The 62,194-nt window shown below is 38.0% G+C and overlaps 10 protein-coding genes and 2 pseudogenes across 10 annotated transcripts in view; 9 read left to right on the forward strand and 3 right to left on the reverse strand.

Annotated features, from left to right (window-relative positions):
• Positions 1-413: 413 nt before the first annotated feature.
• Positions 414-3,757, forward strand: LOC120009866 (ent-kaurene oxidase, chloroplastic). Its single transcript, XM_038860595.1, has 8 exons — positions 414-745; positions 835-995; positions 1,812-1,973; positions 2,052-2,192; positions 2,299-2,553; positions 2,642-2,803; positions 2,881-3,075; positions 3,158-3,757. Exons 1-8 carry the CDS (start codon positions 604-606, stop codon positions 3,467-3,469), a joined length of 1,530 nt encoding a protein of 509 aa, XP_038716523.1. The 5' UTR covers positions 414-603; the 3' UTR covers positions 3,470-3,757.
• A 2,689-nt stretch (positions 3,758-6,446) lies between these two features.
• On the forward strand, positions 6,447-7,677 carry LOC120008599 (dof zinc finger protein DOF1.6). The gene has a single exon (XM_038858975.1). It carries the CDS (start codon positions 6,668-6,670, stop codon positions 7,376-7,378), a length of 711 nt encoding a protein of 236 aa, XP_038714903.1. The 5' UTR covers positions 6,447-6,667; the 3' UTR covers positions 7,379-7,677.
• Positions 7,678-8,822: 1,145 nt separating this feature from the next.
• On the reverse strand, positions 8,823-13,211 carry LOC120009850 (lysine histidine transporter-like 8). Its single transcript, XM_038860567.1, has 5 exons — positions 12,277-13,211; positions 10,617-10,750; positions 9,881-10,308; positions 9,624-9,755; positions 8,823-9,506 (listed from the first exon to the last, which is right to left on the reverse strand). Exons 1-5 carry the CDS (start codon positions 12,660-12,662, stop codon positions 9,021-9,023), a joined length of 1,566 nt encoding a protein of 521 aa, XP_038716495.1. The 5' UTR covers positions 12,663-13,211; the 3' UTR covers positions 8,823-9,020.
• A 6,595-nt stretch (positions 13,212-19,806) lies between these two features.
• On the forward strand, positions 19,807-23,572 carry LOC120008972. The gene is made up of 2 exons (XM_038859383.1): positions 19,807-20,371; positions 20,473-23,572. The coding sequence occupies exon 2, from the start codon at positions 20,615-20,617 to the stop codon at positions 23,453-23,455; it is 2,841 nt and encodes a 946-aa protein (XP_038715311.1). The 5' UTR covers positions 19,807-20,371; positions 20,473-20,614; the 3' UTR covers positions 23,456-23,572.
• A 1,864-nt stretch (positions 23,573-25,436) lies between these two features.
• LOC120008551 (B3 domain-containing protein REM16-like) lies at positions 25,437-28,096 on the forward strand. Its single transcript, XM_038858925.1, has 4 exons — positions 25,437-25,647; positions 26,260-26,881; positions 27,170-27,348; positions 27,566-28,096. The coding sequence occupies exons 1-4, from the start codon at positions 25,528-25,530 to the stop codon at positions 27,857-27,859; spliced, it is 1,215 nt and encodes a 404-aa protein (XP_038714853.1). The 5' UTR covers positions 25,437-25,527; the 3' UTR covers positions 27,860-28,096.
• Positions 28,097-28,441: 345 nt separating this feature from the next.
• Positions 28,442-29,185, forward strand: LOC120008903. Its single transcript, XM_038859277.1, has 2 exons — positions 28,442-28,621; positions 28,715-29,185. The coding sequence occupies exons 1-2, from the start codon at positions 28,457-28,459 to the stop codon at positions 29,114-29,116; spliced, it is 567 nt and encodes a 188-aa protein (XP_038715205.1). The 5' UTR covers positions 28,442-28,456; the 3' UTR covers positions 29,117-29,185.
• Positions 29,186-29,273: 88 nt separating this feature from the next.
• On the reverse strand, positions 29,274-33,278 carry LOC120008902 (transmembrane protein 147). Its single transcript, XM_038859276.1, has 7 exons — positions 33,140-33,278; positions 32,318-32,387; positions 32,095-32,154; positions 31,437-31,551; positions 30,681-30,796; positions 30,357-30,481; positions 29,274-29,691 (listed from the first exon to the last, which is right to left on the reverse strand). The coding sequence occupies exons 1-7, from the start codon at positions 33,214-33,216 to the stop codon at positions 29,568-29,570; spliced, it is 687 nt and encodes a 228-aa protein (XP_038715204.1). The 5' UTR covers positions 33,217-33,278; the 3' UTR covers positions 29,274-29,567.
• A 1,132-nt stretch (positions 33,279-34,410) lies between these two features.
• On the reverse strand, positions 34,411-37,051 carry LOC120008820 (probable transcription factor KAN4). Its single transcript, XM_038859184.1, has 6 exons — positions 36,604-37,051; positions 36,413-36,489; positions 36,121-36,157; positions 35,611-35,773; positions 34,780-34,864; positions 34,411-34,679 (listed from the first exon to the last, which is right to left on the reverse strand). The coding sequence occupies exons 1-6, from the start codon at positions 37,049-37,051 to the stop codon at positions 34,500-34,502; spliced, it is 990 nt and encodes a 329-aa protein (XP_038715112.1). The 3' UTR covers positions 34,411-34,499.
• Positions 37,052-44,085: 7,034 nt separating this feature from the next.
• LOC120009761 lies at positions 44,086-46,334 on the forward strand (annotated as a pseudogene).
• A 1,424-nt stretch (positions 46,335-47,758) lies between these two features.
• Positions 47,759-49,775, forward strand: LOC120008821 (annotated as a pseudogene).
• Positions 49,776-54,985: 5,210 nt separating this feature from the next.
• On the forward strand, positions 54,986-57,036 carry LOC120009152 (cytochrome P450 CYP82D47-like). The gene is made up of 2 exons (XM_038859615.1): positions 54,986-55,968; positions 56,281-57,036. Exons 1-2 carry the CDS (start codon positions 55,021-55,023, stop codon positions 56,902-56,904), a joined length of 1,572 nt encoding a protein of 523 aa, XP_038715543.1. The 5' UTR covers positions 54,986-55,020; the 3' UTR covers positions 56,905-57,036.
• A 3,893-nt stretch (positions 57,037-60,929) lies between these two features.
• The window catches only part of LOC120008548 (cytochrome P450 CYP82D47-like), a 2,691-nt gene continuing 1,426 nt past the window's right edge, over positions 60,930-62,194 (forward strand). The window contains exon 1 of the mRNA XM_038858923.1: positions 60,930-62,160. Within this exon, the coding sequence (XP_038714851.1) occupies positions 61,174-62,160 (987 nt within the window). The 5' untranslated portion in view covers positions 60,930-61,173. The remainder of the gene's footprint in view (positions 62,161-62,194) is intronic.

A 62,194-nucleotide genomic window follows, 5' to 3' on the forward strand; every position in this document is an offset into this window, starting at 1 on the left:
GTATTTTAGGATAATGTTTGAGATACTTAAAAACCCCATTTAATATGAAATATTGGAGGTAAAGTAGATTATATATGTGTTTTTTTTTATCAATAGCTATTTTAATATCATTTGTGAGACTTTTAGGGGTCAAATTTAGAATATCTAGTATTGTCATTTTTTGAAATATCATTGAGAAATTTGTTTCCCATTGGAATCGAATCTTGAACACATATATTCTTAACTCAATTGATTGTCAATCAAATAACTGTTCATTGGTTTTTTTTTTAAATATTGAGAAATATGTTTTATATTAGAATCGAATTTTAGACATACATATATCTAACCCAATGGATTATCAACTACGCCACCTCACTCTCTCTTTAGTCTTCTTAAGAAAATCGAAACCTCTGTGAATGTGATACTTTAAAAAATTTATCCCACCAAACATAGACTTTATTCCCATACTTTTATGCATTTAGTGAGAGGATGTCCAACACACTCAGACATGATTTGTGCCCCCCTGAAGTTCTCTATATATATTAGCCTCTACTGTGAGAATCGAAATCAAATACGTCTCAAAAACCCAGAACTCCTTTCCCTTTCTCTGTGCAGAGAACATCCATGGCGGCTCCAACTCCTTCTTTTACCATGGCGCCCTGTGTCAATCCGGTTGCTGTGGGTGGTCTCTCCATTTTGTTGTCTGTTCTATTTGTCAAAAAGCTCATATCCAATCGAAAGAGGGCAAATTGCAGACTCCCTCCCGGTAAAGTTGTTTTCTTTTTCAACTGAATCTTGATCTTGACCACCTATTTTGGTTTCTGATTTGATGTTTTTGGTGGGTTTTTGATGCAGCTGTTCCGGGGTTGCCAGTGATAGGGAATTTGTTGCAACTGACGGAGAAGAAGCCACACAAGACGTTCACGAAATGGGCAGAGGTTTATGGACCAATCTATTCCATCAAAACCGGAGCTTCCACCGTCATCGTTCTCAATTCTGCTGAAGTTGCAAAAGAGGTTATTCATTTTAGTTTTTAATCCTCACCACGATGGTCGTATTCAAACTCACTTTTCTACCGTTAATCAGTATATTGAAAATTCGCTATCACGTGGGATTTGGTGGGTGTGACTGAGAATTAGATTCAATTGACGTTATTAAGCTTGTCTTACATCTTAGAGACGGATGTTGACTAAAAATCTATATAATATCAGCAGTTAATTTAGTCGATTTCAGTGGGCAGAACTGTTTTTTTTATTCTCCCCTTTTGTCCTTTTTGGCGTTTGTTTGCAAAGATTTCTTTATTATTTTAGAACTAGAAAAACAATTAGGGGAAATACCATTTGGACTATTTTACGTCGGACTCGAATAGGTTTATTTGCATTCAGTGCATTGGTTTTATTTGCTTTCAGTTGAGTTTTGATAATCACCTATCATTATATTTGTTTATGTTGAGAATCATATCATTTTGTCTTTCTTCAAAGTTGTTTGAAAAGAAAGCAATTTATCTCCTTTTGGAGGTTTTTGAAAAGGTTCTTTCTGTTGTGCTCATGTAATAATCCTGTAAGCAAATGCAATTTAAAATATATCATGTAATACTAGCATTATAGGAAAATGAACTAAATATTGTCAACCAATCACTTATAAAAATGAGAAGTCGACTGATTAGTGATGGTCATGATTATGATGGGATTTGGGATTGAAACTAATTCTAGCGTATCTGCTACCCAGATGTTTCACCACCTTATAATCCATAGTATTCATCAAAATACATATTCTGCTATCAACCAAACATTGCAAAATGGCTGCAGCTGTGACTTTTGATACATTTTCAGGCCATGGTGACCAGATTTTCATCCATTTCTACAAGAAAGCTGTCAAGTGCACTAACAATGCTTACCCATGATAAAACCATGGTTGCTACAAGTGACTACAATGATTTTCACAAGATGGTAAAACGATATATTCTTGGAAATGTTCTGGGATCAAGTGCGCAGGTGAGCTGTCTTACTTGTCCATATATATTTTTGTAATATACAGCTTTCCTAATAATGTTACCTTTACCTAATTTTCAGAGGCAACATCGTGGCCATAGAGACACAATGATGGAGAATATTTCTAGCAAATTGCACGCTCATGTGAAGAATTTTCCTCTACAAGATGTGAATTTCAGGGAAATATTTGAGACAGAACTTTTTGGAATTGCACTTAAAGAAGTGAGTTTCTTCTGAGAAATCTTGTTTGTTCATTCTCTTAGGTGTTCTAGTCAAGAGAGAAAATTAATCATGTATATCTGTTGAGAGACCACTTTGATTGTTGCAGGCATTGGGCAATGATGTGAATTCAATCTATGTGGATGAGCTCGGAAAAACTTTGTCAAGAGAGGAGATATTTAACATCTTAGTGACAGACTTTATGGAAGGAGCGATTGAGGTGGACTGGAGAGATTTTTTCCCATACTTGAAATGGATTCCTAATTCGAGCTTTGAAAGGAAAATACAGCAGACCTGTCTACACAGGGAAGTGGTGATGAATGCCCTTATCAGTGATCAGAAGAAACGAATTGCTCTAGGAGAGGTAGTCCTTTGTTTACTTGAAGTTTAGTTTTTTATTTGAAAAGGAGAAATTTCTTACGGTACTGTGATGCATCTGCAATTCATTGTAGGAAAAAAACTGTTTTCTTGACTACTTGTTATCCGAAGCAAAGACCCTTAGGGATGACCAACTCATGATGTTGCTTTGGGAGACAATTATTGAGACCTCAGATACCACTCTGGTTACCACAGAATGGGCAATCTACGAGCTTGCTAAAGATCCCGAAAGACAGGTGTTTGTGTCACTCATCAAATGATTCAATTATGCTAATTTTCAGGCTACTTGATCTTGATTCTCTTGGAATAACAGGATAAGCTCTATCGTCAAATCCAAGATATCTGTGGGTCTCAGAAGATATCCGAGGAACATCTGTCGAAGCTTACATATCTGAATGCTGTTTTCCATGAGACAATAAGGAAATATAGCCCGGCTCCTGTGGTCCCTCTACGATATGCACATGAAGATACAGAGTTAGGAGGGTACTACATTCCTGCAGGAAGTGAGGTTGGTAACTTTTTCCATGAGATTTATATTGTCGTTCTATTGTTCTAGCAATTTTGACCCGGTTTTTTTTTTCCCTGCACAGATTGCTATTAACATCTATGGATGTAACATGAACAAGAAGCAATGGGAGGACCCTGAAGAGTGGAATCCCGAGAGATTTCTGAATGGTGAGTATGATCCAAGCGATTTGTACAAGACAATGGCCTTTGGAGCAGGAAAGAGGTCATGCGCGGGCTCTCTTCAGGCAATGTTGATAAGCTGCACTTCAATAGGCAGACTAGTGCAGGAGTATGAGTGGAGACTGAAAGATGGCGAGGAAGCAAATATTGATACTCTTGGGCTAACTACTCGCAAGCTGCAGCCGTTGCACACAATGATAAAGCCAAGAAATTGAAAAGGGAAAATCCTGACATGCTAGCTTTGCTTTTATTTTGACAACTTGGTACCCATAAACTTGCATATCATATCTTATAATATGCATGGCCAGAAAACTAGAAATAATCTATGGTTTATTTTGCTGAGAGTTTGAGATGAGATTGTTTTTGTGCTTCTTGTGGTATTATTCATGCATGCAGCATGTAGGATTGTATTTCCAACCTTGGTGAACTTATTTCACCAAAATAAAATGGGGAAAGAAAGTATTGAACAATAGGTAGTTTTATTGCATTTGGAATGCATCCTATATGTGTCATGTGTTGTGATTGTGTTAGGTCATGTGGGTAAGCTCTCTCTGCACTTTTTAGTTGTTAGGGTTTCCACCATCATAAAATATGAAGGCCCACGTATGTATTGCATATGAATGTTGAACTTTGAATTGGTGAATTTAGGGCCAGCGGTGATACAGGCTGATTTTGGCTCAAAGGACTTGTAGGTCATTTCTTTACTTGGATTGGAAGTGATGCTTGGCAGACACTGTCATTTGGATAGTCCATGAAACTTAAACTCGAACCGACTGGTTAGCTACCCACAAATTCATCTGATTGATTAGGTACCGTAAATTCATTCGACAAATTAGTTGGACCGAGTCTCAATAAACTATTTGAAAATAGTCGTGTCAGTTTAAAATATACTCTCGATGTTATGTTAGGTGGGATTCTAGTAGGGTGAATTATTTTCACAACTGAAAAATATTAATGAGTGTTCTTAATACACTAGATAAGGATGAAAAAAGTGCATTGAAACTTGAAAAAGATATATTTTAAGTTTTCAAAAATAGACTAGAGAGTGTTCATCACATATGACATATTGTGATATGTGGTAGTCCATCCTTAACGTGCACTTGGGGCACCGTTAACACTACCTTCACAATTTTGATAGCAAAACGTCCCAAACAATGTATTGCATTGAACTTTGAAGCCTGTCTTCTTCAACTTGGGTTCCATCAGATCATTAATTAATACTCTTTCAACATTTTTTCCACCTTTCACACCTGCAGGTAAACTTCTTCACCATATCCTAAAATATCTAAAATGATGAAGCATTTGGGAGACTACTCTTCCTGCCCAAAATCTGAAATGTGAACTCTGAAGCATGAAATTGGCCAAGTTGGCTGAGGACACACAGTAGTGGAGACACAGTGCTGCGGCTGCTTATTACGTTGCGTGCTTAGCTAATTACGGCAAGGCATGCCATAGACTGCCAACTGTCATCTTACCGGTCAAACTTTCAAACACATTTCTCCTCTTCTCCACTGTCCAGTTCCTGCAGCGCCACAGCTCAGGTCCAGACACATGAACAGGACAAGTCGATGCCCCTCTTATTACCAATATAACACTCTTGCTATAATTAAATACCCATATAACACTGTCCATCAATTATTTACCAATATAGCACTTAATGTCAATGTGAATGGTGTGACTAGTGTTATGATTTTTCAATCACGCCAGACGTTGACGACATTAAATTTGATTTAATCCCGTCACTTAAAATGATGTAACTAAGCAAAATCGATAATGACCCCATTGGAAATGACGTCATTACAAATCTTATTCGATCACACCATTTCAAACGGAGTGATCAACAAAAAAAAAAAAAAAACCTCACCTCATCTTTTCGTTGGTTTTGTTCTTGCAAATGCTTCATACGAAGCGCACCCACAGATCAAAACAAAAATCTTCAATCTTGACTCTGTAATGAAATCATCAGAAATGCAAGAGCGAAATAGATCAAAAGCTTCTTTCTTCTTTTTGCTAGTTTTTTTGTATTATTAATCGAAACAGATCAAAAGCCCAAAAGGAAGTGTAGTCATTTTTGCAACCAGAAACCATGCTACTTCATTTTTTAAAATTGAAGTAGCATGGTTTCTTGTTGATGGCTTGGATTCGACACCAGATCAAGCAAAAAGATGGGTTTTTGACATACCCACTTCCTCTTTCTCGATCTCCATATTGATATTTTTCATGGACAAAAGCTTGAGGTCGAGAGATATCCAAAATCAGGTTTTATGTTAATCACATTGTTTGGAATGGCCTAATTGAACAAAAAACAATTACGTCATTCAAAAAAGATATACTAGTCACGCCAGTTCAATTGATGGTGAAGTGCTATTTTGATAATAAATTTTATATAGGTATTTAATTACAGCAAAAGTGCTATTGTGGTCCAAAACTCGTCTTCGGAGTGATTGGGAAATGAATGAAGGGGAGAGGGGGAAGCAGAGATCACGGTGACCGAGAAATCCGGCAACAGAGGTAAAGTCCAGTCAGTTAGTGGGTACGAAAGAATCTATCCGCGGAGAGTGGCTAGGGAGTATAGGACCCTACCAAGCTAAAGCAGGGGAACCCAATTATTGCTTCCCACGCTGCCCGACACTAATGATGCAGTCGCTTCTATTCTATCCAAACTTTATCGAAGAGTGTCCCTCTCCATCTCCCTCTACCTTGTGACGTACGGTTAAGGTTAGACTTTTGCCAAACCTCCCAAAGACCCAAACTTTAACATTCTAATCTGTCGGTCTTAATCAAATCCAGCATCACATTGTTCTCATAATTCTTCTTTAATCGAATCTAATGTGACCAAACCCAATTTTGCACTTGGAACTCGTCAAGCATTCATGCGCAAGCCATCGCCACACACTTGCGGCTTTATTTGTTTCCTTCCCTTCCCTGTCTCCGTCTTCACGCGGTTCAAAAATACCACAATTATTCAACAATAAAGCATAATCGTCGTACTCAGGACGTAATATTTCATGGGACTTGCAAATAATTGACGACTAAGATTTGTTTATTTATTTCCATCAACATTCCCATTTGCATTATAGTATTATACCGATAACAAGCTCTTGGTAATGGTATACAGTAGTGGTCTATGCTGGCCCAATCAAAATCAAAAGCTTAGCGCTAGTGCAATTTGTAATTGATAGTGGACAGAGATTCGCCACCTCAACAGACGCATCAAACACACCTGGAAAAGCGTCGCAGCAGATCATTAGAAGCCACGCGTTGATAAGCTTTGATCAGTGTACCAAACGCCACCGCCTCCTCGCAAGCCTTGACTACATATATATATAACAGACAAACCCCTCTCTCGCTACTTTCAAACCCAAAAGGCCTTTCACCTGTCGATAGATATCTGGCTACAGTTTCAGACAGAAATGCCGATGGAATCCGGAGAGAAGAGGCAACCCACCGGAGCAAACAACTCCACCATGGCGGCGTCTCTACTGCAGCCACCGAAGATGACGGAGCCACTGCCGTGCCCGCGGTGTGCTTCAACTAGTACCAAGTTCTGTTACTACAACAACTACAACCTCTCGCAGCCGCGCCACTTTTGCAAGTCTTGCCGTCGCTACTGGACTCAGGGTGGGACCCTCCGTAATGTACCAGTTGGTGGTGGGGCCCGCAAGAATTCCAAGCGCAGCCGCTCCTCACCTAAGTCCGTCCCCTTCTCTACTTCTTCTACGGTGAGTGTTGATTCCGAACAAGCTGAGTCTGTATGCATGTCGATGCCTGCTCCCTCGATTGGGTCAGAAATTAAGCCCGACACGGTCTCTCACTACACGAATCTGAATGTGAATGAAAATGCCAACTTCACATCGTTGCTTAACGCGCAGGGAGCCGGGTTGTTTGGCGGATACGGGTCAGGTTATTTGACCGGGCATGAGGAGATGGGGTATGGGCTGAACAGAGGTGGGGTTTGGCCAATTCATGGAATGGGTTATGTCGGCGGCGGCGCAGGTCCTGCTGCAGGGGCTACTGGGTGCAACACGTGGCCTCTGAGCGATGTTGGTGGAGGATTGACAGATGGGGACTTCCTTGGTTGGCCGGGTCTTACCATTTCCATGCAGGGTAAAGGTTCCAAGTGAAGGGTTTGGAAGAAGAAGAGGATAGACGTTTCTTTGACGTTTTGGCTCTGATTTTGTGTCGTTTTGTTTTGGGTTTTTGGTGGTTCTCTGTTTTGGGGTCGGTGTTCTTGGAAGGTAATTGGGTATAAGACTATAGAGAGATTTAGATGCTAAATATACAACAGAAATGATTGGGTAGTCGTAGTTTCTGTCTCTTAGGTTTTTGGTTGTTAATGGCTGCTCTGTAAATGTTTTGTGCTCTGTTTAGACGAAAATCTTTTGCAAGAAAATGAACTGTTACTAATTAGTTTTTGCCATTGTGTTCTTCGTGCTCTGTATGTGTACTGAATTTACATGATCAAATATCAAATTGATTGATTTCTAGATCTCTCTAAATATCTTGGTCGGAGTGCATGGTCTTCCATCGACCAGACTGAGCTGAGACTTGTTCAGAGATTTTCGTAACCGTTATTGTGCACTAAAAATAGTTGAAACCGTACAGGTCAAAGAACCTGTGAATAGGTGCACCGGTTCTCCGCCGATTCCAAAAATGGTTGCGGCCAGGCTGGCCAGACAAATGGAGGGTTCTGCCGGGTCTGTTTTAAAATAACCACAGCGGTATTTTTTTGGTTTTAAACAAAAAAATTACGTGAAAAGGAGAGAATGTTTCGGGTCTATGTTAACGGTCCAAATTTTTAATGTCTTTATTACTCTTGAATTTGAAAAATATCATTAGATTCTTAAATTCGATCAACACAGAAGGGTCAATATCCAAGGGGACTACACTTGTCCCCACAAATTTTCGATAAGGACTAATTGTACTGCCTAATGTTCTAATTGACTAAGTCGTTTTTAAGTCTTCTTGTTAATTTTATTTTAATTATGTGTAATATTTTTTATATTGATTTTAAAAGACATTAGTAAATTACAGCGGGATGCCGCTCATTCCAAATGGAGGGTCCCTTTCATAAAGGGAAAGGCATGAGTCCAGTGGCTATCAGGGGATTGGAGTCGAAATCAATCAAACGAACTAACCACATATTTCAAATGAAGGTCCAGAAATGCAAATATTATGGTGTAAAGTAAATGACAAGACATCCCCATTATAAAGTGTGGAAACTGGAATGTTCGGTTCCATCATCATTCGGAGTGAGCTTATTATTAAAAGATTAATAACGTAATCTAATCCTAATGACATTTTAACCAACACTGATAATTATGCCAGAATAATGATTCACTGTCATCAATAGAATTCTCTTATTTGGCCGACCAATGTATTCATTGCCGGAATGCCTTCATCATCTGCTGCATCAAATGCTTCAATTACATTCTTCAATGTGCTGAGGAATCAATGACTTGCACATCCAGTAATTGGCAGGTCGATTAAGTTCATCATTTTTTCTGGGAATACCTGTTATCCCCACCAACCTAAGACACCATCATCTCTATTTAAGAAGCAATAAAGTTGAACTAACAATATCATCAGGATTATATTTGAGGAAACAAGGTTGGATGGGATTGAGTTGCAAAACATTACAAATCATTATAACAAGACTAACAATATCATAAGGATTATAAGCACAATACGCTTTACCATCAGTGCTTCAACTACAAAAACATTATCTTAAATAACCCAAAGGGCACTTTGATCCAACTCCAGATCTTAGTTGGGCTTGAAGAATTTCAGTGTAAGTCCACTGTTGACCATGCTCCAGATGCCTCCTATTGAAAAGGCCAAACTAAATGCAACTCCCAACCAACCCAGGATCCAATTGAAATACCAATTGAAGCTGAACTTGGTGGGTCTTTTTATGAGAACCCACATGAAGCAAGGGTAAGCAAATGTGACAGGAAGGGTTAGTCCTCCCAACAGACCAGCAAGACTGGATAGGAACGGCAATGCCACACCTATGAAGAAGGAGATGAATCCGTAGAACACTCGGAAACCAGATCGTACCCAGATCGAGCATGGCCTGTTTGTACGGCTGGTGTAACTAGCTTCAAAGCTGTCGAATACGGGCATGGAGTATATTTGGAAGCTGCTTAAGCAATTGAACACAACTAGGAGAAATGTCATCGCAAGAAGTCCTCGGGGAATGTCGTGAATATGAAATGCATATAATGCACTAAGCATCCCGCCTGAAGGCATCTACAACAAAGGAAAACAAAGCAAACAAATGTAACGGTTGATAAGTCTACACCATACAGCAATATATGCATGCTAAACATTTGAGGTATTATATGGCGAAAAGAATATTAAACTTACAAGGTTTCCATAAGCCCAAAAACCTCCAATGGCAATGGGGAACACGCACATGGCAATGAAGAAATAAGCAACTTTGGCTCCTCTCCACATAGGAACATGAGCTGGGTGCTTGATGGTTGATGGCATTGTTGCCTGAAAGAAATTGGAATAAGCTGATTTAGATCAAAAAAATGAAAAACTTCAATGGAAGATAAATTGCGAGTACTTTGAAATAGAGTACAACATCTCTAGCTTCAGTACTCAAAAGAGATTGTTACCTGAATCTCCATCGCTAAATTGTGGCCTCTGAATGCAAAGGCAACAATTCCAAGTGCATTCAAGGCTGAAAAGACCGAGGCAGAGAACGAGGGCAATGAAATGGGTTCATAAGAGATCGAGGATGGCCTTTGTTGGCTAACGGAGAGTACCCATACCATTGTGGAGTAGGTGATTGCTGTCACAGCCCCCACTAGTGAGAGACCTGCAATGGAATTGAGGTTTGGGAGCTGAGACAGAACGATGCATAGAGAAGTGAACACCAGATACCATTCCACTGTTGTTAGAGGATTTGATGAACAAAGGGGCCCACAAACTATCTGGAAGAATAGTTTCATAGTCTCCCCTCCTATAAGGATTAGAGCAGTTGCAGTTCCCGCAGACAAATAAACAGTAGGGAAGAGAGCAAGCCAAAGGCCTAATTTTTCCCCTGAAAGAAACAAACAAAAGAAAAAATTCAATAATTTCTGACGAAATGAATAGATATTTCCGTAGCAACAAAAGACCACCTGAAAGAAGCAGCCCCTATTTTCCGACTCCATTATTCCAGCAGAGATGGAAAACTCTTAAGAGTTGAAGAATATATGAGTAACAAAAAACAACGATCTAGTTTTATCAAGAGCCCAATCTAATTTTCTAGGAATTGAGTAACCTCAAGGTTGTATCCCTGCAATTATACCAATGTGCCACATGTTCATCTATCAAATGAAAGAAATAATTGTTAGCAAGAATTCTCACCAAATGCAGCTTGTGCAAGCTCCACATATCGGTTGTACCTCTTCCCAGGAACAGCTTCATGTAGCTGGACTAAAATCCACAATGTGTAAAGTTGCCAGCAATAAGCTATCGTTAAGGACAATATTCCCCAACTCCTGCAAGAAAGCACAGGATAGATGCAAATTAGGTGTATTGAGTTTTTTCAATCCCCTATGAACCAAGATGGATCTTTTTCACTTTATGTTAGCAAAAATTGTAAAAGCAATTATTAGTATTTGGTGCCTCTCCTATCTACCTTTTCCCTGTCTTACAAGATCTACAAGGACATGGTTGCTTAATGTGTAGTTGAACATGCTAGCTAGTTCATAAGAAACTGACAATAGAAATATCCACAGAGCAAAAATGGAAGTATCAGTGAACCTCTGAAAATAGCATGTACAACACTGCTCATGGAATTCGAAACAGAACAGATTTTAGTCCAGCACCTGTTAAGATGGGATCATTATGATGTTCAATTATGATAAAAGGCCTTATTTAGTAGCTCTCGCCTCTCGCTATCGATGCTGGGTCTATTAAGGGTTCAAGTGTTTACAACCTAACTCCATACTGAGGATACGTTGCTGTCGTGGTTCGAGCCTATTACAACTACAAAGCAATTACTTTATTGAGGGTACACTCATAAACTTAGCTAGGTCCTTTTAGACTTCTTATGTTTGATATATCCTTAACCCCAATGTTCTATCTGGCTTTTCTTGATTGTCATTACATTTATTTGGCTAAAACAAAAGACTCACTGTTGTATTAGTTTAAGCTGGTATATCCGTAGATGCATAGTTCTGTAGAAGGATTTGGCTTTACCAACAACCAGTGCTACAATTGCTATAATAACAAGTAAAAAAATAGTTTCAATGGCAAAAGCTAAAGAATAATTCTAGTGAACAATTGATACTCAGTTAAAGACAACCAAATCTCTTTTTTTTCTTACTCTAAGACTGTCCAATCTGCTTTGGGTTTTGAATGGTAATACATCTAAATCATGAACTGGGGAAAAAGCTTCTGAAGTAGTAATCAATCATAAAGAGATCCTTTGTTTTAAATCTCAGTAAAGCAAAAGAAAATTACGAGTGGCCCCAGTAGAAGAGTTGTCATGTATCTAGAATAATTGTCCTTCCTAAAAAGCAAGAGTAGTAGAACCAATAACCAATGAAATGACCTGCTCCAACTTTTTTTTTTTCATAAATAAAGTTCTTTTCTTTCTTTATACAAAGCAATCTTTGGTAGCATTAGTAATGAATTGCAACATAGCTTGTTTGACCCCACAACCCAACAACTTTATAGTCAAATTCTTCTGACTGGCATGTGACAACTGAGACATTGACGCTCAGCAACTTTGTTCGGTAAGAAAAAACGGTACCCACCATCACCATCCAATCCATTTCTTCTTCAGTTTTAGGAAAACACACAAAACATTAAAACACAGAAGGACTGACTCACTCTTCTATAAGATCATCTATGTTCAATTCAGTACACAGAAATAGTGGTTAATGTCGACGGAAGTTTTTAAGAAGACGCCTAATCAAGAACTAGGAAACCCAAAATTTTCATCTTCAGTCAGGACATTAGACAAACAGGTTCAAAAGCATAAATAGGTCGATGTACAATGAAATGTATAGAAACTCACCAGCCAAGAAAAGAAAAGGCAACAGGCAAAATCAAGGCTTGGAACCCAACACCAGCATTGAGATTGTGAAACGCAGCGTAGTGAGCGTTCCCGTTGCGAGATTCCGTGATGGGTAACCAAGCGTCCTGTGGATTGAGCTTCGTGAGATGACCGACCTCCTCCAAGTAACCCTTCATGTTGACCAAAACCCTCTTCATTGGCGTCCCTATTGGACTTAAAAATCTCGGAGATATAAACGAAGTTGGCGTCCATGCCGTGGACGACTTCCCCTCTCTGTTCGAGGTGGGTCTCGGCGATCTCTGCCCCGACGGCGTCTGTATCTCCGGCGTAGACACCCTAGGCGTCGCTGGAATGGAAATTAGCTCAGTCTCTGGCCTCTCATCCATGTTACTCTCACTCTCTGTTTTGTTCAGTCACAGAGTGTTTATATAAAAGAAATTAATGATTGCGAGTGCGAGAAGATACAATAATGACGACTGACTTCGTTCGTTTCTTTGTTGTTTGTCGCCTTTTTCTTCTCTCTCTCCTCACTGTACTGGTTTCAGGAATCCGTGCATGGGTTTAGCGATTGAAAGCTGAAGAATGTGATTGACCGAACAGAAAGAAAGAAACATGAGAGTTGTCGACAACAGTAGTAGGTGATGTGAATGTGGGTTCCCAACATCCAATCGGTCTGTCTCTGATTGATTGATATTCGGGTTTATATAGAGTGAACGACGGGTTTAAAGGGGTGGTGGTGATTCTACGACGGTTGCGAATAGTTGTTGACAGAAGAAGACATTGGTAATAGATTGTTTTTCTTCGCGTGGTGGGTCAAAGAGAGAATCAATGAATGCAATCCCGGGCTTTCGTCGTTTTGATGAATGATCGTTTTCTGGGTGGGGCCCTTTCTTGCTCCGGATTTTCCGGTTGGGTAACCTGGGTCACTGGAGTTTGCAGGTCACGGTGAACTAGTGGAAGAAGCCAATGTACGATGTGGGTTCCTATTATTTTTGGGTAATTGAGCTCATGCTACTAAACTAACTCTCTCTAATTTTAATCTCTTTGACTAATATTAATCTAATTGTGCAGTTGACTTGACGGGTATGATGAAATTTCATGAAACTACAGTGACTTCTATTAAAGGCACATTTAATTTATGAGCGGACATGTGATCATTACATATGTCCGTTTGTTTATTAGATTTAAAAAATTGATCGTTCTCTGATAAATAGACTTGAAAGTCTCTGATTAAAATTGTAAAAAAATGTAGTGACTTCTATTGTCGGAGTCGTTCTTAACCTGGTTCGAAAAAGAGAGTTGTGTCTGATAAATAGATTGAAAGTCTGTGATTAAAACTACGAATAAGTTTAGTAACTTTTAACCCTCCGTTTGGGAGGGAGAGCTGTGTATGTGTGGAAGGATGGACCCACAGCTATCGATAACTTTGAAAATAGTGGAAATGGTGGTGTGTAAGAAAAAAAACACTTGAAAGATTGTCAGATATTCCCGACACAAGCACATGCGTCGCGCGTTACAAAAGGATCCAAAGCGGAAGCCAGGCGTGGGGAATTGGGAATTGAGAGTGCTGGTTTTTGTTTTTGTGACGCCAACCCAAGACAATCCGATAGGCGCAAGCCAGGCTTGTTTTTAACCGTCACGCTTGGAAGGAGAACACTGTGAGATTAGTGTAAAGTGTGTGCATGCTGTGTGATATTCCAATAAATTATAATCATAATAATGTTGTTTCTGTCAAAGGAGGAACAAAGTGTGCATATCTGTATTATGATACCGTTTTGAAGCATGCAGATGCAGGTTCAAAATGTTATTATTACTGCTTCAATCTTACGTTTAGGGTGGGACTGGGACTTAATTGTGGAATTCTGGCTGGTAACAAATTAGCAACAAATAGACAATCTGTTGGATTTGGGGCTCTATAATTGTTAGAGTCTAAATTTAATAATGGATAAAAAAGTCAGATAATTTTAAACAATAGAAAAAGTGGTATGATGTGACACATCTCTCAAATCCAACCTTCAAAATCATTGGATTCAAATTATAAATTTATTATTTTAAACGAATTACGGAGCCGCTCTTGATCTCAATCTGCTTTATATGCCACAATTTATATAACAAAGAAGAGAATGCGAGGGACATGGACCACGGTGGCATTGCTAATCCGCCGAAAGTTGAATCGGCGATGCCTTTCGGGCATTTTTCCTAATTGACTGCGCCGTTTCTGATTTTTTCCCTTTGATTAATATCTTTCTCCAATCTAAAGTTCATTTATGCACCGTTACATGCATTTTAATATTGCATTTAATTAATTATTATTTGTGCATAATCCCTGATTAAATATATTTTTTTAAATATCATTAAGGAATATATTTTCGTTAGAATCGAACATTGTACAATGTACACACATATACCTAATTTAGCCAATTTGATTTTCTTTGGCATTGCCAGGGCTGATTAGTGTCCGACTAGTTTTTACAACATGGGCTCAGTAACGCTTTCATTTGAAAACAAATGGGCCATTTGTGGACAACCCAACAAACTCAAATGGGCCACGATTAGTGGACCTCCCTTAACCTTGCAGGGGATTAAACTGGACTCAAACACTTTCTTTATGGGCCAAGCCTTATCTACTCGAACGCTTCTTGGCTCTTTTGGGTAGGGGTGAACACCGGGCCTCCAAACCCGGACCGACCCGGTGACCCGGACAGACCCGACGCTTATCGGGCAGGCCCGAAATCTTCGATATCGGTCCGGGTCAAACCCGACCCGATCATATCTTAATAGAACCGGGTTTCGAGTCATTGATTCCAATATTTTCGGGTTATCGGGTCACCCGATAACCCGGTTATTAATAGTAATTTAATAATATGAACAATTTATTATTGGGCTTCTTTGTCATTTTATAGACTTTTTTCCTGTGCTTCTCTTTGTATTTGTATTTGTTCTATGTGGGATATTGACAAACCCACCTCAAATCTTTCTTACCTGTTGTGTGACACAAGCACATAGATAAATTGATTTAATTAGCAAGCCAAAGCTGATAACTATGATTTAATTAGCAAGCTAAGACTGAGTCAACATATTCATGGAAGATGTGAACACATGGGTTGTTAGTGGTTTTCCTCAAATTAAGAAATTGCAGGATATTCTTCCCGAAAGTGACCTGCTTACACTGCACTCCTTCCAACAAGACTTGAAGTGGGGCAGCCGGGGCAGCCCAGTTCCAATATTGGAGGAAGCACTGAATCAACAGTGCTCTTTTTCCTTCTCTCTTCCAATTCACTTCCGGATTAACTGATTAAGGAGTACCAGTCATGAAAAATCCATGGGTGCCGAAGCTCGAGAACATCCATACGTTGAAAAGGAACCTATCATAAACCAAACTTGGACAATCTAAGGAAGCTGGCTGAACAATTCCAAAGAGAGGCACTTGCTGCAGGTACTGGTGCAAACGCGGTACATGTAGATGATGACGACGAAGTTCCTGGGCTTGTGGCTGGGGATGGTCAGAAGGCTCCTACAGAGAATTTTAGAAGAGGTTGTGCGCTTCTAAGTTTTTTTGTGCATATTTACACATAAAAACATATTAGTTCCCACATCGAAAGAAAAAAAGAACTGGTACAATAAAACTAGTTTTAAAAGCGCATGGAAACCTATATCAACCGGGTTATCGGGTGTAACCCGGTCCGAACCCGATAGCCCGATAACCCGGTGACCCGAAACCCGATAGCCCGGAGCTTTTTAACAGGGTAATCGGGTGGGGTCATGAACCTCTTAAAAATTATCGGGTCGGGTCAAACCCGGACCGATAACCCGAAACCCGGCCCGATATTCACCCCTACTTTTGGGCAAACTCTGCTCAAGTGCTCAGTACTCCCATTGAGACCAAATATGAAGCTGGTGAAATTGGGCTGCAACTGGGCCGTAAAATCTGCTCAATTCCTATGCATCCATGGGACTTTAAACCAGTGTCCAAAAGTATACAAGCCCATTTTCCTCACTGCTGAATTCTATTTTGGAAGAAAAATGATGAATCTTATTTGCACCCCATTTTTTTGCTAAGTACACCCCATTCACCCTTTGAAAATACACTAGATTGGGGTGTACTTAGCAAAAAATGGGGTACAAATAAGAGTCATCAGAAAAATATAATGAGGTTGAGCCCATGATTTCATGGTAATTGAAGTCACAGGTTTCACCAAATCACCAAATTGTGCAGACTGCATAATCCTGGTCATGGACCCAAGCATTAGTACTCCAGCAACTCACAATCCCAGATTTCCAATATTCCTATCAGCTCATCAACATCCCCCAGTCTCTGTATCTGGAAGGCTATTCTATGAAGGTACTGGATTTTCACTAGGCAATGGGGAGAAGATACAGTTCTGGCATGCTAGATGGCTGTCTGACACACCCCCTCAGTGAGATGTTCCAAAGACTTTATTTATAGTGTCTCTCTACAACAAAATGACAAGATTGCCACATGGGAATTAAGTTGGTCCAACTACAAATGGGAATGAAAATTCTTGTTGAGAAGGAAGCCCTTCAATTGGGAGGAACTAGGAAGCTTTGGTGGAAGACATGCTGCAATGCTTATCAAATTTCATTCTCAGCCCAATCTAAAAAGACAGGCTAATTTCGAAACTCAATAGAAATGAAGAGTCTTGGAGCTATCAGCATCATCATCACCTTTAATCTCACAGGCAAATATCATATTAGAGACACACTCCTTGAACGCTTTCAAGTGGGTTTACTCAGAAGGGGCTACTCCCATGGAAGATTAACCATTCACTCAATGCTATTAGCCTTTCAAAACTCCAGCTATAGAATATCTGGAAGTGTATCACATTTTGAGGGAGAGGAATGTTATGGCAGATTTGTTGGCACGAGAAGGTGTTAGAATATCATCTCACTATGTTTTATAGTTTTAATCTTCCCTAGTATCTGTACTAAGTCCTTTTATCCGGCTCTTGTTCAGTTTGCCTTGCCTACAGTTTCTTATATTGTTTTCTTTTCCCTCTGTCTCTTGTATTCTATTTCAGGTCATCCATGTTGATGTCCTGCTATGTCTTATCTTGTTTTGCTATACATGCCTTGTTTCATTAAAAAAAAAAAAAAGGCTCAATTCAGCATCATAGGACCATCATGGGCCTACCCTAATTATAAATCATCATGAATGGTCAAAAGCTTCCTTCTAAAAGCTCAATTACAAATACATTATTGTCATGAAGAAAGACCAACTAATAAAAAACATCACCCGACGAACACATTAATGCTTGCATGGGTGTCTCATCTCGAGAAAAAAAAAAAGAAAGATATCACTACTCCAGATATTTCAAAAGCTTTTTTTTCTGTAGTAGCCCCACAAACCCACTAGAACTTTATAGCAAAGAAATAGATTTGAATTGTATTGACATGTTGGAAAAAGCACCTGTACCTAATTATAGATAAACAAAGAAAGAAAAGTCAAGTGCTCAAAGCAAAACCAATATCTTCAAAAAGTGACTACTCATCAGATGTTTTAATGGAAGCACAAGCCCCACCTGCCCTTGAGAAGGTGGTGTCTTTATGAGCTTCAAAATCTCTACTGTTAGGAAAATTACACCAAAATCTTCCATAACAAAAATATCACATGATTGTAGAGAAATTGAAACTGAAAATAGCAACACAATCAACATAAGAATATACGTGGAACAACTCTAAGATACACAAGAATATATGTGGAACAACTCTAAGATTGGAGAAGAAAAAAAATCACGAGTATTGTCAAAAGATAACTAGAAAAATTTCATTATGTAAAAGATTTGTATAACCACACACTCAATTTTTCTCTCACATCTTGAACCCAAGAGATTTACCACAAAGTTATCCTCATTTGCTCTCTCTTGCCTCTCAGACCTAGATAAACAAACAATAGGAATTTGGTTACAACCATAGAAAACAAGTCTCGTATTTATAGAAAAAAAAAACTATAGCCCCGTCAGTCTTTCGGACACCTAGTTAAGCCGTTTGGATGACAAAAGCTCCTAAACCTGTTTTTCAGTGCATCTATTTGGATACCCCTATCAATTGTCCGGACAGTTCTTCAACCTTCCTCAATCTAGACGTTTAGTAACGCCCCTCTGTCACTTCATGCACCTAAACTATCAGGACAGCAAATCCCCTGTTACTACGACAACTAGAAACGTCATACCAGCAACAGATCTCACCCCCACACACGATTCGAATATACTCTGACTTTATTGATCAAACCTAACATGTACACCACAAACCATAGCTAAGTGAGAAGCAGCATACAAAAGACATGTTGTATCAAGGTTCGAGCCTGGCTACACGCGTAGAAGTTGGATGGACCCCACACTAATGGACAAATTGTACATATGTGATTAAAATTGCAGAGAAACCGTTGGTGCCCTTAACTAATTTTATTTTGTCAATGGCAATGATTAGCCAATAGCCCTTGTGTGCTGAATTATGAGCCTGGCTAAACGCACAACTATTATCTTTTGAGCATGCATACGCTCAATTCAAGGCCCATATCATTGTGGTCACCTTGTTGTAAGGTAAGGAACAATTTTGGGATTTTAGAGTGTGAGTTTGGTTTTTTTTATAGGCTTATGGAAAAAAAGAAAAACAAAATTCTCAAAAAGGAATGCTATAAACTTGGTACAAAGATGAAATTAATAAGTAATGACCAATGCTACTATGTTTATTGGATCTTATCATCAAATTATCCATACTACTAGTGTAAAACAAGTGTCCTTCGCAAACACACATAGATAATAGAACAATAAACAAAGCAATTGAAAAATAGAGAGAAGAGAAGAAGAACACAAGATTTACGTGGTTCGAAAATTTGTCTACGTTCACGGGATCTACAGTTGTTTTCAATATAGAAATTCCAATAGTATATTGATTAGGGTTTTAATCTTGATATACCAATTATCTAGGTATCTGAAAATACAATTATACCCCCTTACAAAAATAATCCACCCACATCAGTAATACTCGTATGATATGTTACGTTGCCCTCTCGCACAATTTCTCATTTCTTAAAACTTTTAGGTATTAAGTAATACTTCTAATATGAACTACTCCATAATTTGACATCTAGTTTGACCACTCTTTTCAACTTATGGACAATGACATGCAAGCGCGAGTTCAGTTCATTGTATGTTGGCTTTATGATTTTGTCTGTGGACATTGTTAGGTTTTGATTTAATTCATTGTTAAAACGTCTGCCATGCATGCCTTTTCAGTTATCAAAAAATCTATCATAATTCACAGCGATTGAAGTAAAGTAAAGACGAGTGGGTCAAAAAGATTCCTGCCTGCAAGTGCTCCTCTTTGGGCCAATGACCATATTTGCCATTTGGGTCATGATTAGGAATGCACAAAGGCCGCAACTTTACCCCAAACATTCTCAAAACTTTTAATGTAGAACGTTGCCTCCATCAAAAAGAGAAAGTGAAAGGTTCGCCATTGGTATTAACTCTATAAAGTCTAAACTTAAAATTGGAGAGACAAATCGGGAAGAATTCAAACAGGGAAGGAGTAATAATGGTGGGAGAGGGAGAGAAAGTGAGCATTTAATGCAGACAAGTTTGCCTTAACTGTAGTGGTAAATGAAGAATTGACGTGCTGCAAAAAGTGTCTGTTTTTATTATTATGGCTACTGCTCACTGCTGCCGCAACGATATGCTCAGTGAGAAACAAAGAGCCGAGTGGCTGGTGAGAAACTACTGAGGGAGTGAGGGGTAGTTGGAGCCGTTCCATTGTTGGTGTACTAGTGCTGTATATTTATTTCGTCTTCAGTCAGTGGTTACTGCTCTCTCCTGTCCATATCCAGTCGTTTTGATGCATTTTGAATTTTGGGGTCGATTTCTTCTTTCCCTTTTTTGGATTCCGGGTTTGATTCTTATTCTGGTTGGATGTCTTTGAATCTGGGTTTGGTTATCTTTTGTGGTTTTAAGCTTCTGTGCTCTTTTAGCATCTGGGTTTTGACTGGCATGGTGTTGAATTTGAATAGGAGAACCCACAAATTATTGAGAATTTAAAAGGATGCTAAAGCAACGATTTCTGTGATCGCGTCTTAAAGGTTTGATTCTGATCAGATATGTTTTAACTTTGTTTTTTCTTTATGACCAATTCTTCTTCTTCTACCAAAGAATCTTTGTTTCTACTCTTTCGATGTTTCAGGTCACAAAAGTAAGTTCCCTGCTTCAGTATTTGAAAAGAACAAAGGAAACCTCGTTTTGGTTTCCATATTTGAAATTGAGCTTGTGATCGTATTTGCTTTCTGGGTATCAGTGGAATTGGTTGCAAAAGAGAAGAAGCCTTCATGCATCTTTCTCTATGGAAGCCAATTGCCCATTGTGCAGCTTTAATCATGGACAAGAAGACCAAAAGGCGAAATCGTTCTGTGTTGACAGAGGACGCCAAGCGAAAGCCCTCTATGCTTCGTCAATTGCATGAGAACAAGCTCAGAGAAGCACTTGAAGCGGCATCTGAAGATGGGTCTCTCGCAAAATCCCAAGACACAGACCCTGAACCATCGTCGAATCAAGAAAAATCCATTGGCAGGTCACGATCTCTCGCTAGGCTCCATGCCCAGAGGGAGTTCTTGCAAGCCACTGCTTTGGCTGCGGAGCGGACATTCAGCAGTGGAGACTCGGTACCTGAATTACGTGATGCGTTCTCCAAGTTCCTCACAATGTACCCGAAGTTTCAATCTTCTGAAAAGATTGATCAATTGAGGTTGGAAGAGTATGAGCATCTCTGTGAGTCTAATTCAAAGGTATGTCTTGATTACTGTGGCTTTGGACTATTTTCATATCATCAGACTCAGTATAATTGGCAGTCATCAGCATTTACTTTGTCAGAGATTACTGCAAATGTGAGCAATCAGGCTCTTTATGGAGGTGCTGAGCAGGGTACTGTAGAACATGATATAAAGACTAGGATTATGGAGTTTTTGAACATCCCTGAAAGTGAATATGGAATGGTATTTACTGTTAGTAGAGGGTCTGCTTTTAAATTGCTCGCTGAATCTTACCCTTTTCAATCAAACAAGCAATTGTTGACCATGTTTGATCATGAGAGTCAGTCTGTGAATTGGATGAGTCAATGTGCCAAAGAAAAGGGTGCTAAGGTTTCTAGTGCATGGTTCAAATGGCCTACATTTAGACTCTGCTCGAGGGAGCTGAGAAAGCAAATTTCGAACAAGAAGAAGAGGAAGAAGGATTCATCAACTGGTCTGTTTGTGTTTCCTGTTCAGTCTAGGGTGACTGGGGCCAAGTATTCTTATCAGTGGATGGCGCTTGCTCAGCAAAATAACTGGCATGTATTGCTTGATGCTGGGGCTTTAGGACCCAAGGATATGGACTCTCTTGGTTTGTCACTGTTCAGGCCAGACTTTATTATCACATCATTCTACAGAGTGTTTGGGTCTGACCCAACTGGGTTTGGATGCCTTTTGATAAAGAAATCTGTAATGTCAGTGTTGCAAAATCGCAGTGGGCATACTGGGTCTGGAATGGTGAGGATCCTTCCTGTTTTTCCCCAGTATTTGAGTGATTCAGTCGATGGTATTGATGTTTTGGCTGGAATTCAAGATAGTGCCATCGGTGGTAATGAGCCATCGGTGCCTGAGACGCATAGTGGATCTCAGATGCCTGCATTTTCCGGCGTATTCACTCCCAGCCAGGTCAGGGATATCTTTGAGTCCGAGGTGGAACAAGATAACAGCTCAGACAAGGATGGGGCAAGCACCATATTTGAAGAGGCTGAGAGCTTTTCAGTTGGGGATGTCATGAAAAGTCCCACTTTCAGTGAGGATGATTCGTCAGACAATTCGTATTGGATTGATCTTGGTCAGAGCCCATTTACCTCTGGTAATACCTCCCTGGTGATCAAAGAGAAATCAAGCTCACCTTTGCCATCATCATGGTTCTCGACCAATAAAGATAACAGCCGATTTTCATCCAAACTCACTTCTAAAATATTTAATCCATTGTACGATGACAAGAAAGTGAATCAGAGACCAGAACAACATCATGTTTTGTCTTTTGATGCCTCTGTGTTATCAATGTCGCAGGAGCTTGATAGTGCTAAAGTAATCCCTGAAGAACAGTTTGTCGACATAGACCACTCTTCTTTGAATAATGTAAAACGCACAAAGCAGCATGCTGGGGAAATTCAAGAAGAATCTGAAATCACGAGTAACTCGAAGGTTGATCCTAACTCGAGTTCTAAGATAAATGAGTTCAGACTTGATAGCCGGATTTCTAAGTTTGGGCATGGTAGTCCAACATGTACCTCAGCCTCAGAAATTAGACAACAGACAAAAGAAAGTGCAATAAGGAGAGAGACAGAAGGTGAGTTTAGACTACTGGGGCAGAGAGAGACCAGTAGACTTGCTGGTGGTAGATTTTTCAGTGAGGAAGTGGATGATCGAGTTTTAAGCATGGGTCGCACTATATATTCCACAACCGGAAACAATAACCATGAAGATGCCAGTGGCTTGGAGCTTGGTGAAGAATGTTTGATTAGCATTGTTGATGATGAGTACATGAGCGATGGGGACAATGATGATGAACATGGTTGGGTAAGGAGGGAGCCGGAGATAAGTTGCTGGCATCTTGATCACATAAACATGCTAGGCCTTAACAAGACCACTGTTAGACTGCGATATTTGATCAACTGGCTTGTTACCTCACTAATTCAACTGCAGTTTCCCAGTACGGATGAAGGTGCAGGAGTTCCTCTTGTACAAATATACGGCCCGAAAATCAAGTATGAAAGAGGTGCTTCTGTAGCTTTTAATGTGAGAGAGAGCAGTGGAGGACCAATGATGTACCCAGAAGTGGTTCAGAAAATAGCTGAGAGGTATGGTATATCCCTTGGAATTGGGATCCTCAGTCATGTAAGGATTGTAGATAATCAGAAGCGGAACAGCAAGGCATTCGATCATGAAGATGCAGCCCTGAGCATGCCTGTGGCTAGTATCACTCAAGTTGGTAAAAATGCGTTCTTTCGTGTTGAGGTTGTTACAGCATCACTTGGATTTCTCACCAACTTTGACGATGTTTATAAGATGTGGGCTTTTGTGGCTAAGTTTCTTAATCCATCATTTGCTCTAGGGGATGAATTATCAACAGTCCCAGAAGATTCAGAAACATAGGATGGTGAAGCTTTTTTGTTGAAATGTTAAAAAGATGCATCAATGTCTACTTATGGTATGCGCCTTCCGCTCTTTTAAGGGATCTTATTACCCCATCTGAGCAAATGGGTTTTGTTTATTCTTCCTATATAAGTCTCTGTGTGTGTTTTGGATTGTTGATGTCAGGTTCCATGTAGAGTCTGGTTAGAAATCATTCATCTGATCAAGGAGTTAGTTTGTACTAACAATAGAATAGGGTTGGTTTTGAGTCAGCTTCCACTATTTGCTATACACAAGTACATGCTTTCTCTTAATTTTTGGGTTTGGTTTTTCTACTCAGAACCTAGTTTTCTCAAATGTTCACGTTTTGCTGTTGAAAGACAAGCCGTTGGGGCTTGGGAAAGCCTCTCTGAATTCAGTTTTGGTCCTGATCATGTGGTTTGATTAAGCCTAGCTAGTTCCACTCTTTCCTTGATGAATATCTTTCTTCAGGCCATGACCATTCACTTACATACAAATACGGATTGGGCTTGGGAGAAACAAACCCGTGTGGAAGTATTATTCCACATCGGAAAGATGTGTGGATAACTCATTCTTTATACGGATAAACCCATCCCTTTACAATAAACGAGGTATTTTCCTTAATTTGATATAATTGGTGGATAATTTGATATATTTACGAAAATCAGAACCCCGAAACAAATAATATAATTGGTTGTATAAGGGTTTGGTTATGTAAGGGTGTGAATTCCTAAGAGGATTCTATATGGCAACATATGAAGGGATTTGTTGCTCTTCTTTTTTTTGTTTTTGACAAAAGAGATAATTGATAGTTTATAACTTTATTACGATGACACAATCTTGAAATGACATTTTGGCTAACATTGATATGCAAATTCTCTTCCATATTTTATATGAGTCTTAAGTATTAACAAATTAAAAGTCATTAATCACTTGACGATAATTTAATTGGTTATCTTTCCAGACTTAAGATATACATTACTTGAGGTTGGGAGTTCGAACTAACCAATTAAGATATTTCCTTGTGCAATGTTGATTCTGTAAGGTTGTCCCAAAGCAAGACTCATCATACCAATATAGCCTTCCTTCAATGTGCCTCAGGGTTAATGGCTACTCTTCATAATAGTTTAGGAGCTTGTTTGATCTGAATTCTGAAATGAAGTTCAAGAGTTTAATCGACCCAGTGATCAAAGTCTAAAATTTTGATCAAAGATAAAAGATGGAACAAGGAGGAGTCAACCATAAACTATTATGGTGCCAAATGCCCCCACAACAGAAAGAAATGAACCCTTTAGTTCCAAGTGTGCCCCTGTGGCACTGTGGTTGGGGGTCCTTGGGACTTGTTACCCCAGTCCACTCTATTCACTAGTTACGTTCACAGATCACAATTTCACACTGCATTAGTAATTTAGTATGTCTGCCATCTCATACATTGTATCTAGTGACATCCTTCTAGTGGCTCTACAGTTTCATTCAAGGGCATTCACTCTGTTTATTATTTTATTATTGTGGAATCTAATCCATATATATATATATATAAATTTTTTTTATTTTAATAAATAGATTGGACCACCCTAATTGAAACTGCAAAAAATTACAGAATATCTTGACAAAGAATCAACACAAATCTACAAATCATATATTTTAACAACCTTGGTAATCGAAAGTAGTGGGTTAAACAGTAGTGGTTGGGGTATCCCGTTGTAGTGGTTGTAAAGGCACTATAATATTTTTTTTCTTTTAAATATGAATGAATTTTGATCGGATTTATAAGTTCAATAATATATATTCTTTTCTTTATCTCAAACAAAAATTAAATTCAAGATGAAAAAAATTGAAAATTCTGAACCCTTATATATAAATTCAAATGAAAAAATACTGTTAGATTTGTAAACCGATCAAAAAGAATTATTTTATTATTATTTGTCTACTAACTTATACATCTTATAAGGTCAGTCCTATTTACGACATTCTTCCGGAATCCTTGTTATATTTCTTTTATGCATTTTTTGGAAACCCTTTTGTTTTTATGACCCAGAAGCTTCTTTTTTTTCCCCGACCTGCTGGTGGAAATGGATGAGAGTCATGAGACATGCAAAGATTGCAGGAGTGGCATAGAGGACCTGTATTGGACCCATTTTCAGTGTCATCAGTTCTCTCAGTTTCTTCGTGCTGGTTTTGATCAGTGCCTTGTAAGTCTCCTTTACCAGTTAGGTTTTTGTTCATCTTCCTGCTGTCAATTCTAGAGAGTGCATATACACATTTGAAGTGGTTGATCCCGTGCTTTGCCGAGCTATATACATTTTCCCCCAGATCTGTAGGTTTTTTGTACTTTGCAATGTGGTTGGTAGCTTAATTTCAAAGGTTAACACTTCCAGTCATAGAAAGGAAAGGAAAAGGCAGACTTTTTCTAGCCTGTGTGTGGTTTAGCTCTAGGGTTTAATGCCGATGCTTGGAAATTAGGTTGGGATTTAGTGTTTGAAACCTCTGAGGTGGATTATTTAAGGTTAGGTTGGGATTTAGTATTTTTTATGCTTATTTTTCTTGAGAAAAATAATGAAAAATTGGCCAAGATTAGTCAGAAGCTGATAAAAATGAGAAAATCAACAATGCCAACCTAAATATACTTGTAGCCCATTTGAGAGAATTTCTGCTTCATATCCTGTAACGATTGATTAAAATTTTTCTGGATTGAGTGAAGGAATATTCTGAGTATTATGCATTTTTTTGCCTGATCTTTCTGTTTCTCTCAATCTCAATCTCACTTCAACGCTTTGAATACCTATGTCTGTACAAAATTGTAGGCGATCCCTGAACCATTTACTAGAAATTTGAAGAGTAAGTTGCCTGAAACAGTGAATCTTAAAGGACCTAGTGGCATCACATGGAATGTTGGACTAACAACAAACAATAACATAACATTCCTCAGTCATGGTTGGAAAGATTTTGTAAGAGACCATGTTTTGGAGGAGAATGATGTCTTGATCTTCAAGTACAATGGGGATTCATGTTTTGATGTTTTAATGTTTGATGGGAGGAGCTTGTGCGAGAAGGCAAGTTCATATTTTGTCAGAAACTGTATGCGACATAAACATGATAGTGGATGCCAGAAACAAAGTCAAATTAGAGGTGGAAGTTCTTCGGAAATTGTTCCTCCCTTGCCGCAGGATGCTGTTAGAGACTCTCTAAAGCGGAAACTCATATTTGAAGATGGTGATGAAAGACCGTCAGGACAATCTGGGCCCCAAGCTTCTGATACAATACCAGTAGGACGACCTTTAGTGTTCCAAGCTACCAATAATGGATTATTGAAGAAAAGCCGAACAAAAAGGAAAATTCCTGAAAGTTCCAATGAACAGGTTAGTATTGGTGGCGGCTCTTCACCGCATAACTCTATTGGCGAGGACACTGATGAAAAACCTGCAGGTCAGTTGATTATAACCCAAGTTACTCGTAAAACGATCCATTGCTGTTATGATTTGTAACGCTTTCTTCACCTAAGAAGGGCCTTATGAATTCACCATTTCTGTACAATTTAACTCCCCTAAGAAAATTGTTCTTCATCCCTGGGTTTTCATGGTCTGCATTGTCAAGTTCGATTTGTTTGCTTAAAAATCTCCTCTCATTTGGTTTGTTTAATTTGTGTAGGTTCTTGTATTATGCAATTTTGTAATTACGATTTGCTTGTTTCCTGGTTCATTTGATTGATTTTAGTCCCTACATATGCATCCATCCGTAAGAAGGCAAGTTATCACCAGCAATATCAGTCAAATAGAAGGCCTGTAACAGAAGAAGAGAAGAGGAAAGCTTTGCGGTTGGCAGACGCAGAGTTAACACCACAAGGTTTTCTATCTGTTATGAAGCAGACAAGTATATACAGGAAACATTACTTGGTAAATTAATTTTATTTACTTAGTACTGTTGTATTACCCTTGTGCATTTTGTATTGTTGCTTCTCTGATTTTGTTTCTTCTGAATTTAAAAATCTTGCTTGAGTTTTTTCAAGGGGATGCTTTACATATACGGTGTTTAGTGTTCTTGTCGAGTTTCAATTGCTGCACACCATTACGATTGAATAAATTTCATCCTTTGAAGTGATGTTTTGTTCAGGGAATTCCATCTTGGTGGATGAACAAGCATTTGTCACTGAAGAATCAAGACTTGATCTTAAGGGTAAACGAGGATACATGGCAGGTCACATTCAGATACGTCTACAGTAGAGGCCATGGAGGGCTGTCGACTGGATGGAAGAACTTCGCTCTTGATAACAAATTAGACGAATTTGATGTATGTGTGTTTGAACCCAGCAGCCCTTTGAATAATTGTGTTGTTCTGGATGTCAAAATCTTTCGTGTTGTGCCGGAAGTCCAGCCCTTGACTCCTGTTAAGGTGGCAAGTCTTTGAAGATCTTCAGAGAAGAGAAACTTGCCCCAGAGAGCACACAAATCCATGGACTCTTTTGGTATCTAGTCTTTTGGTGTCAGCCAAGCATGTAAATATTTGAGGCTGATGACTTTTCCTGGACAAAAGTGAAACAACATCCCATGTTTTGTAAATCTGAACTGCCCTTGGGCTGTTTTGTACTACCGGTTTTTAATATGTTAAATATGCTTTGTTGCCTGTATTGGCTCACTCTTTACATTCCCAAATTGCTCTTTCTTCACTTGCAGATTTACCATTTTCTGGTTTGGAAACAATATATGCTTAGACATGGCTTTTCAGTTTAAACAGGTCGGACCTCGGTTAAGATATTGCCTTGTTGCTTGAAACAGAGAATAGCTGAAGGCCAGAAAAGCCAGAAAAGAACCATTTGGAAGAACCTGAATTTTGAATTGTAAACATTGCTTCGAAGAGGTTACCCCCATTTTTGAACAAACATACCAAGCTCAGAGAGCAAAAAAAACCATAGGAAGGATGCATTTTTAGAAATAAATAAATGCTCATTTTCTCCAGCAATACTGACCACTCGATTGATGTCCACTTAAGCAGGGTGCTCTCTTTATGGCCCTAACTTTCTTCAATGTCTCTGATCCTAATTGTCTACAAACCAACCATATCACCACTCACCTTATCCCAACCCAATCCCAGTACAAAAGGTACTCTTTCCAATTCTTCCTTCCCTGCACAGCTCCTCTTCTTTGCCAGGCCTCAATAGAGAAAACACAGGTGATTCATTTACAGCTCTACTTCACTCCAAAATTATCAAATTATGCTTTAACTATTTGAATTCTTCTGTTGTACATTTCTTGGTTTTTCTAGGTTGTGCAATACTCTCTAAACATGGCAACAGCAACAGCAGTCCTCACCCCTGCAAGGGTCAACAGTGCATTGATGAGCTCAAGCAGCAAGACCCAGAGGAGGGTTAACAAGGTTAGGCAAATAGTAGGATTGAACTCCTATGGAGGTCTTAAAGCCCACAACAGTGTTCTCTCTTTAGGGCTTCCAGTGACTACTGAACAGTGCTTTGCCACTGTTGTGAACTCTTTGAGGGCAAAATCTGGGGGAAAAAGAAGAGGTGGTGGTGGTGCACTCTCTGCCACATGTAGCAAGGTGGATGAGATATTCCAGATTGCTGCTATACTCAATGGGTTGACTCTTATTGGGGTTGCTGTTGGATTTGTGCTTCTCAGGATTGAAGCATCAGTCGAGGAATCTCAGTGACTTGTTTAACATTCTCATGTAATGTAGAATCGAACTGTTTTTGGCTGAATAATCAAGCCTGTTGTTATTCTTTTAAGATTTTAATAGATGACAATGAAGTATCAAAAAGGACAAAAAGTAATCAAAATCCTTGTTAAGCACCACGATCCTCGCCAGCTCGACATAACCATATCCATTGAAACTCCTTTCAAATTCTCTATGAAGACAACAATATTTCTTGAGTTGCATCACCCGGTATAAACCGTCAAGGTTTGTGATTGTCTGGGAGCCTTGGACAAAAGTTAAGACATTTTCTATTTCTATAGTCAATGGAACCTAAGATTTAAATTAGAAGAAAGAGAAAAACAAAACAATGGAAACTAAAATTGGTATGAAACAGATCACAAAGCTCTAGGGACTTCGCAAGCTTCCTTCAGTCATTTGTCTGGCATTTGCACTAACGCGTCTTTTCTCAGGCAGAAGGTCTCTGACATGCAGCAAAAAGTTGCCAACTAATAAACGCCATCACCAAGGAAGTGAACAGTTCAAAGCCTACCACCTTTGGAAGGTGCCACCCCAAGCCTCGCCTCAGATAGCTGCAAAAGCATAATTTAGCATGTACATCATTTACATATAACCATCAGAATCTTAACAAACTTTAGAAAACAAAAATCATTGGACTGGGATTCTTGAATGTATAGTTGCCACTGTCTTTGGGTATGTCAAATTTCATAAAGTAACGAACCCATGATGATTTTATGAAAACTGCAACAAAATACTGGTGACATAGGCAAAGGAAAGAAGTAAATGGTGCTGTGATCTGGGGTCTTCTGTTTTCACCTTTTCGTGAAAACAAAAACGGATGAAGGAGGCCTACTTCATCCTTTTTATTTCTATTTTCCCTCAAATGAGATCAAGATAAGATTGACAAAGCAGTTATCATTTTTTCAATTTTTCGTTGAGAACAATATTCTAAGTAAAAGCAAATGATTATCAATAAAACAAAAAAAAAAAGAGTTTTATCCATGTTTTAATTGAAGTCATGTCTTTTATTTGCAGTTTGCTTTTAATTAGAAAGAATATAAAACAAGTTTAGTTGTACAAACCAAATGATTATCCAGAAAATTATTAAAAAAACATATTGAAAGTCTTGGCCAGAAGTGAGGCTACTGCAAATAAGTATTATTATAGAAAGCCCGGAAGTGATTTGGCACACAAGCTTTTGCATGATGGCAGTAACAAGGAAAGTTGAGGATCATACCTTGTGATGGATGGCATTGTTGCCACAATCCCTGCACATAAGTATATTATGGGGATCAAAGTCTTGGGTTTATTTTTGCGAAGCCACATTAAAGATCCCAAAGCAGCAAGTGATATACTCAGCACCTGACAATAACAACAACGGTACAAAATCAATCATCAAAGAATTTAAACAAACAAATTATCGATCATCTCACCAAAAAATAACGGTTGTACGAATTTTAAAACTCATAAATGTAAATTATGCATCCAAAATATGCTATTTCAAAAATAGAATCTTGTCCAGGGAAAAATAGTGACGGAATGCAGGAAAAAGTAAACATACAAGGTTTGCATTTGCTTCGAGGCCTTGCAGAATGTAATCCCAAGTGAATTCTAGTCCTCTGGCACCCACCCACAATGGTGCCAGTCTATGCAGAACAGAATCAGCGAAAGCCCACCCTGTTAAAACGAAAAAGTATTGCATCACGGTGCTGCTGAAGACTACAAAAGAGTAGCAAGGCCAAAGAAAACGAAAGCCATAAAACAAGCAGCACGTCCCATTGTTTACATGGCTTGTGTATAAAGAACAAAGCTACAAATATGAATACATATTTACTACAGTAACTACACATTTTCCCCAAAATGCATAGGTGATGATATTCCATGTGTTGGGACAAGGTCTGTAACTTGGCAAGAGGTTCAGTCAATTCGATAGCCTAGCAAACAGAAACTCAATGGCAGAAAGCAGCAACCAGAAAGTTCCCATGAACAACGCTCCGAATACATAGAAGCAAAGAAACTAAAGCAAATGACCCCTGCCCCACCAAGCGATGAGCCTCATTTCCTTCCAACTTTCTTCCATCTGGGAAGATTTTATAAACGATTGCAACTTTATCATCACCCAAATTAGAAGAAATTCAAAATCTCCAACCTAAACCTTAATTTTCCACTAAAAACTTTAGAGACAAATATCCATAAAAGAATGGTTTTTTCCCCTGATCATTACAATTTTTTTTTTTTTTTTCGGATTTCAGAGATAGAGATTGAGAGAAATTTATCCATATTAAAGTAACATGAGGAAAATGTATTCAAGCCTCACCAAGTCCAACCGCTTGAAATTTATGATTTTGGGATATGTTCCTGTGAGTCAACTGTGTTAAAGCAAAGTAAAGCCCAGCAACATCGACAAAACCAATCAAAGCTTTCAATAATTCCTGAAAAAACAGGCATCAGCAATTGGTAACTATCAAATTAATCAGCTATCACATAAAACTAGCCAAACTCAAAAGCAAATATAACTAGCTTAGAGCAGACTAATTAAGTCTTGGTGCCAACAATGTACTATTAATGCAACATCGCATCCATTCCCTGTGAACTGTGATCAACCGTTGTCATAATCGTTTTACCTAAACACAAATGACATAATTAAAACATGCTGCAACTTTCATCTAGCTAACATCATCCAATGAGATTGGCAAGAGAATTAAAGATAATATCCAGGTAAACTGCAGAAAGATATCCTGATCGGGAAGTAGAGGAAACGATAAGATCAATATAAATAGTCCAGCGATGTATCTGCTGACACAAATACCGGAGGGGGGGGGGGCAAGAAAGACATTGGTGGTACTAGGGTACAGCAGGAAAAGAGTTGCACATTACTCAACAATCTTTATTAAAGTGATAGAGAAACTATTAACAATTCTCCAACTTTCATTGTTTATAATCAAGCTTTGTAAGAGTCAAAAGATCGGAGATACCTGATAAGGATCAAAGCTCTCATTCTCAGAGACCTTAAGAAAGGTTGCCAGGCAAACTAGCTGCAAACAAATGTAAGAATACTTTATTATGATGCGGTTGGATAAAGACAAGTGAAATCCATAGACAAAAAGGGAAAGATAATACACCATCCTCATCAGACGGAAGATGTAATGCCCGCCCCAAAGTATGAGATAGAATGCACATAAGAAATAAAGAACCAACCTTTACCAAAGCTGTCCCAAGGTAAACAAGAGCAGCTTTAATGCACGTCCCAAGTGTATCATACTCGGATCTGTATATACATATGTATCAGAGACAATTCAATTTGCATATTGACAGGGCAGATAAATCGCACAACAAAACGTCCACACTATTAGAACCTAAAATTCTTAGTAGGAAATCCGACATTCAATGTTCGCACTATAATTCAACTCAATTTTAGTGGTGCATAGTCAGGCATGAAATGATAATAAATTAACCAGAGGCATACTAACAAAATATCATTTCTTCATTTCCACTCAAAAAGAAACAGGTACTCTTCAGTAAGAAACCAAACCAGATCAACATTCAACAAGACTAAGCCTTTACAAAACCCTAATATCAAGTGACTAATAAATCCTTTTACCACGTATCTTAAAGAGAGTTTCTCAAACAAGGAACATCTTCCATTTCCTTCACTTCATTTATCATTCACCACATACCGAAACACAAGAAAAAAGGAAAACAGATTAGTCAAAAAATTTAAGATCTTTGATGGAGAACAACTTCAGGAACTAAGGAATTAAAATCAACAATATCTAATAACTTGTCTAGTTCCCATAAAATTACATATAGCAAATGCCTAATTCTTACAAGCATAAGACATGCTCTCACTAAATGAACAAAAATTAGCTCGCAGTGTATAGTGAACAAAATATAAATAGAGTCGTATCTATGAATCGATGAGCGAAGAGATCGAAACCGATGAGAGATATGGAGCAAGCTTTGAAATGATGACAGATCTACAACTATAAAGAAATCAAGTAAAGGAAGGCGTAGACATACAAGGGTGTGGCGGAGTAGTAGACGGCGTGAGGGCCGAAGGTGAGAATCGCACAGTTGAAGAAGTGGAACACAGTCATCCTTCAATTCTCTCTTTCCCCACCACGCAAGCTCCAGATTTTCACTTGCTCGCAGTTTGCCGATGATGTATGCTGATGATGGGCTCTTTAAAGCCCACATGCTTAGGCCCATTTACTCAGCACGGCAGACCCACTTCACGGAATCACAATAGTGCTAACTGGTAAGTGTCTAGATAGTTAGGCCCAATTTATTGGGTCTCCAGACTATTGGATCATATGTGGCCCATCCGCATCCTCTACTTGTGTATTGTGTAACTTGAGATTAGTCAAATTTTTGCCTTTTGATTTGATTTCTTGAATTTTATTATTCAGTTAATCCTTTTGCTTAATTGCTATATCCTCATGATATGCTAATTCTGTCAATTTCAATGCAATTTTTCCAAAAAGCCCAATTTAAGAAGAGGAAAAAGAAAGTACATTTAACAAAATTAGGTCTTGATGGTTGATATACACTCTCATTGCCAACAAAAAACATATATAGTTTAAAATTTCCAACATTTTGGACATACAAAGGCAAATGAAGCTTAGTAAGTTAGTACACTTGGATCACTTGGTGGCCATTCGAGATATATACACAATGACAATGTCCATTACCCAGAGATGGAAGTCACCATGGTAAGAATAGGATAAGGTTGGTAATGCTACGTATGTGTATGCTACCATTCTGCATTATTTATATGTGAGAACTTATTGTAGAATATAATAGAGCTCAAACTTCTTAACTAGTAATAACTGGTTGTTATTAGTTAGAAAATTTGACCTCACTTATATTCGACGATTGCACTCTATGGGGGACTTTTACTAGGTTGGAGTCTTCTCATCTACCTGTACCACCAGATCCACAGATCTACGTTGTTGTAAGTTAATGAGTTTGGCCTCACTCATATTCTGCGCCAAACTTTCACATGTAGGGGATGTGAGATGTGTGCAACAGTGTACTATGGAGTATCATCACATTCAACAAGTCAACAATTATTCGTTTGGTGTTTTGACAATTACACTCTCTTTTTTTTCTTCTTCTTTTTAAGAAAGAAACTTGTAACTAGTTAAGTGTGTGTGTGTATATATAGCATGAAGATTCGATAAAAACATGGTATATATAATTTGATTCAATGACCATCTTTTCACTCTATTAATCCTCATTGAAGACAAAATAATTTCAATGAAATTTCTATGGTTATAAGAATGAAGATTAGATTTTTCTCCACGTACCAAAGAAAATGAAAGAAAGAAAAGGACATGCAGCATCATCATATAAATTAATGTGTGTTTTATAGTTAAATTTAACAGTCTAGAAGGGTCAACTCGTTTGAAGATTCAACATAGTCCATTTTCCAGCTTGGCCTTCCGAGGGTGAACTCTAAATTGAGAAACATTTCTGAAGCTGCCAAAGAAGTAGAATCCAATCTCTCCTTCACACTATGAGACACTTGGAGTTCTTCTTCTGCCTTCTCCCCCTCCTCCTTTAAAAAATAAATAGAAAAATAACTAATTAATAGCAAGAATAGACCAAAACATATACATTTAAATTTGAGAGTAATGTTAAATCTTGGCTTAATTTACCTTAAATTGAGAATACGTCAAAGCATTCTGATCAAGACTTGAAGTATTGTCATTATTTGTCTGTGTTGACAATGACCAAGAATGTCTGCAAATCATAAGATACCAAGGTGTATGAATATTAAAACATTAACGAATGTTCAAACCCAGATGGAAATACATATAGTACTTAAATCATATATTAAAACCATGCACAGCTGGATGCGTGACAAATGAGAACCCAGATTATTTCAATATGCATATACTCATAAAAACTCACAAACTGGATCAAAAATCATCCATGGCCACTCCATCAATTAATGCTATGGCATATATATATATATGTGTGTGTGTGTGTTGCAATCTGAAACGGAGCGACATACATATGAGAGATTAATCAGGCCAAAATGAGACATTAATTACTGGATCGATCGATCGATCTATCATTCCATCCATTAAAGACATGTCCTTTGAGCTAGGAGAGTAAGTTGTTGCACACAAATTAAAGTACCATTAATTGAGTTTAAATGACATTATAGAGATTTGAACCAAACCTTGACTTTTGTGGTACATTGGGATCAAGAACTTTCTCAATATATCACACCAATGAGATAATGTTAGACATATATATATACACACACTAACACACACACATGTCTAAATGTTGGACCAAAAAACCCTAGCTAGCTAGGCTCGCATTGAGATCTATGTTTATATCCACAACCAAGGCAAGCTAAGTAGCTCTTGTGTATTTGCGTGCATGTTGATTGTATAAATGTTTTTTCCGTTTCAATATATATATATATATATATAATAAGCAAACCAGCTGTGACAAAAGAACATGTAGATGCTCACATCTGGATGGGCTTTGTAAGGTTTGTTTGTGATGGGTTGAGAGGAGCATAAGATGAGTTGTTATGGTCAGCTGTTCCAGAAGCTAATCCATCCACATCATCATCATGAGCATTAATACGCCCTGAAGCTCTTTGGTTCAAACCTATATCTGCCTGTCCTTGACCTGTAACATTTCATCACAGATATATATAGCCATTGCTATTGCTTATCAGACACATTGGTCAAATAATTGATCATATATGCACCAGCAGTGACTAGAGTCCAAAATCTCCACCATTTTGTTTGAGGTGTGTGTGAATAATTGAGTTTTTCAAACAAACAGAATATGAGAAATTTTTTTAATAGTTTTAAATTAATGGAGAACATGCGAACACATCTCTCAATGGCAGAGTTGTAGGTGTGTAACTTAAAAATCAGAGATTCAATGCATATTTCCGATCTCATTCACTGAAGTAGCCTTGTTCATGAGAATTTCTTTTTAACCTTTGAGTTAATGGAGAATCCAATTACCTGATCCTTTGTCAGTGCTCTTCACTGTTCTGTACATCTGCATGAACAACACGCCGTAGAACATTATGAGAAGAGGGAGAAAAAAAAAGTCCACATTGTCAAGATTACTCTCTGTAGATGCCCTTTTGTCCTAATCCCCTTGTCATCCTCCATAGTCCATCCCCCACTACGTACCAACATATATAATATATACATACATACATACACATATATATATATTCATCCCAAAAAAACAATGGAAATCATGAAAAAAAACATCAATATTAAAGTTGACCAGAGTAGTGCACCCCACCTGTAAGTGACTCTTCACGTGAGCCAGGGTTAGATCCTTGACATTCATCAACTCTAATACAGATTTTGGCGTAGCTCCTGAAGACCATTTTCAAAACTAACATATTTTAGCTTAAATAAAAACATAAATTTAAAGAAATGCTATGGTTTGGGCCCCTTTGGGTTGATATTGTTGTGTAATATACTACTTACTTTCATGACCGCCAAGGAGCTGAACGGCATGAACAAAATGAGCGTGTAGAGTTGTAGTCCATCTCATCCTTGGAGCCCTAACACTTCTCTTCATCACTCCGTTAATCATTCTCCCATTACTACTTCTCTTGAACTGATCACGACCGTAGATTTGAGGTCTGTGGTGCTGACTCATGAGATTTCTTGATCTTGCAGGCAGTTCAAACCCTAAGCTCAACTTGGGTAATTCTTTAGGACCAAACCCATTTTCATGGCTGATGTCACTCCCACTGCTAGCAGACTCAGTAGTAGTTGAGCTCCCATGATCACTAGTCTGACCAGCCTTTCTTTTTAAACTGATGTCGATGTCGTATCCTGTTTCCATGGCTTCATAATCTTGATGAAGTGAGGGAGGGCTGATCTGTAAGGAAAGATCAGGGAAAGGAAATGATGGAGGAGTAGTTGTCATTATGGTGGTTGTTTTGCGCCTTGAGAACATCAAGTGCTGATGATCGAGATCTAAGTGAGAGTAAATAAGGGAGTTGGAGAAATAGAAAGAAAACTTTGAAAGGAGAGCTTGAAGGAATGAAAAGGAAACTGATCAGTGTGATTATATCATGAGTGCCCTATGATTAATTTGCTTGGGTTTTGATAAAAAGTAAGAAAAAATACACTAGGCTTTTGTAGTAGGATCACTCTAGGGTTGATAGAAAGATCAATCAAATATAAATATGAAGGGAATTGCAGAGAGAGAGAGAGAGAGAGAGGCAGCTAGTCAGATTAAAAGAAATGTCTAGGAAAAGAGAAAGGAACAAGTTTTTCTTTGGGAGTTGGAAGGGAAAAGGTCGTGATCAAAAGGGAAAAAGTTGTGTATTTAAGGATGCAGAAACCATTCAGAAGAGAGAAAGTGCGTGTGTGGTCCAGTTTGCTCTATCTTGAGATAGTATTTTGAGGGAATGAAATTAAAAGGAGGTTCATGGGATTACAATGGGTGGGTGGAGAGGGGTGTCTAGTCCAGGCATTGCCTGGAAATCGAGATTAATTCCCTTTATTACTCTTTTTTTTCTCCTTCTTTTGACTGGCTCGTTAAATTATGCTTGCATTTATTGACCTCTCCCCATGCAGACGTGGCATGTCAAGTGGATTATTAATATTCATGTAATTAACACGACCAGAATGCAGTTGATTAACGGGGACTATTTCATATAAATGTCATTGAATAAATGTCGTAGAGATGTTTTGCCGTCTGAAAAACCTCCATTGAAATATGTATTTTTTAAGTTCAAAAAATAGGTGAAATAGTGTTCATCATACATTTCATGTTATAGTAAATTATTGACCAATATCATTTCAAAAACTCTTAAAAACATATATACGTATATAGATGAAGACTCAAGTGTGGGATCCTGCACTTTAAATATCCATCTAACACCATTCACACACGGGTTTTTCTCATCACGTGTGAAGATTGCACTTACACTAAATGAATGATGTTAAATGAATCCCGTACTTTAAATGGAATACGGGATCTCAAACCTAAGAATTTTCATATATATAATAACAATAATGCCAAATCTTGTCAAGTTACCAAGTTGTTTATAGTCCGGCGCGTAAGATTATATTCCTATTTTGCATGTACGTCATTGTCAGATTGGCTGGGGTGTCCGGCGACACCAGGGACTCAGACCCAGACCCACATGCCCTAATTTCCATTCAAGTATCATGTCCCATCTCTACAATCCCACGCGCTTTTGCTGCTGAAAACACATGTATACGGCGTCGTTTGAGGAGAGTGATTAAATGCGCGTGGGGAATGTATATCGAAAACCATATTATTATTTTTATCGATTAGTGTTTGTCTAACGTAAAATATAATCTTGCGCTCCAATATTCCCTCTCAGTGTCCAAATATATATTCTGGCCTTGGTGGAGACCCACCCGCTCGTGGAATTAAACCCGGAAAGAAAAGTCCATATTCCTCGGCGTCAACCTGGTTCATGTCACGTGACTCGTGGACGTGACCTTGTCTAGGTTATATTATGTTAATAGACGTAGCTTCTGTCTCTTTTATCTTGTTCTGTTTATACATTCCTCCTAAACCACCGTCTGCTCGAACCCCTATGTCCTTTTTTATTTATATTTATATATAAATGTCCATATAATATGCCGATTAAGTAAAAACAAATATGAGTTGAAACTATCTGGCGTAGACGGTGGAGCACGGAATCATTTGGCGGTAATCCGGTGATTTTCGGTATAATACGGTGTCGTCTGGGAGTGTCTAGCGATAACCGTCTTTGTATTTTCAATCTTTTTAGTCCTTTTGGTTGTACTCCATCTTTATGGTGACATGAGTGCTTACGAATCTCAATTACCTAATTTATTGGATAACTTAATACAATCAATGCTATCAACTTTTTTTATATAAAATAAAGTCTATAACCTTTTTTTAAAAAAAAGATGAGTTGAAATTGTTAATTATTCTTTCTTGTTAATTATAGTTTCTGAAGATGTGGTCAGCGCCTGATGCGCTCTAGATTCTCCGGGAAATGGAAATTTTTTGGTATCTTATGCGCTACTTTATTAAGGCTAATAAATTATAGTATTAGATATTAATTATTGAATAATTAAAGAGGGTAGGGCAATATCGGGTCAACATGTCTCTCCATGGCTCACTAGCTTGCAATGTAATATTCCATATTCCATGTGTTTGTCTTGTTATATTTAAAATCATCAAACCTGCAGGTTTATTCATGACAAACAAGACCTATTATTCCTTCTCACGTTGAATCAAAACTTAAGGCACCTCCTTTCCTGCCCTTATTACCATTATATATATATATATATATATATGTCTATATATATAATTTTTTTCATCCATTAACGTACATAATCTAGGTGACAAACCAGATAAGCATGCCACATAGATTAAAAAAAAACTTTATTAAAGAAGCTACATAAACATGCCATATGTTTGTGTAAATTTATGAATGTTTATTTTATAGATATGTAGTGCTTCCAAATATATATGTGTGTGTGTGGGATGCTATTTCCGATATTCAGGTATTATCCGTTTTGAGGTACTTTTATGAATTTTCTTATCCTCCCCTCAAGATTATATCACGAAATAATATTTTATTTTCCCACCCCCCACTATCAAAACCCATAACCTCTTTAGTTTGGGAGGGTAAACTCTTTAGTTCGAGAGGATAAGCACACATCTTATCAATCGTAACAAGCAAGGACAAACATATACTACATTTACTTGTAACCCTAAGTTGGCATTAATATATTTACAAAATCGATATGGGTTTTGAAAAGTCAAGCTAAGGGATGGTCCAAATCTTTATGAGGTGGTGAACTAAATTAAAAGAAGCTAGCTTTTTAGTGATGTTTTTGTATGTGAGGTTGATTAGAATTTATATTGGAAGAAGATTATTAGCTTCTACATGGTGATTCGTGAGGCAAGAAAAAGAGGGGCATGTGTGTTTGCATTGAAGTTTGAAAATTTAACCTTCTCCCACCAAGGTTTTTCAGGGTTTGAAGAGATGAGGACAAAGAAGAAAGCAAGGAATCAGCGAAATCAACGCCGTTTAGGCTGACGTGCACCACGACATTACATCAAAAACATAGAATAAAACAATAATAAATTTTTTTCCCCAACGCATCGTTTTGCAAAATGGAAGATAATCTCACGAAAAAGGAAATCTGACGGCTGGCAATTGTTCTGTAAGTATTATTAGAGAAATGATTAGTTAATCAGTACGTTGTGATTAACGGTCAAAAACATACTTTCAAAAATGTTGTGCGTTTGGTTTGGTTCACACACTTCTCAATTATCCTAATCGTTGAGTTGAATACACATGATTCAAGTGAAATTGTGAGCTCCACATGATGCACATGAAACCCTGTGAATACAACTCAACAGTTGAGATAAATGAGATATCGACTAATGGGATCTCTATCATTATTGTTTCACATTAAATCTCTTCCTTTGTATGTGCAGTATAGCTTGGAATTTTCTTCCTTCTACCATATAATATAAGCTTGGAAACTATCAAATCTGATCAAAAGATGCAGAATACAGAAATATATGTGTGTGTGTGTGTGGTCTAAACTAAGAGAGAGAGAGAGATCTGAAAAAAGTCTACAACGATAACGAGGATGACATAGGATCTAATATATCTAGTAATGGAAACATTTATGGTACATGAAGGAAGTACCCTTTATATGCCAAAACTGATTAATTGGTCAAAAGAATGAGAATAATACTTTGCGAATTACAGTAAGGATGAAAATGAGGTCTTGAGGTTGCACATTTCACAAACCATACGTCATTGACTGCTTATCCCTCACCGGGTTAAGTGAAGTGAAGTTGATCTATGGACTTGGAATCCAACCAATGCATGGCATAATCAAATTAATTTATTGGAATCCTAATAAGGAGAATGTAGTTTATGCCAACACCAACACATACACATACTAGTTTGAACCCAAGAAAAACATTTGTTACTAATTAGGAAGTCTGATCTTTCGTCACTAGGTAGTTCGCCTAACACCACCAAATTCGACACTGCATAAGGTAGTGGTCCTATTTACTCTAGCCGGGTACCACAGTATAATTGTATGAATGGGATTGCAGTTGATCAGTAGTTCAAATAATCAGAAGATTGAACAACAAGGGTCTCCATGTAGCAGTACTTGTTAAAAACAGGTTCTTGTTGGCCTGTTTCAAATTCAGAAAGGAAATCTTCAAAACTTTTTATTGAAAACAATAATTGTACAAGTATCAATTAATATGCCAGAGATTGATTCCTGGCTAACTAGTTTTATAAAAATAAATATATACTAAAACCATGAATATATGATTCACATAAATACATATATATTGGGTGTTGTCAGGACTGGCTAGCTTTTTTCTTTATGGTTCAAATGGTTCATGATGTCAATCTTGGTAGTAGTTTATAATTATACAGAGTAGTACTGAGAACATGGAGCAGTGCAGGGGGTGCACTGATGGGCTTCTTTGTTGGTATATGCTACATATATATGTATATAGCCTAGCTAGGAACGCCAAATATCAAAATCACTTGCATCCACAAAACTCTCTGTTTGGATTGCTTTTATTACTTCTTCTTTCTATTTCTAATGTTCTCTCGTGCGTGGCTCTTTCCTACTCTCATTTTCTCATTAGTGCTTTGGACCACACAATTATATTTATTTTTCTTTGTTCCAAAGCTAATGTTTTTCTCTTCCTTTGTTATTTGATTACTCTTTTTGGTGATCAAATGTCATACTCCTCATCAATAGGATTTAAGAAAAGCAACCTTAAAATGTCAACATCGATAACTTTCCCTTTTATGCATACATGTACACAAAGGAGTAAATACGCCCTTTTATCTTTTCTTTTTAACCGAGAATCTCGACACGATACAAGATTACTCTTTTATATACTCGGTATGAGTCTAAACTCCGGCCATCAGCCTTGAATGCATACAAATTGTCCACATAAATGACATGATAAGTTAGATCAAAACTCAACACGTGGTCACAAGGGTATTAATCTCAGTCCGAATAGAATTCAGTACCTCCCGAGTCCATACATTTTGGTCACAAAGAGATTTTTATCACCTAAACTATCACCCAAGTGGTTAACAGAACCCCCTTATTATAAAGGGATATATATTTGTGAACTTATAACTAAATTCATTAAACATTTATTTTAGTTGGTTTGTCCATGTTAGTAAGTTGATGGATGTTATCATAGTCCTTCACAAGATTGTTTAAAGTAAAATTAGTGTTTGTTATGAAAAATATTAGAGGAATAATATGTATATATTTGGAACTAGAAACATTGATCTTGACACTAAAAGAACTAGAAACATTGATCTTAATACTAATGATTAAGGGGTAAACTTGTATGGTGTCAATGATTTGCCAAAAAAAGAAAAAGCATTGAGTTTTGATTCAAGCTATATTGGCTAAGTTTGTTCTGCCCATTTGTTTGTTTTGATGTTTTCATTTATAGATAACAAAAGAATTTGGGCTTGGGATGGGTTGGGTTTGAGCAGATTTAGATGGGCCTTAATGATATAAACCAACTTTACGCCCAACAAAAAGAAGCCCAACAATTCTTCCAAACAGATCACAGCTGTGAGGCTTCAATATTGTCGGTATTGACAGCCAATGTTGCTCACAACACAGCCATGGCCTCATGGGGCCATAACCTTTTGAGAAAGACAATTTTCAGTCTCCCTCCAGTTTTCGCTATCTCCATTTTTCGATGATTATTGACTCAGTGATTAAGGTCCCGTTTGGTACATGGTATCCTAATAGTATTAGGATTCCTATTGCAAGGAATCAAATTGTGGGAATGTGATTACAATGTAATCTGATTAAGTAATTTGGTTTGTAAAGGGCAATCGTAATTCAATGTTTGGTATTTTTCAATACAACCCTTGTCTAAGAAAAGCCAGTGGAATGGCTCACAGAATGTTCCTCTCTCAATCTCGAAATTGCAAGAGAGATTCATCCAACAAATAAGCTAAAACCTATGAGTACTCTTGTTAAACTCAGATATACTCATTGCCATTCCATTTTGATTGAAAAGTGTGCCAAAAAAAGGAATGCAATCAGAATACCATTACCATTGCAATACATGATATACCAAACAAGCTCTAATGAGGCATTTGGTTGACATTTTGAGGGGGGAACGAGGCGAGTCGATGGTGAGAATCACTCATTCCCTCGTTTGGTTGAATTTGAGAGATTAGCCAAGCTCACTAAAATGGTGAGATTGACTAATCTCCACAAGAAAGAATGAGTTTGATACTCAAAAGACTATTATACCCTTTATTAAGAAGTAGTCGCAACCATTAAATTAATCTATTTTTATTTTTATGTACAAAAAATTAGGGTAGTATGAAAATTGTACAATTAAAATTCTGACACTCATGCTCACTCTTCATTTCATCCAAACATAGTAATGTTCATCTCACACTTATCTCATACTCACCTCACACTCGTCTCAAGCTCACACTCACTAGATTAGCAACCAAATGCCCCGTAAATGTTTATCTCTTGTAACAATTACAGGAGACAACTGGAACAAATGGTAAACTTTAGATTATGATTCTTACGTTTGAAAAAATTGCTATGCAGTTCTTTTCCCATTTGCCTGATGCCAGATTCAAAGTTTTTTTGTGCAACAATTGAATGGTTTGACTGGTCTCTCATAGTTTAATAATTACTGTGGCTCATTTCTTTCTAAATTTGTTCAAGCAATCTGGAACAAATTAGCAAAAAGTTATCATATTCAACTTAGAAAACACCTTAATCAAAACAAAAATGTTAAACATCCACTGTTTTTTTGTCTCAATCATCCCAAAAACTTAGATGGATACATATGATTCATGTGAAATCATGAACATAAAAAATCATATGCGTTTAGCAGATAACTATGAAGAAAAACACTCTCCAAAGACGGCTGGAATGGAAAAGACTGTCCCCACATGAATCCCGGGGCCAATCAAATGAACCATTTGTGCAAACCCACGTGATGGCAATAATCCAACAATAGGATTTCTTGTATTTTTTTCAAACTTGCGATAATGAAAGTTAATCCGAGATTCAATAATTAACAACCCTATCGTGCTAAACAAATCGGCCCCAGCAAGAATTAGACTCTGATGTTGGTCGAGAAAGTCTGCTACCAAGAACTTTCTTCATTAAATTTCTTTAATATCCACCGGTTTGACAAAAAAAAAACATGAACCTATGTATAGAAATAGATCACGGTTTGTCGCAGCCATAACCATCAGCACTCCTGTGGCGCTATGTCCATACACTTACAGCTCACAACAATGAATTCCCTTCTTCCAATTCCAGTGACCTCCATAGCCGCAATCTTTGCTAGTTTATTATTTTTCTACTCATGTTTGAGGATCCTCAAAGGCAAATTGAATAACAAACTCCCACCGAGAGCAGGCGGCGCGTGGCCTGTGATAGGGCACCTCCACCTCCTCGGTGGGCCACAACCAACACACAAAACCTTGGGAGATATGGCGGACAAGTACGGCCCAATCTTCACAATCAAAATGGGCGTCCATCGTGCTCTCGTGGTTAGTAACTCCGAGATTGCCAAACAATGTCTGACTACCCATGACAGAGTCTTCGCTAGTCGTCCAAAATCTCTCGCCACGGAGCACTTGGGCTACAATCAGGCCATGTTCGGGTTCAGCCCTTACGGCCCATTTTGGCGTCACATGCGCAAGATTACCACACTCCAGCTCCTCTCGAGTCACCGGCTCGAGACTCTAAATCACGTAAGGGAATCCGAGGTTAGGAATTCCACAAAAAAGTTGTACCAATCGTGGACGCAAAACAAAAACAGTTCGAACCAAGTCTTGGCAGACATGAAGACATGGTTCGGAGACATAACCGCTAACTTGATGTTTAGGGTAATTGTGGGTAAGCGTTATGTGAGTGAGGAGGGTCCAGAGGATGCAAGATGGAAACAAGTTGTGAAAGATTGGCTGGAGTTGTTCGGGAGATATGTGGTGGCTGATGCGGTGCCCTTTTTGAGGTGGTTCGATTTGGGTGGTGTTGAGAAGGCCATGAAAAGGATGGCCAAAGTAATGGATGTTTATGTGGAAGAGTGGTTGGAAGAACATAAGAAGAAGAGACTGAATTCTGGCGATCGGATTGTAGAGGAAGACTTCATGGGCGTCATGCTCTCCATTCTTGATGGCGATCAACAGGAAAAGCTTGGTGGGCACAATACTGATACCGTTAACAAAGCTGTAAGCTTGGTACGTCGTCGTATTGACCAGTTTGGATAATATTTTATTTTCTGTTTTGATCAGTCAACATATTTATGAACTCTAATTAATTGTTAATCAGAAATCTTGGTGGTTACAGGGTCTTTTCTTGGCAGGGTCAGACACCACCACGATTACTATGATATGGGCCTTATCACTGCTACTCAACAATCGTCATGTCTTAAAAAAAGTCCAAGAAGAGGTAGATGCCCACATCGGTAGAGAGAGACTAGTGAAAGAGTCAGACTTAAAATCTTTGATCTACCTTGAAGCCATCATAAAGGAAACATTCCGGCTATACCCTGCTGCACCACTTTCGGTGCCACACGAATCCATGGAAGATTGCACTGTGAGCAGATACCATGTCCCAAAAGGAACACGTCTTCTTTTTAATGTCTGGAAAATTCAGCACGATCCAAACATCTGGGAGGACCCTTTCGAGTTCCGGCCTGAAAGATTTCTCACAACTCAAGCACGTTGATGCTAAGGGCCTTAATTTCGAGCTTATACCATTTGGAGGCGGGAGAAGAATGTGCCCTGGAGTGTTGTTTTCTCTTCAAGTCTTGCAACTCACACTCGCTAATCTGCTTCATGGGTTTGATTTTTCAACGCCAAATGATGAACCCATTGATATGACGGAGAGCTTTGGATTTACAAATCCTAAAGCAACGCCGCTTGACTTGCTTCTAAGTCCACGTCTCCCACCTCATTTATATGGATAACACAATATATGTGGTTGAGAGAGGGGGACAATATATATGTGTGTGTGTGAAAGTGGAGTGGTTTCAACGTCATATGGCTGAAATTGAAAGAGTTTTTGCTAGTCAATTGCAGCTGAATGGTATAGGTGTTAACAAAAGGGTGATGTTGGAGCTTGTTGGGTGGTCTCCTCCTCTTGATGGGTGGGTCAAACTTAATATAGATGGTTGTTGTAAAGGAATGACTAGCTTAGCCGCAGGAGGGGGACTTGTGCGAGATGTTAGAGGGAGATGGTTGATTGGGTTCTCTTTTAATATCTGGATTTGTAGTGCTGTTGAGGCTGAGCTTTGGATGGTATTAGAGGGTCTTTCTTTGACATAGCAAAATGAGTTTTGAAAATTTTTTCTTGAGACAAATTCACTTGTTGTGGCCTCCTGCTGCAGGATGGTTGCGTTCCAAATATTCCTATTTCTAATTTGATTAGAAGTGTTGTGATCTTTTGAAGAAAGATTGGGAGGTCAATATTTGTCATGTGTTTCGGAAGGGAAACAGATGTGCAGATCTGTTAGCAAATATGACTCTTCAGCATGATAGTGGAGTTTTGGTCCTTTATCAACCTCCTATGGATATTATAGAGATGTTAAGAGAAGATGTTATTGGAGTCTCTTGGCCTAAGCGTGTAGTAAGAAATGTTGAGTAGTTAGTTTTATTTGTTCTTGTGGGTTATCCCCTCCTTGGTATCAAAAAAAAATTATGTGTGCCAATCTATGTAATTTATTTTATGTTATTCCATCATAAATACTTTTTATGTACAGCACAAAATATGCTACGATGTAGAAAAATCGTACAAAATAAATCTCCATCCATGGCCATGGACCATGATATCAATTCCCAGTATAATATTATTATTATATAGTGCCATTTAATTTGCTTTCTTTTTTTATTGTGAATTTGTTTCAAAATAATATGGGTAGTTTTAGTCACATCTCGGTTTTTTTCAAAGACACCACATTAATTGATATTTACAAGGGGTGATCAACTTAGATTGTGATGTGTTTAGAAAAAACCGGGATGGGTGTGACTAAAATTACCCAAATAATATAACAATGCTTGTCCCAGCATGCCCTGCTGGCCTGGGTTCATGGGTCGTCTTAGGCCCAACCCACTTCACTTTCACACCTGGGGTCGGTGAAAGAGTTTCCAAACGCATTTAAAAAGTAAAAATAAATCAAGGTTTAAATAAATTAAAGAGGGGAATATAAGTCCCATTTTTATTGAAGGTCGGCCACGGGTTTTAAGATTCAGGGCACAAGTGGGCAGGCTCGGCCCACGAAATTTGCTGGCCCAATGTTTCAAACTCAAAGGAAATATAAGCTTCGAGCCTTCAACCATCGATCACTTCCAGGTTCCAGCGAAGGTAATTGAATCCAACAGTTTTACCACGTGACGTTATAGCATACGCACTTCATTAAATTGCGTATCACGTGACGTAAAACTATTATAAATTTCTAATACATTTCCAAAACATAAGCCTATATATATATATAGAACGAGTGTGCAAATCATCGGCACACACACCTCTCGTATTATTTCCAAAGCTCACTACAATGGTTTCCTTTCTTCCAATTTCAGTGACCTCCATAGCTGCTGCAATCTTTGCTACAAAGCCCATCCAAGAAAAGACTCCCACCCAAAGCAGGCGGCGCGTGGCCTGTCATAGGCCACTTCCACCTCCTAGGTGGGCCAAAACCGCCTCACAGAACTTTGGGTGATATGGCTGACGAGCACGGCCCCATCTTCACAATCAATTTGGACGTACATCGCGCTCTTGTTGTTAGTAACTCTGAGATTGTCAAATGCTGTCTGACTACCCATGACAAAGTCTTCGCTAGTCGTCCAACCACTCTCGCCTCGAAGCACTTGGCCTACAACCAGGCCATGTTCGGTTTCAGCCCATACAGCCTATACTGGCGTTACATGCGCAAGATTACTACATCTAAGCTCCTCCCGAGCCACCGACTAGAGAAGGCAAAACACGTTAGAGAATCTGAGGTTTGGATTTCCACCAAAAAGTTGTACCAATTATGGGCACAAAACAGAAACGGTTCGAACCAAGTCAAGGTGGACATGAAGAAATGGTTGGGAGACATAACCGCGAACGTGGCGTTTAGGGTAATTGTGGGTAAGCGACATGTGAGTGAGGGTCCAGAGGATGATAGATGGAAACATGTGCTGAGAGATTTTATTGAGTTCATGGGGAAATTTGCTGTAGTCGACGCCTTGCCGTTTTTGAGGTGGTTGGGTTTGGGAGGTGACGAGAAGGCAATGAAAAAGACGGCCAAAGAATTGGACCGTTATGCTGAAGAATGGTTGAACAAGCATAAGAAAAAGAGATTACTACTACTTCTGGCAATGGTGATGGTGATCGAATTGTGGAGGAAGCCTTCATGGACATCATGCTCTCCATTCTTGGTAGCGACCAACATGAGGCGCTTACTCGGTATAGTGCTGATACTGTTAACAAAGCTGTAAGCCTTGTACGTCGTCCTATTGAAATTTTTCAAAATGATAAAAATCAAAGCGGTTTGTATCTTAATTGTTGAGTTGGATGCACATGATTTAAGTGAATTCGTGGTTTTTACATGTCCGATCCACATGATATACATGAAATCATGTGCATGCAACTAAACAACTGAGATAATTAGGATACTAATTATTGGGATCTCTATCATAATAGTCAAATTTTGATCCCTATCATAACTGTCAAATTTTTTTCCTTGGAACTCCACTATAGTCATTTTTACTAGTTGTATGCCCCGGTGTAATTTATTAAGTAAATGCTTCTTGGCGGTTACAGGGCCTAATTATGGCAGGATCAAACATCACTACAGTAACTTTGGTGTGGGCCTCATCGCTACTACTCAACAACAATCATGTCTTAAAGAAGGCCCAAGAGGAGCTAGATGCCTACGTTGGTAGAGAAAGGCTAGTGGAAGAATCGGATGTGAAATTTTGGACAATGTTAGTGATCCACAAAATTTGATCCCCAACAGTCCCCCAAATCTATGTGGCATTAAAATAACCATTGATTAACAACACATATATAGGGCCCACTTCACATTAAATGAGGGTCTTTTGGGGGTCTCAAGCATTATTCTGAAATCTTAGGTCTACCTGCAAGCTATTATAAAGGAAACATTATGATTATACCATTCCGGACCACTCTCAGTGCCACATGAGTCCATGGAAGATTGCACTGTGATGGGCTACCATGTCCCAAAAAGAACAAGACTTCTCTTCAATCTCTGAAAAATTCAGCAAGATCCAAGCATTTGGGAGGACCCTTGTGAGTTCCGACCAGAAAGATTTCTCACAACTCACAAGCACATTGATGTTAAGGGCCAAAATTTCGAGCTCATACCATTTGGAAGTGGGAGAAGAATGTGCCCTGGAGTGTTGTTTTCTCTTCAAATCGTGCAGCTCACACTCCCTAATCTGCTTCATGGGTTTGATTTTGCAACCTCAAATGATGAGCCAATTGATATGACGGAGAGCATGGGATTGATAAATCTTAAAGCAACGCCACTTGAAGTCCTTCTCACTCCGCGTCTCCCACATCATTTATATGAACAACAAAACCAATACTACCCAAATAGTCATTATCTTTCTACCTGATGACCTTGAGATCATGAGGGTTGGAATATGCTGCCATCTCAGCTTGGACGGTACCCCTATACATATATATGTATATGGACATCTGTTATATATATATGGAATTCTCCTATGTGGACCAAAAAGTGTGGACCAAAAAGTGTGGACCAAAATCCAAGGGTCGTAATAAAGCACAACATAAGTGGGGGACCACACATTTATTATGGGACCCATCACATCTATGGTTGAAAAACAAGTCCACATAGGAGAATTTCTGTATATATATGATAATAAGACATGAAATCCTTAGTCTATTTAGATTTTAGAAGCTTCATAAAGGAAACATGACGCAACCGGAAGTTGAAAACTCAAAGAGTTTTGGAAAAGAATCAAGATTCTTATTAAAGGCAAAGTAAAAACTGTAAAAACTGTGTCTACAAAATCCTCCTAACGACATATATATATGAATAAGAAACCTAATAAGTATATAAAACCGAATACTACTTGTAAACAAATAAAAAAATTCAAAAGAAACTAAAACTCCTCCGTAAACAGGGAAAACTTCACTTTCCGGCCTTGATTAGAACTCTTCAATCGGGTTCCACCCGAGCTGCCCTAGCTGGATTTCAATTCAGTCCTTAAAAATATATTATGGGCCTCATAACTCCAAGCGGATCAAAAGTTACTACCACTTTTAGATTTATCGTTAAACTGCTAAACTGAACTTTGTTTCTTAAACTTTCGCCGCTCCAAACAATCCAAAAACTCATTCGCAATGACGTCCACGTCAAAACATTACGATTATAATACCTACTAGCCGGCCCACATTTACATACCAAAAATGATAAAGATCTCATCAATTTATATCTCAGTTATCTCAGTTGCTGAGTTGAATCCACAAGATCTGAGTGAATTCATGGGCTCCATATGTCTTACATGATGCACAGAAAATCCTATGTGCACAACTCAGGAGCTGGAATGATTAAGATACCAGTTGTTGGGAGAAAATCCTGTGTCTATAACTCAGGAGCTGGAATGACTAAGATACCAGTTGTTGGGATCTCTATTATTACTGTTTGTGAATGCTCGTATATTAAATGTAATGAGTCTTCAAAATTCAAATAATAATAATAATAATAATAATAATTTATGAAAATGATAAAAATATCAGTTATCTCAGCAAGTAAGTTAAACACACAATATTCAAATGAATTTGTGAACTCCATGTACATATCCCACATAATTCACATGAAATTCTGTGCGTACAACTTAGCAATTAAGATAATTGGGATACCAACGGTTGAGATGCCTATCATAACTGCTTAAATTTATTCATGACTTGGTCATGTATTACGTCATGAAAATATTAGAATATAAGTATGATGTTGCATGTGCCTGGAAATCTGTATTTATAAATAAGGTATTTATGAAAATCCATGTGAGATAAGTATAGAAAGATCTAGCAAATGGGAAAAAAAAAAAAAGATTGAAAGACTACGAATTTCCATTTGTCTTATACCTACAATTATATTAAAAATTTGTCTTTCATTGCCACGCGAGTCAATGTCAAATTGGAGTGTGAAGGGCTATCATGCCCCAGAAGGTACGTATACTCTTCTTCTTTCTAATCTCTGGAAAATTCAGCTTGATCCAAGCATTTGGGAGCTCTTTGTTGGTGAATCTCCATATATAGGGGCAAACCATATGATCTCGGGAGGTTCACAAGTCGATTCACATAGGAGCATTACTCTTATGATCACGTGATTAGTTTTGACCTAACTTATTTGCCGTTAAGTGAACAATTTCTATGCGAATGGTCTAATGACGGCTTGAATTTAGACTTAAAACTTATATCGAATATTCAAAGAGTAGACTTCTTATACGCTACTTATGACGCAAGAGATAACTCATTATGGATTATACAGACTCATCTCCAATATTGATGCATGAGCAAATTTTTTTCAAATATGTAGTTTTAGATCTCCATTGTAAATATTCAACCTGATTATAGATGGCAGTGTGAATATTTCTATATTAAAGCCAATAATCTTGAAAGTTCAAATAAAATAAATAATAATAAAAATTCCACATCACAAGAAGTTGTTCTCATTACAATTATTCATTGCTGTCAATAGTCATGCCGTGTCATGTAAGACATCATGAAAATATGGTAGTGTTTAGTGGGGCGGGAAGCTTGACCAAACATGTCAACGAAATATTTATAATTTACACAGCTTTTTCCACATCTTTTAAACTAGCGTTGAAAATCAATGCAACTACTCTACCAAATTGAGCGTAATTTCCTTGAGCAATTAGGAGATTTAGTTTAATCATTTCCATCCTTACTAAAAATCTATTTCATCTATATTTATTAGGGTTTTTAGTGTTAGTAGAAGTCTTTTGTCTTTTAATATGTTTTCATAATTTTAGTATAATTAGATTATTGCCTATGTAAAGGCATGAGTAGTCTTGTTAAAAAAAATGATTGATGAATTAATAATATTTTTAAGGTTTCTCTCAATTTTCTTAATGGATTCCAAGTTAAATGCTGAATCTTTGGCCAATCGAAAGAAATTAGTCAAATATGTAAATTCTCCGATGAGCAAAGAAATTTCACCTTTGCCACAACCCACGGTAGAATGGCCACCAACACTGCCATCTCTAACCCAGATAACTTGCACATCACACCTTGCCAGAGACCTCAAGAATGATCGGGAAATAGTATTCATTTTTTTGCAGCACATACATACCTGAATTGAAAACTATAAGTATTTGACTATTTGTATAACTTGAGAATTTATTTTTTGAGCAGGGGAGAGAATTCAAACTTTGATCATCAGGGTGATACACATCATTCTTATTCCTTCAACTAGTGACCCAGGTGTATAGTTGGAGAAAATATTAAAACATAAGTACTTGAGTATTTGTATTGAGGTCATGAAATTCTTAAGATATAAGTATTTGACTATTTTGTATAGGTGGAGAAAAACCATAGACTTATAGGACGGTTTATATTTTTCGTTGGTCTCATATTTTGGTTTGGTCAAAACAATGTCCTTTCTTCTTTCAATTTCGACAGCCGCTAAAATCTTTACGGTTACATAATCTTGACCAAATCGCATTTATTCTTGTTCTTTTTTTCCCCCTTTTAAATAAAATCTATATGTTAAAACAACAATAATGATGGGATCCCGCAGTTGATATCTCAATTATCTTTATTGTTGAGTTTGAGACATGTGGAGTGTACAAGTTCGCTTGAATCTTGTAAATCTAACTCAAAAGCTAGGATAAGTAGGATACAAACAGTTTAAATCTTTATCAATATCGTAAGGGATAAGTAACGGATAAGTCCCCATACTTTCAAAAAGAATCAATTGAGCCTTTGTGTTTTCTTGGGCAATCCATCCTCTCAACTTAAAACAATGGTTCAAACAATTCCTCATATCACTTTCTGTCATAATAGAGATGACGTGGCCGTTAACTATTGATGTGTGATTTTTTTTAAAATTTTTTTAGTGTTATTCTATGTGACAGACAATTGGTATTTGTCAATTAAATAACCACGCTTGTCAAATAACCACACTTGTCATCAATTAATTTATGCATAATTATTGAAATTAATCATTTTCATACATTGAATATTTATGATTATGATCAGAGGATCTTTAAAGCCCTTATTCTTTTTGTGATGGGTCAATTAAACCCCTCTATTTTTATTAATTGTGTCAAACGACCCCTTATTTGAATTATTACCAGATATATTTGGAATGAAGTTGAACTCCATAAACAACCAAATAACACTATGTATCAAAATTCAACTATATAACTGTACACTGTGTATCCAACACGAAAAATCATTACATCAAATTCAACATCAATTAAAAAAAAAAAACTTCAATACAAATGCAAGAGTCAAATATATTTTATCAAGAATGAGCTACTTGTCGTCTCTGCTGCCTATAACAATCCAAAATATTGACAATAACTATCAAAAATATTCTCAAAAATTATCACACTTAAACCACAAATAATGCTCACCTCAAAATCTAAAAGAGTTGTCCTAGTGGATCTAGTCTTCACCATCGTGAGGGGACTAATCCAAAATGTGGACAAATTACAGTTGAAATAAATACCGAAAGAACAAGGTTAACCCTGCAAGTTTAGATTTGATGTAAATCGAAACCCTAATGGAAATCTCATTGGGTACCCCAAGTCGAAACTGAAACTCATATTAAACTTCAAATTGAAAATCCCAAGACAAAAACCAAATCAAACCAAAACCTATATTGAAACCCAAAATCGTACGTTTCTCATTGAATATCGATCTCGATGCTGAATATATTTGCGAGAAACCTAAAGCCTCGCACAATGCTGAACAGAGGTTTGCGACAATAGCGGTGAGGAGCTGAGTTGGACCCTAAGAGTGTGTTTGGATAGAGGGATTTGGGGGGAAGGGAAGAGAAGGGAAAGAGAAGGAAGAGAAGGGAAGGGAAGATACATTTCCCTTCTCATGTTTGGATAGATAAAAAAAGAAAAGAAAGAAAAGTAGTTTAATTTATTAGTTTATCCTTATTTTTTTATGTTTAAGTGTTATATGTTCAAGGGTAAAATAGGTTTTAAACTTCTAAGTAACTTAATTAGTAATCTCTTCTCTCCAAATAACTCCATTTTGGGAGGAAAGAATCTTGACAAAAATTTAATGAAATCTTCCTTCCAAATCCCCTCAAATCCCTCTCCTCAATTTTTTATAAACTATCCAAATAAGGGAATTGGAAGGAAACTCTCTTTCCCTTCTCTTCCCTTCTCTTCCCTCCAAATCCTTCAATCCAAACACACTCTAAGTGGAGATAGGTTGAGGTATGAAACCGCATACATGTCCGCAAATGATGTCCCACATCTTCAAATATATTAAAATATCGTTAATCACTTCCACGAGAGCTATGTTTCAAACTCGAAGAAAATATAAGATTCAAGCCTTCAACAATCCATCATTTCTAGCAAACATAATTGGGTCCAATTTCATTCAGCAACCTAAACAGTTCTACATCGTCACCTCATACGAAATTTAATGAAGTTTTCTTCATTTAATTAAGATTTATTCATTTAATAAAGATTTCTTCATTAAATTTCGTATCACCTGACGTAAAACTATTATGAACACATACTCCTTCTCTATATATATATAGGACGTACGAGTGTTCTATAACTCTACTAACCATCACCACCCCTCTCGCATTATTTCCAGTCCAAACATATACAGCTCACAACAATGGTTTCCCTTCTTCCAATTTCAGTGACCTCCATAACTGCAATCTTTGCTATCTTATTATTTCTATACTCATGTTTGAGGATCCTACAAGGCGAATCCAAGAAGAGACTCCCACCAAAAGCAGGGGGTGCGTGGCCTGTGATAGGCCACCTCCACCTCCTAGGTGGGTCAAAACCACCTCACAAAACTTTAGTTGATATGGCTTACAAGTACGGTCCGATCTTCACAATCAATTTGGGTGTCCATCGTGCTCTTGTGGTTAGTAATTGCGAGATCGCCAAAGAATGTCTGACTACCCATGACAAAGTCTTTGCTAGTCGTCCAAGGACTCTCGCCACGGAGCACTTGGGCTACAACCAGGTCATGCCAGGTCTCGCCCCATATGGCCCATATTGGCGTCACATGCGCAAGATTACTACACTCGAGCTTCTCTCGAGTCACCGGCTCGAGACTCTAAAGCACATAAAAGAATCCGAGGTTAGGAATTCCACCAAAAAGTTGTACCAATTGTGGGCCCAAAACAAAAACAGTTCGAACCAAGTCTTGGTGGACATGAAAAGATGGTTCGGAGATATAACCGCGAGCGTGATGTTTAAGCTAATTGTGGGTAAGCGTTATGTGACTGAGGAGGGTCAGGAGGATGTGAGATGGAAAAAAGTTATGAGAGATTGGGTTGAGTTGTTCGCGAAATTTGTATTCGCTGATTGGGTGCCGTTTTTGAGGTGGTTCGATTTGGGTGGTGTTGAGAAGGCCATGAAAAGGACGGCCAAAGTAATGGATGGTTATGTGCAAGAGTGGGTGGAAGAGCATAAGAAGAAGAGACTGAATTCTGGTGATCGGATTGTAGAGGAAGACTTCATGGACGTCATGCTCTCCGTTCTTGATGGCAATCAACAGGAAAAGCTTACTGGGTATAGTCGAGATACTGTCATCAAATCTGGAAGCATGGTACGTCGTCCTATTTAAATTTTTTTCCTTGGAACCCTACTATATGCAATTTGACTAGTTGTGTGTCCGTACTTTGTATGCCTAGTTTTTCAGTACAATTATGATACGGATCCCAACCGTTAATATTTCAATTATCCCACATGTTTATGAGTTGTACGCATATGATTTTATGTACATCATATGAGATATATAGAGCACATCAATTCATTTGGATTTTCTGGGTCCAGCTCAATAGCTGAGATAACTGAAATATTAATCATTGAGATCTTCATTATTTTTGGTCCTAAAGTAAATGCTTCTTGGTGGTTGCAGGGCCTAATACTGGCAGGAACAGACACTACTACAATAACTTTTGTGTGGGCCTTATCACTACTACTCAACAACAGTCATGTCTTAAAGAAGGCCCAAGAAGAGATAGATGCCTACGTTGGTAGAGAAAGGCTAGTGAAAGCATCGGACGTGAAATCTTTGGTATACCTAGAAGCTATTATAAAGGAAACACTACGACTATACCCTGCTGGACCACTCTCTCTTCCACACGAGTCAATGGAAGATTGCACTGTGATGGGCTACCATGTCCCAAAGGGAACAAAACTTCTTGTTAATATCTGGAAAATTCAGCACGATCCAAGCATTTGGGAGGACCCTTACGAGTTCCGACCAGAGAGATTTCTCACAACTCACAAGCACATTGATATTAAGGGTCAAAATTTCGAGCTCTTACCATTTGGAAGTGGGAGAAGAATGTGCCCTGGAGTCTTGTTTGCTTTCCAAATCTTGCAGCTCACACTCGCTAATCTGCTTCATGGGTTTGATTTTGCAACCCCAAATGATGAGCCAATTGATATGACGGAGAGCATTGGATTGACAAATTTTAAAGTGACGCCACTTGAAGTCCTTCTCACTCCGCGTCTGCCACCTCATTTATATGAATGAACAAAACTAATACTACTCTAAATACTCATTATCTTTCTTCATGAATCATGATGACCTTGTGATCATGAGGGTTGGAATATGATGCCATCTTAGGTTGGAAGTATTTATAAATAAGATATATATCATAATATATATGACGTCTGTATTTCTCTTAGGCCATCCCATCTGATGGCCTATTTCCTGCTTTTCTTTGGTTTCTATTTATATTGTTGTTTATCAAAAAAAATAAATAAATATTGGCATGGACATGATCTATGTTTATAAATAAGATATATATGATGATCAGATGTGAAATCTTTAGTCTATTTACATTTTAGATGCTATCAAAAAAGAAACATTACGATTATAATGCCTTGCTAGCTGGACCTCATTTACATACCACCTCATTTACATACCAAAAATGATAAAAATCCCAACAGTTGATATCTCATTTATCCCAAGCTCTCAGTTACTGAGTTGGATGCAAAGGTTCCGAATGAATTTGTGGGCTCCATATGTAGGGCCGTCCCAAGCCATTTTAGTACCCAAAGTGGCACCGTAAAATAGTGCTTTATTATAAATTTTTTTGTTTTTTACAAAAGTGAGACGATACTGTCATAATTTTATATTAGAAGAATAGATCAATAAATTTACAACAAAATCTACATACAAAAACATAAATATTGAATATCAACCTATAATGTTTTAGTTAAAAACCCCACAAATATTATCTCGTGTAATAAATTTTGAAAAAAATGGGCCATGTGGAATTGAGATCTCATAAATTTTTATTTCAAGAACCCATTTAAATGGCCTCTCAAATTGAAACACAAAACAAACTGAAACCGTTGAAAAAGAGTACCAGACTTTTCCTTTATGTGTGGAATGAAAGATTTGCAGAGGCAAACATGAGGACAGATGTTATTTGTTTTGGTCTATGTTGCAATAATTGGTCAAGTATGGTATAATGTTGGTGACGAGATTAATGGGAAAACAAGAAAAGAGTGGAGGATTAGATCAGCAGATGAAGAAGAAAGAAGAAAAAAGATGATGAAAAATGTAACATTTTCCATGAACTTTCAAAGTGTACAACCAAGGATACATAGGGTTAAATAAACTTTTGGTCATTGAAAGATATCTAAAATTTCATTTTGATCACCCAAAGATCAAACGTTCCAAATTGTTACCTAAAACTTTTCTTTTTCTACACTTTGGTCACTCGGGCAGAATTCAATTTTGGGCAGCAAAAATGGTGACATGTCGCTTTAACTGTTAAATGCAACTACTTTTTGCTTGTGTGGATGGACAATTGTCAAGGTGGAAAATAAAAATATTTTTTTAAAAAAGAATATAGTGACACCTCATTTATCTTATTCTCTATCCAAAAAAAATAAGAAAAAACCTTCCAAATCAAAATTCAAAAGCACCTAAATGAAAACCCTAACCCTAAAATCAGAACACCTAAATTCTTTGTCGCCACCATCCCTACTCTTGCGGGGTCCCATCTGAACAGTCGGCAGTAGGCACCATAAATCCCATCGGCTTCCCCCACCTTGATCACCATCTGGACCGTTGATCTAGTCTTTGTTGTTGAATCTTTTGCAATACATGCCTTTTCCTTCGCAAAACCACTCCCTAGATTCGAGAACACGAAGCACAAAAAGAGATCGGCAATAATAATAGATCGAACAGAGGAGCGAATAACAAACTGAAAGAGATTGGCAATAACTATTTTAGTCCACTGTTTGCCTACTTCTCCTTTCCTTATCCAAAGAAAATAGAGAAAATAAAATTATTTTTTTTGTTCTGATTCTACAGAGATACCGCCGCCAGATCTGATTAGGTCCCCTGAACTCTGATCTGATTCCGTGAGCTCAGCTAGAAGCCCACGACTGCGACGGCGAAGGGACGCCCAACCTTCCAAGTTTCGACATACACCGGGGTTAATATCGCTTTTGGTTATCGAAAGATTTTGGATTTTTCAATTTGGTCACCCAAAGTTCAAATGTTACAACTTAGTAACCGAATATTCGTATTTGTTCCAAACTGGTAACTCGGGTAGATTTTGACCATCTCGGGCAGTCAACACATCTAAATGGCATTAAAAAAATCAATTTCAACTATTTTTTTTGCTGTTGTGGCTTGCAAACGTGGAAAATGAAAAAATATTTTAAAAAAACAAATTTTAAGAAATTGAATTCTTCTTCCTCACCCACTATTGACTCCCCCGATGCCCAAAATCAATGTACGGCCATTATTTCTAACGATCGACCACCCAAAACACTTGCTTGCCTCACCTCCACAAAAATCCGATCATCCCCACAACAGATCGAATCACAATACCGCAAGTGATTTCACTTCCATGACAGCTTGGTTAGGATATTTCACTTACAGAGTCTAGTTTTGGTTTTTGTTCCAAATGACAATCTCCTATATATTGAAAAGAAGAAACGACTTTCGTCACTAAAAATGATCACTTTCATGGACAAAGTGCTTGGACTCTCAAATCTTCAACCACCCAAAACCCCTCTGCTAAAGGTGCGACCAAAGAGGGTAAGTGGTTGACGGTCGGAAAAGGTAGAGAAAAAGGCCTAGCAGAAGCAGGAGGCAATTCTGAAAGTCAAATGTCTCTAGACTTCCTAGTTAGATCTCTGCCTGCTAAAGGAGTTGTTGTTGGGCAGGAGGCGTTGGGTATTGAATGGGTGAATTAGATAGTTTAGGGTTTTTTGGGAAGAAGGAGAAGATGATGAGGTGGACTTTGCATAATTTTTTTAAAATTTAATTTTTTCCTATATGATTCCACATAATTCACGTTTTATAAAAAGATTTTTTTTGACTTTTGTATGACACGTCAGCTACTTGACTGCCCGAATATGGATAAATCTGCCCGAGTTACTGAATTGAAACAAATTTAAACTTTAAGTTACCAATATGAAACATTTGATCTTTGGATGATCAAATTAGAAAATCCAAAATCTTTCGGTGACCAAAAGTGATATTAACCCACATACACCGCTTCTTAGTCTTTGGTTTACTCTTTTAGTTTTTTATTAAAAAACATTCTAATTAAGTTGTTTATTAACAAATAATTTAAAGCCATGTAATCAACATTTAATGCCCGCACTAACGCTGGCATGCCAACTAGGTGGAATTAAACTGTACAATAACAGACAAAACGACACATCAGCATTTTGGCTGCCCGAAATCCATGAATTTTGCCAAAGTGATCAAAGTGTAGCAAAAATTTTGTTTAAGTGACTGACTTGAAACGTTTGATCTTTGGGTGATCAAAATGAAATTTTGAGTATCTTTCAGTAATCAAAAATTTACTTAATGCAGAATGCATACTTTGTTTGAAATTGATTTGACCATGAACGGTCAAAAGTTATGACCAATAATAATAATAAAATAATATGTATCCCTTATCATTTGAGATGCATTTGATTTACATGTGCATTTGACAAAAGTCTTTAGTCATGCATACGTGCGTATTATAATAAAACGAGCTGGTCAACGAATTAGTTAACTATTCAAGCTTCTTCATCCTCCAAATTTAGAAAAGATCTAGAAGGCTTCAACTAGAGATCAAAAGGGTGGAAAGTGCGAACCTGAGGAGGATCATGGAGCCAGAGCATGATCTACTCTTATCATATGATTGCCAGGGGCGGAGCTAGGATTTTATGTGAGGGGCCTAACGGTTTGTGGGGTTAGGGAGTAATGTCTCTGAAATTTTTTTTCCAGCTATTTATATTTATTGTTAAAATTTAATACGATAAATATAACTTCGTTTGCAAGGTTATAATAATTTTAATTGATATTGTGGCTAATAAAGTTTGTTTCATGATGTATAATAGGGCAAATATTACAAAGAATTGAAATTAAATAAAAGAACAAAGATGATTTGATTTAATCTTTAGATGAATAAATTGAATAAGAAACAATGATTTAAAATAGGTAGAATAAGAATAAAAAAATGAATAAGTTTGATGACGTAAATAAGAAAAAAGGATAAGAACAGAAAATATGAATAAGCTAAAAAAATAAATGCTGACAGAAAATGAATAAGTTAAAACAATAAATAATAGAATGCAGTACTCACAAGGAATCGACCCGGGACAAACGACAAGCACAACAACGCACATACCATCAAGCCAACATGCCTAATATATATACGTACTAAATTTCATTTCAAAATCCAGGGCGGCGTGGGCCCCCCTGATCCCTCGATAGTTCCGCCCCTGTTTGTATGTGAATCCGGCCGCGGACAGATAGCAATATACGACGGTTTGTATGCTCGGTGGTCTAATATTCTTAATTTCTAATCGGCACCCAACAATGTATTTTCTTCTTTCAATTTCAACAGCCGCTACAATCTTCACGGTTTTCCTATTTCTCTACTCATGTTTGAGGATCCTCAAAACCAAACCAACCAACAGACTCCCACCGAAAGCAGGGGGTGCTTGGCCTGTGATTGGGCACCTCCGCCTTCTTGGTGGGCCACAACCGCCGTACAAAACTTTAGGCGACATGGCTGACAAATACGGCCCGATCTTCACAATCAATTTGGGCGTCGATCGTGCTTTGGTGGTAAGTAACTCCGATGTTGCCAAGGAGTGCCTAACAACCCATGACAAAGTCTTAGCAAACCGTCCAAAGAGTCTAGCCACTGAGCACTTGGGCTACAACCAGGCCATGTTCGGTTTCAGCCCTTACGGCCCTTACTGGCGTCAAATGCGCAAGATTACCACATCTGAGATCCTCTCTAGTCACCGGCTCGAGATGCTAAAGCACGTAAGAGAATCCGAGATCAAGAGTTCCATAAAAGATTTGTACCAACTATGGACCCAAGCTCAAAGCGCCTTGAACCAAGTTCTGGTGGATCTGAAGAAATGGTCCGGAGACATAACTGCGAATGTGATGTTTAGGGTAATTGTGGGCAAGCGATCTGTGAGTGAGGAGGGTCAAGAGGATGTCAGATGGAAACAGGTGTTGAGGGATTTTATTGGGTTGTTAGGGAAATTTGTTGTGGCTGATGCGCTGCCATTTTTGAGGTGGTTGGATCTGGGAGGTGATGAGGCGGCCATGAAAAAGACAGCCAAAGAATTGGATGGTTATGTCGAGGAGTGGCTGGAAGAGCACAAGAAGAAGAGACTAAGTTCTGGTAATCAGATTGTAGAGGAAGACTTCATGGACGTCATGCTCTCCATTCTTGATGGCAGTCAACCTGAAGAGCTCACTGTTTATAGTGCTGATACTGTTAATAAAGCGATAAGCCTGGTACGTAATCTTGACCAAATCTATATTTTCAAGG

Source organism: Tripterygium wilfordii, chromosome 11 (genome assembly GCF_013401445.1).
Source record: "Tripterygium wilfordii isolate XIE 37 chromosome 11, ASM1340144v1, whole genome shotgun sequence".
Taxonomy (NCBI): Eukaryota; Viridiplantae; Streptophyta; class Magnoliopsida; order Celastrales; family Celastraceae; genus Tripterygium; species Tripterygium wilfordii.

Coding starts and splice junctions, on each gene's coding strand:
- LOC120009850 (XM_038860567.1), bottom strand. CDS start 12,662: ATGGATGAGAGGCCAGAGACTGAGCTAATTTCCATTCCAGCGACGCCT. Junction 10,309..10,616: donor GCTTGCACAAGCTGCATTTG/GTGAGAATTCTT, acceptor TGTTTCTTTCAG/GGGAAAAATTAGGCCTTTGG. Junction 9,756..9,880: donor ATTTAGCGATGGAGATTCAG/GTAACAATCTCT, acceptor AATTTCTTTCAG/GCAACAATGCCATCAACCAT.
- LOC120009866 (XM_038860595.1), top strand. CDS start 604: ATGGCGGCTCCAACTCCTTCTTTTACCATGGCGCCCTGTGTCAATCCG. Junction 1,974..2,051: donor TTCTGGGATCAAGTGCGCAG/GTGAGCTGTCTT, acceptor CCTAATTTTCAG/AGGCAACATCGTGGCCATAG. Junction 3,076..3,157: donor ACATTCCTGCAGGAAGTGAG/GTTGGTAACTTT, acceptor TTCCCTGCACAG/ATTGCTATTAACATCTATGG.
- LOC120009152 (XM_038859615.1), top strand. CDS start 55,021: ATGGTTTCCCTTCTTCCAATTTCAGTGACCTCCATAACTGCAATCTTT. Junction 55,969..56,280: donor TCATCAAATCTGGAAGCATG/GTACGTCGTCCT, acceptor TGGTGGTTGCAG/GGCCTAATACTGGCAGGAAC.
- LOC120008903 (XM_038859277.1), top strand. CDS start 28,457: ATGGCCCTAACTTTCTTCAATGTCTCTGATCCTAATTGTCTACAAACC. Junction 28,622..28,714: donor CCTCAATAGAGAAAACACAG/GTGATTCATTTA, acceptor TGGTTTTTCTAG/GTTGTGCAATACTCTCTAAA.
- LOC120008902 (XM_038859276.1), bottom strand. CDS start 33,216: ATGACTGTGTTCCACTTCTTCAACTGTGCGATTCTCACCTTCGGCCCT. Junction 30,482..30,680: donor TCGAAGCAAATGCAAACCTT/GTATGTTTACTT, acceptor TGTTATTGTCAG/GTGCTGAGTATATCACTTGC. Junction 29,692..30,356: donor ACAATGCCATCCATCACAAG/GTATGATCCTCA, acceptor ATGCTTTTGCAG/CTATCTGAGGCGAGGCTTGG.
- LOC120008599 (XM_038858975.1), top strand. CDS start 6,668: ATGCCGATGGAATCCGGAGAGAAGAGGCAACCCACCGGAGCAAACAAC.
- LOC120008820 (XM_038859184.1), bottom strand. CDS start 37,051: ATGACAACTACTCCTCCATCATTTCCTTTCCCTGATCTTTCCTTACAG. Junction 36,158..36,412: donor ACGTGAAGAGTCACTTACAG/GTGGGGTGCACT, acceptor TTGTTCATGCAG/ATGTACAGAACAGTGAAGAG. Junction 34,865..35,610: donor CTTACAAAGCCCATCCAGAT/GTGAGCATCTAC, acceptor TATGATTTGCAG/ACATTCTTGGTCATTGTCAA.
- LOC120008551 (XM_038858925.1), top strand. CDS start 25,528: ATGGATGAGAGTCATGAGACATGCAAAGATTGCAGGAGTGGCATAGAG. Junction 25,648..26,259: donor CTGGTTTTGATCAGTGCCTT/GTAAGTCTCCTT, acceptor ACAAAATTGTAG/GCGATCCCTGAACCATTTAC. Junction 26,882..27,169: donor CACTGATGAAAAACCTGCAG/GTCAGTTGATTA, acceptor GATTGATTTTAG/TCCCTACATATGCATCCATC.
- LOC120008972 (XM_038859383.1), top strand. CDS start 20,615: ATGCATCTTTCTCTATGGAAGCCAATTGCCCATTGTGCAGCTTTAATC.